At 35.5% G+C, this 67,736-nt stretch overlaps 5 protein-coding genes across 8 annotated transcripts; 2 read left to right on the forward strand and 3 right to left on the reverse strand.

Moving 5' to 3' along the window:
* The first annotated feature begins 7,639 nt into the window (after window positions 1-7,639).
* LOC136061368 (nitrate regulatory gene2 protein-like) lies at window positions 7,640-15,035 on the forward strand. 2 transcript variants are annotated; one of them, XM_065760385.1, is made up of 6 exons: window positions 7,640-8,058; window positions 8,305-9,850; window positions 11,027-11,241; window positions 12,858-13,081; window positions 13,738-13,850; window positions 14,022-15,035. In XM_065760385.1, the coding sequence occupies exons 2-6, from the start codon at window positions 8,380-8,382 to the stop codon at window positions 14,531-14,533; spliced, it is 2,535 nt and encodes an 844-aa protein (XP_065616457.1). In that variant the 5' UTR covers window positions 7,640-8,058; window positions 8,305-8,379; the 3' UTR covers window positions 14,534-15,035. The 2 variants fall into 2 exon arrangements, with proteins under 2 accessions (XP_065616457.1, XP_065616456.1); XM_065760384.1 differs by having other exon boundaries at window positions 7,645-8,058; window positions 13,738-15,035.
* A 15,966-nt stretch (window positions 15,036-31,001) lies between these two features.
* On the reverse strand, window positions 31,002-41,133 carry LOC111995718 (vacuolar-sorting protein BRO1). The gene is made up of 8 exons (XM_024027649.2): window positions 40,341-41,133; window positions 38,573-39,523; window positions 37,361-37,450; window positions 35,196-35,264; window positions 33,799-33,939; window positions 33,506-33,554; window positions 32,423-32,526; window positions 31,002-31,808 (listed from the first exon to the last, which is right to left on the reverse strand). The coding sequence occupies exons 1-8, from the start codon at window positions 41,019-41,021 to the stop codon at window positions 31,290-31,292; spliced, it is 2,604 nt and encodes an 867-aa protein (XP_023883417.2). The 5' UTR covers window positions 41,022-41,133; the 3' UTR covers window positions 31,002-31,289.
* A 1,322-nt stretch (window positions 41,134-42,455) lies between these two features.
* On the forward strand, window positions 42,456-47,505 carry LOC111993147 (uncharacterized). Of its 3 annotated transcripts, none has more exons than XM_065760395.1 (3): window positions 42,456-42,569; window positions 45,507-45,583; window positions 46,283-47,505. In XM_065760395.1, exon 3 carries the CDS (start codon window positions 46,342-46,344, stop codon window positions 47,335-47,337), a length of 996 nt encoding a protein of 331 aa, XP_065616467.1. In that variant the 5' UTR covers window positions 42,456-42,569; window positions 45,507-45,583; window positions 46,283-46,341; the 3' UTR covers window positions 47,338-47,505. The 3 variants fall into 3 exon arrangements, with proteins under 3 accessions (XP_065616467.1, XP_023883426.2, XP_023883427.2); XM_024027658.2 differs by lacking the exon at window positions 42,456-42,569 and adding an exon at window positions 44,765-44,888; XM_024027659.2 differs by lacking the exon at window positions 42,456-42,569 and adding an exon at window positions 44,765-44,888 and having other exon boundaries at window positions 46,317-47,505.
* Window positions 47,506-48,152: 647 nt separating this feature from the next.
* LOC111993146 (fruit protein pKIWI502) lies at window positions 48,153-54,357 on the reverse strand. The gene is made up of 5 exons (XM_024025013.2): window positions 53,538-54,357; window positions 51,183-51,282; window positions 50,978-51,073; window positions 50,810-50,890; window positions 48,153-48,507 (listed from the first exon to the last, which is right to left on the reverse strand). The coding sequence occupies exons 1-5, from the start codon at window positions 54,092-54,094 to the stop codon at window positions 48,445-48,447; spliced, it is 897 nt and encodes a 298-aa protein (XP_023880781.2). The 5' UTR covers window positions 54,095-54,357; the 3' UTR covers window positions 48,153-48,444.
* A 471-nt stretch (window positions 54,358-54,828) lies between these two features.
* Window positions 54,829-59,371, reverse strand: LOC111995717 (ATP synthase subunit beta, mitochondrial). The gene is made up of 9 exons (XM_065760394.1): window positions 58,836-59,371; window positions 57,616-57,691; window positions 57,417-57,505; window positions 57,178-57,295; window positions 56,991-57,094; window positions 56,722-56,880; window positions 56,385-56,609; window positions 55,978-56,289; window positions 54,829-55,247 (listed from the first exon to the last, which is right to left on the reverse strand). The coding sequence occupies exons 1-9, from the start codon at window positions 59,307-59,309 to the stop codon at window positions 55,134-55,136; spliced, it is 1,671 nt and encodes a 556-aa protein (XP_065616466.1). The 5' UTR covers window positions 59,310-59,371; the 3' UTR covers window positions 54,829-55,133.
* Between the last annotated feature and the right edge of the window lie 8,365 nt (window positions 59,372-67,736).

A 67,736-nucleotide genomic window follows, 5' to 3' on the forward strand; every position in this document is an offset into this window, starting at 1 on the left:
CCAAATGATAAATGTTAGTCACTGATAGGGTGTGAACTTTTTTTTTGGGGCTGAATGTAGTGTGTGAACTTGTGGCTATCGTTTTCATAAAAAAAATAAAATAAAATAGTTGTACTGTTTTGTGCGAAGGGTGAACTTGTGAATGCCTAAATGGGCAGAGGGGTTTGTGGCACGTGTTTGCTATAGTGCTAGATGGAGTATATGTGTCAAATTTTAGTTCAAAAAATAAGTAACTAATGATAAGAGGTGTACCCATCCCTCCCCCCACCCCCCCCCCNGTACTCATTCTACTATTTATTTAATTAATTTTGAGATACTTTATTATTTCTCTATCTTATAAATCTATTGTTCCAAAAATTAGACCCAAACAAAACCATATAAACATTGATTTTTACATTGGATAAAATCTCATGACTCTTCAAGTCAAGAAATTATTTGAATGATATATACATGTAAAATAAATTCTTATAATTTATATAACTTTTATATGATTTGTAGATAGCGGGAAAGTCAACTAAATCGTTTGATTTTTTTTTTTGAAAGAAAATACAAATAAATTAGAAGTCATTACTGATATCCTATTTTCTGAAAATTATGAACAACATTTTGAAGAATTGCTATTGATGAAATAAGTCTCAGTTCATTGCAACATGATCATAGATTCTATCCATAAATATGAGATTAAGATGTTAATGGATGTTATGAAATTCAACAGACTTATATTAAGCTTCTCCCCCTCCCAACTTTGAATCCTGGTTCTGTCCTTGGTCCAAATAACTAGATTAGAATCTCAACTCCTCCATCTCACTATCTCCTTAAAAAAAAAAAAAAAAAAACATTATGCATGGATTTGGCTTATATCTTATGTTCTAGAATAATAAATCTGACATAATTTGGCAAGCGCCCAAAATTAGTCAAATGCTCTTTATTGTGTGTGTAGTATGTTTTTGAAACTTGAAATATTCGAAGAACCGAAAAATGAAGAAGTTTAAGGTTTTAAGGTTGGATCGAGATTTAACTGAGGACAAACTGTATGTGTCATTTGATACTTAAATTCTCTTTATATTTATTAGTTTTTCGTTTCTAACCAACAAAATGTGTGTGGCTCAATGGTTTGCACGTTGGACATGCTATCTCGAAAGTAAAACAAATGCCCTTTAAAATAAAAGTGGTTTCAACTACTTATAAAAAGCCAATCAACTACTATAAAATTCACCATTAATAAATGCTATAGGACACTCATTAACCGAAATTAACTAATAAAGTGTCATGCCCAAAATCCAAACAATAAACGACCCTATACCCACAACCTTCCTTCAACATGATAAAATCTTTTAAGTTGTATAGTCCATATTTCCCAAATACCAATTACTAATAAATTAAGAGGTAAAGTATTGAACTTGAAAATGATTCTTATTTTCGAATTACAAGGGAAAATTACACAATCAGATCAAAACCCATAACACTTAATTAGGGTGTCAAGGTAAAGTCTAAAGCAACAAGCAAATGAAGTGAAACAATCCCAATCAACCCAAGTTCATAATGGAGGGAGTCAATCCCACTACCCACTTTGGAAAATGCTAGTTGTTCAAACTTCAAAGTAAGTAGGGCCGTAAACAAGCGAATCAAGCTACGTATTATTTATTTATTTATTTATTTTGCTAAACATCGTTCTAAGTATTAAGAGTGTAGAAATATTATTCATTTAATTTTATTTCAAATACGATCCAAGCTTGAGCTCATTACCAAATCATATTACATGTTCAAGCTTTATTCATTTTCTTGTCAGATAAGCTCTAGTTTATTCACAAGTTACAAGATTGATTAATTTATTATTTTCTCATATAGTAACATCATGACTAACGATTTTATCCATTCATAAATCTATGGTGATTATAGTTGAAATTTTATTATTTTGGTTAATTATTTTCTTTTATGAATTTATAAAAAAAAATATATACCAACTTTTTATTGTGAAAAATTATATATAATTTTTACTATGATTTTACTATTTATATTATCAATAAAATACAAATTATAATTTGATATCGTATGAATGTATTTTCAAATTTACACAATATAATATAATCTCAAGTCTCTGTGAAGTATATTTTTAGACAATAATACATAAAAAATATAACATTATATAAACTTAAATCAAGCCTCATGTTCACAAGTATTATCATAAACACATTATTATGTCTGGGCTTGACTTGTTTAATAGGAAAGCCTAAAGGACTTGGGCTTAAGCTTAAGCTTGTTTGCCAAACAAACGAACATATAAACAAGTATTTTTTCAAGTTGAGCTTAAGCTTGTGTTTGTTTCGGGTGTAAATGGAATTGGGAAAATATTTTACACCCTTGTGCATGTTTGGGTGCACATGTAAAATAAAGTGAAACTGAAAATAAAAAAGTTTGACTGTAAAATATGCCCCTTGACCTATAAAATAGATTACACATTTATTTTACCTTCAAACAATTTTTGGACTCACACAAGCAGAGAGAGAGAGAGAGAGAGAGAGAGAGAGAGAGAGAGAGAGAGAGAGAGAGAGAGAGAGAGAGAGAGAGAGAGAGAGAGAGAGAGAGAGAGAGAGAGAGAGAGAGAGAGAGAGATCGCTGTCGCCTGAAGCTCGTTGTCGTTTGAAACTCTAGATTGCCGCCGCCTCTAGATTGACCCCCCTTGATCAAATCTCTATTTCTTTCTCGATCTACCTCTCTCTTTCCCTCAGTCTCTCACTCTTTCCGCCTCCCTTTCTTAGTTTCACTGGGTTTGAGAGTTTAACGATTGGTTTTATTTTGATTTTTGTTTCTTTAAGTTTATATATTGAAGTTTTCTATTATAAAATTTGATTGGAAGTTGAGAAAATGACTGTGAAAAATGTAGAAAAATAGCATTTTTAGAATATTACCAAACACCTTAAAATATTTTCTAATTCACTTTTTAGGATGCAACCAGACACTTGAAAATATTTTTACTTGAAAATATTTTTCACTCGAAAAATAATTTACATGTTGTCAAACATGGCCTAAGTTGCTTATGAACTACTCTGCTCCTTTATAGCCTTAATAGCAAAGAAGACATTCAAAGACACAAACCCAAAAGAAAGGGAAACCAAACCAAAAATGAGTAATTCATATATTCACTCAATGATTATACAATAAAATAGAGAAAAAGAATGAGATGATGAAGGAGAGAGAGATAGGACTATTTGTACCACCACGCACAAACACTTCTAAAGATATGAAGTTTTCTATATAAGATTGGGAAATTATACACTATTCAAGTAAACTATTCACAAATCGGAATTAGGCTTAGAATGAGCAAGATGTTGTAAGCTTGCAGGGAAATTGCTCAAACACTAAGTTTGAAATTTTTTTACTAGACAGTGTCACAAAGTTTGACTTTAATTAGACCATAGTCAAATTAGGTTAAATTACATCGAATTGACATGAACTGGATCAACACCGTTATAAACAGTATGGAAAAAGTTTTGATTGGATGAGTTTCAAGTACATAAATTAAAAAGTAGCCACTTGACCTCATAAACACATGAAAAAGGAAAATTTTGATCAAAACTAGTTTAGGTTGTTACATTTCCGTGCTTGTAACTTTTAATATCAGGATGGTTCAAGCATAGGCTTAGTACTGTTAAAAAAAAAAACAGGATTGTAAACTTTCCAGTTACACCTACTTTGAGCCAACTTAATTGAGTCATTGAAATTTCATATCAAAATTTTCTTATCAACTACTTAACTAACTTCCCGAGGCTGTAACATTTTGTTTCCTTTGGGCCAACAATTGTATGCGTAGCTTGGTAATGGAGCTTATGGAGATGAACTTTAGCTTGCTATACCAATAAACCACACTTTGATCAAGCCCTTAAGCATGTTTGGAAAAGCTCTATACATATAATCTATTCAAAATGCATTGCTGCTTAATTTTATGATTCGTTTGGATTGAGAAAGAGAGAGGATGCGTAAAGTAGAGTAGAATAAAGAGGAATTAGCCAAAAATTAGTTTATTTGCAGCTAATTCTACTTTCCTCCCCCCTTACTCCCACTCTCTTCTCCCTCAATCCAAACAAGCCCATAAGTTTCCAAGCGGACTAATGGATCTTAATTTCATGGCATCAGACACTTTCAAGTTCCAACTGGAGCATCTTGAACTTTGGGAGTACTGGATACTCAATGATATATATGGTTGACCCAATAATATTTTTGACAAATTAATTAATCACATTAAATTGTTTTATTTATTTCCTAATTATGTACGTGGCAGGTATACACAGATGTCTATATATGTACGGAATTGTGAGAAGATTGGAATAGTTCTCCCTGTATCATATTATTGGTTTTCTAGTGGTTTATTTGTACGTGTCATAACACAATTTTCTTAGATGCTAAGATTTGGTCCCACAATATGTTAATAAACTTTATGCATGATATCAATCAATTTTCACTAACACGAGTAAAAGTATTTGAAAAAGGAAAAAGAGAAAGTAGAAAACAAAAGTTCAATCAAAACAAAAGAAAGGAAAGTAAAAGTAGTAGTAGTAGAAGAAGAAGAAGAAGGAAAAGGCTCCCCCTTAAAAGAATAAAGATCACAAGGATGGGGTCAAATTTAACTTCGTGCCACCTACCTAGTAAAGCAGGTATTGGTTGGTTAGAATCTGGCCAACGCATTACGAATTATGAAGCTACAAAAATGAGGCACTCATTGGATACAACAAGCTACAAGGAACTACTACCTATACGTCATGCATGGGGGGCTCCTCATTAAACACATACTTAACAACTAATAATTATCTTAATTTTGTACACGTCCCTTTCCACAAACAACTACCCCTTTTCCCTAACCTCTATTGCCTTATAAAATATTCACATTAATCGCAACCAATTTTATACCTATTTTTATAACAATTTTTTGTAATTGACGTATGTGAGTGATGAACAATTAATCACAATTTACTATATAAAATAATTATGAAAATAAGTATATGACAACTCGTTGTCTTACACTCAACCCATATTTTTAGCTCTTTTGAGTCAAAAGAAATTGCACATGCATATATAACCGTAATAAACTAATGCAATAATGTACGTTGTTTTGTATACTTTTGTTATGCGAGATTTACCAAAGTGCCCACAGAAGGAGTTGTTGTGATGGTTGTGTAAAATTAATCAGCGTGCGTGTGTTTTACTCTTCCCAGCCTTGAGCATGTTATGGGGGGGAAAACAAATTAGTGGTCTTCATAATAACGACATTCTGCTTACCAAACAATATGTAAGTTCACATCAAAAAAAGAAATTTAAAAAAAAAAAAAAAGGTGAGCTTTCAAGAGCACCACCAACACTAGTCTCAAAAGGCAAAAAAGAAAAGAAAAAGGTGAGTCATTCTTTATTTTAATTAGGACGAAGGAAATAGACACAAAACTAAAATAGGGAGATGATTTATCTTATCTTTTTTTTGGGGGGGGGGGGTGTGTAATAATGTGGAAATTTAATCAACAGGATTATAATTTATAGCTATAAACTTAGTCTCCTCTCTTGGAGTCTTAATGCTGCTAGCATTTCCAAATGTGAGAGAGAGAGATCTAAAAAAAAAAAAAAATTAAAAGTTTAGATTTCCAAATATACATAGTTCCCTCTCAAGAATTACGTTTTTCCAACAGAAGAATTACCAACTAACACACACCTAAACCACCTCCCTTCCCCCACCCCTCCTAGAAAATTATTAGTTAAGAAATACCTAAACTTAATAGATGGATTCTTAATTTAAAACATCAATCACCTTAAGAAGGGTTGCTAACTCGATCACGAATCACCAGTACCTTGAGGTACCTTGTTCATCCCCACGTCTCTTGGAAATTAATTATTATTATTTTTTTAAATTTTTGGAACAATCTTATAATGATTTTGTTTCATCGGCTACAAAATGCTTAAATATTGGGATTGGAAAATATATTTCTTTTAATTTTCTTTAATTTTCCTACTTATGGTTATATTACTATTCTCAATTATACGAATCACACAAGAAAAATATAAAGATGAGAAAAGAAAATGAAGGTTATATATATATATATCTTTTTTTTTTTTTTTTTTGGTTGAGAACATCTACATGTGGTTGTTGATATAGTAATTAAAAATAAAAGGGAATTAATATTATTTTTTCTTTGCAGATTAGTGAATAAAACATTATATTGAGAATTTCGATAGAGTTTAATTAAAATATCTATTTTTCATGTTAAATTGTTTTTTCTTTTCTTTTTTGCAATTTTTTATATATCTTTATCATCGTCATAGTCATCCTTTTTTTTTTTTTTTTTCTAAGAAACAAACACACACACACACACACAAAAGAGAAGAAAATGGTTCTAATACAAAAGCATACCAAGCTCCACTCAAAAGTCATAATAACTTTTAAGGGAGGGTGGGATAAGTTATATTACATACAACATACTCTCTTAAGTAATGTGAGATAATTACCCATTCTTTTTTTTTAGAAACAAACTCACACACACACACACACACAAGGGAGAGGAAAATGGTTCTAAACAAAGACACACTACAACTCCACTCAAAAGCCATCGTCATAGTCATCAATTCGTCATTTTGTTATAAAAGATAATTTTATATATATATATATATAATATTTTGTTTTTGGAATTAGATGCTAGATGGGATATGACAACATAAATTTTGTTTATATAAGAGAATTTAGGGTACCCTCTTTCTTTCCAGTAAATAGAATGTGTAAGATTCTTAAGATTTAAAAGAACATTGAGTTACGTTTGCATAGATGTTTAAGTTGAAATGCTTTAAAAAATAATTATAGTGTATTTTTTCTTATATATATATATTGACTATATTCTAGTTTAATTTTCACATATTAATTTAGTTTTGAATCTTTATATAAATCTCACTCTTAAATGGTGATTTTTTTTTGTTCTTACTTTGGCCTCCTCTTAAATGAAAGCTTAATTCCATTAGCGTTGATTGCCACACCAATTTGCTCTCTCTCTCTCTATAAACCAACATCTCTAATAGGAAAAAAATACCTCATGAGACGGTTTTATGAAATATCTCTTTCATAACATGTCGGATACGTCTTATAAAATTGTCTCATAAGGTAATTTGCAATCATGTAGGAGTGGGGTGGGGCAAGTACCCAAAAAATGTGGTTTTAACTGTCTAAAACATTGTTTTCTTGGTTTTAATTGTCATCCCTATCTATCTAAAACATTGTGAAAGTGTAAATAATCTTATCAAGCTATTAATGAAAAATAAATAAAAGAAGCATGCAATAACATGACAAATACATAAATTTTAAAATTAAATAATAACATATAAGAATTAGGGAATCGTTAATCATTGATTGCCCAAATTAAAATTCTCTTTTATGACAATTGATGTTGTAATAATTATTATTATTTTTTTGACAAAATGTCGTAATTATAGAATGAGAAAAATGGTGAAATTTTGAGGCAGCGGCGTGGCAATAATAATATAAAGACAAAGTTGACTCGCAAAAGTCTCAATTAACTTTGCGAGTTTACGGCATAGACGAAAACAAAAAACAGAATCGGGGAAGGGGCCTGAGTTGAAAAAAGGGGAACAGTGACTACAAAAGCGCGTTACCAGTGGCGGGTTCCACGACCCTTCTTTTATACCACTGCTAGTAAATAGTACTAAAATTATTCTCCTTCTTCTTTCTCTATTCTTTCTTCTTTCGCTGCTTCTAAATACTACTATTTTTTCTCTCTCTCTCTCTCTCTCTCTCTCTCTCTCTGAAACAAATTTTGAAAGAGACAGAGACACAATACAAATCCCTAAAAACATCACAAATCTCCAGGTCTTTTTTAATTACTACTTCTACTATTCTGAACCCATTAATTAATAAAATAATTACTAAATTCCAAAAAAGAAACAAAACTCATAACTCTCAAGAGTCTCTCTCTCAAATTCATCAATTTTCAATTTCAAAAAAACAATACACGATTTGCTCTCTGATTCCCTCGGCGCATGGACGGTTCTTATTCATCTCCATCGATCTCAACGGTCAGATTTCCTCCTCCCCCCTTCTCTCTCTCACTCATTCTCATGCACCACACACTCTCTCTCTCTCTCTCTCTCTCTCTCTTTCCATCAATTACACCACCGAAAAATTAATTACTCACTGCACACATGGATATCAGCACCATCATCATCTTTGTTCTGCTCAACTCTGCTAGGGTTTATATTCACTACTATAATTTTAATTTATTCCTTAAAAGCAATTTGGTTACAATGCCTTTGTGCAAACAGGGTTGGGCATTATGAGTTGTTATCGCAACAACATACTCGACTCGTCGCTGTCGTCGTCTCCGCGTTTTAATTACCATGGGCTGCGGACCCTCCAAGGTTGACGACCTGCCGTTGGTCACTCTCTGCAAGGAACGGAGGGACTTCATCAAAACGGCGTCGCATCACCGCTATGCTCTCGCGGCTTCGCACGTGGCCTACTTCCAGTCCCTGAAGAACATCGGCGACGCCTTGCGTCATTTCGTCGACGAAGAGCTCGTCATCGGCACCGACTCTCCCGGTTCTCCGGTCCTCACATTGCCCTCCGACCAAGGCAAGAAGAAAAAGTCCAAAAACCTAAACGACTCGTCGTCCGCTTCGATTTCTCTCAGCCACAGTCTCGAAGACGACGACGGCGACGACATTGACGATTCGCATTTGCACTTATCGTCGGATTCGGATCCGGATTCCGGGTCGGGTCATATCCACATTCACGATCACACTAGCCCAGAAGAAGAACTCGAACGAGAGCAGCAACCGGGTTTTTATTATTCACCTCCTCCTACGAATTATTGGGCTCCGCCTGAAGATTATCAGTACCCGTATCCTGCTGCTGCTCCGAATTGGGGTCCGACCGGGTCGACTTCTTATGCGTATTACATGAAAAGTTCCGCCCCGCAAATACAGTCTGTGGTGATTGAGGAGCCGGAGAGATACCCGGTGTCAAATGGGCAATTTCCCGATTCGGGTTACGGGTATTCGGGTTATGGGAATAATGGGTTTTTCGGGTTTTCCATGGGTGGTTCGCCGGCGAATGATCCTCGGAATAACGGGGATCAGCAACCGGGTAAGCCGGCTCCTCCGCCTTCGCCGCCGAGGGTTTCCACTTGGGATTTTCTCAATGTGTTTGATAGTTATGACAATAGTGGTTACCCGGCTTATTATCCACAGGCCCGGTTCGGATTCGGGTCGACCACGAGTAGTCCGGACTCGAAGGAAGTGAGGGCAAGAGAGGGGATTCCTGATTTGGAAGATGAAATGGAGCAAGAAGTAGTTAAGGAAGTTCATAAGGAGGGGAAGAAGTTGAAAGAGGAAGTTAATGTGAATAATAGGAATGTGAATTTGAATAATAAGAATGATAGGAATAGGAATATGAATGCTGGTGAAGGAACTTCAAGGGGTGTGCCATTGCCATCACATGTTGGTTCAGGAAGCTCAAGCACAATACCATTACATAGTAGTGGTGATAGTTCACTACACTCGAGCTCGGCCCGAGGAAAAGATGTGAAGAGTAGTAGTCCTGATACAATCGTGTCGATATCATCCGAACACGAGTCTTCGGGAAAGAAAGGAGTGAGATTTGGGGTTGATGAAGCGTCCCCTATAGATGCAGGGTCTTCCAAGATAAGTAGCTTGACCACATTGTCGAACCACGGCTCGAGGGACCTTCGGGAAGTTGTGAGGGAAATCAGGGATGAATTTGAGACTGCCTCTAGTTATGGGAAAGAGGTTGCCCTGTTGCTTGAGGTGGGCAAGCTGCCTTACCAGGCTAAAGGCACTGCACTTAAAGGTATTCTAATAATTGTTCATCTTAGTAGCGTATCATATATTTCTTGATTGAGTGTTCAATAGTTTTGTGTGTGTAATTAGTAATTACATTCACTATACAGCATTTTTGGTTTCTGTTGTTGGGAATGTCATTTACTTACAGGTTGCTTGTCAAATGCACTGTGTTAGCTATCAATATTTGTTAAAGAGAGTTTATTTAGATGCTCTATTATACTAGTGATCACAAATTCAAGTAGGTTGGAAAAACTTTTTCGTCTCTGTACTGCACCTTGTGGGGCTGCATGGGCAAGATCATGTAAGTAGGTCAAAGAAAATGGCTCATTCTCCTGAGTAGAAATAATGTAAATCAAAATTTTGTAAAAATCCACATATTTGGTATTTGGCCTCAAAATATTTGAAGCACCTTCCTAAGCTATTTACATAGAGTAGTTGCTTATGTTTGTTGCATTTTATTTTTAATTCAATTCCTGGTACAGTATTGCTAATGGTTTAGCCACTTATAAATTAAATAATCTTCTTAATTTTACTAACACTAGAGCCTTGGCCCAGACTATCATGTAGTTGAGACTGGTTTGCCATTTTTGACCCAATTCTACACACTAATTCATCTAAATTAAATTTGATAGCAGTAGGAGCTGAAGCTTAAGATGAATGAGTCACTAGAGGATTTTAATTGCAAATCAATTTGGGAAGCAGATTGAATCATTCACCATGATCAAGTAGAATAAGATTAGACATGCACAATTGACCAAAATACATTCATCTGCTGAGCACTGAATATATTCGATGAAAACATCATTTGTATGGGTCTTCTTCCTGTTTTCCTGACCCCATAATATAGGTGGAATGTTGTGTAAGCAGCTATCTAAATCTTCGTTTTTTTAAATGAAAGGAAATAATATAAGGTTTTTCAGATTATAATTCTCTGACAATGAGATTTTCATCAAGAGTACTCTCATTTATAAGATGCGGGAAGACAAGACCGCCACTGTACCACATTCTCACATAAGTTGAATCATTAAGCATGAATGTTATGTGAATATTAGTATTTCTCAGGAAGTCCATACCATATTTGCTTCATGGTTTTTGTGGGCTAATGCCTATCATATTCAAAGTTTGAGTTCTCTTGGGTGATGAGGTTTAACTGTTAGCTCCTGAAACTTGTGTCTTTATGCAGTGATCTTTTCTAGGATCTGCTATCTGGTTGCACCATCCATGTTTTCTTCACAACCTCCGACCAGATCATCAGTAAGAATATCTAAAAGGACTATGAAAATGGCGAAGGCATACTATGGGGAATCTGTGAAGGACTTCAACGTGAAGCCTGGAAACCTTTCATCAACTTTGGATAAACTTTATGCCTGGGAGAAGAAGCTATATAAGGAAGTTAAGGTATGGGTGCATTAAAATATACATTAAGGCTTTCACCTGTTAAAAGTCTATAGAAGAGTTTGCTTTTTGGAGACCTTGTGTATACTAGTTGTTTGAGGGTGGATATATCAAATTCCGATCTTTTTACTTCCTTCCACTATCTTCTCTTTATTATTCAATTTAGTTAAGGATGGTGGGTTAATTTAGGCTTTGAGATTGGTTTTTATTCCTTTATAGATGCATTCCTATAGCACTTGTAGAAGGAATTTCAAGTTCATGCTCATGCCCGCACACACACACACACAAAATACATTGATAGTATGATGGGCTTTTGTGATGTTTAAATTTCTTGAGCAATTCATGAGGTTTTCAATATTGTGATACTATTCTTAAGCCGCTATGCATTGAAACAGTCCCCTTCTTCCTTTTTATTTATTTTAATAATAAGTAAAGAACGAAAACATTCCTCTCAAATGGTAATACTTTTAAAGGAAATTGTATCTGGTACAAATATCTCTTCTATCCCAATAAGAGTCCACAATATCAGAGAATATTTTTTTTTGATAAGTAAGTCCACAATATCAGAGATGATGCCAAATGCTTCTTGATCGTTACCGCATAGGTTCATTAGCAACCTTTACTGGCATTGATCTAAAATGATGAAGTCTATCATTCAAAATTTTCTTAACCGCTCTTTATCAGTTTTCATGGTTTGTTAATCATCTACTCTACCTTGTGAAATTTGTTCTCTCATTCTCTAACTCAGACACAAGCGCACAAAAAACCCACTCAGACACTACCTATTCCACCTAGCCCTTTCCTGCCCTTATGTATGTATGTAGTTATTATGTGGTACTGGTCATTGGTTTCAAAATTTGAAATCATCAATTTGTTTCTTTAGCTCATTTTCACGTCTTTTCTTTGTTTTTTTAATAGCACCATTTGTTCATGTTGCACTTGAGCATGATTTTGATTACATATTGAAGAAGATATTGTCCTGAGTTGAGAATTTTTCACGCATGTGTATGTGTCTTGCTAAGCTTAAAAACAGTCTGGCCACAATGGTTAGGGAATCTTCTTCAATTTCCTGGCAAATGTATATTTTTCACATACTCACTCTGTCTTGAGTGGCTCAAACTGCATTTTTCCCTGTCCCACAATAATTAATTTCTCACATTACCCTTTGTTATATATGAATATATATGCCTCAATCTGTGTGTTGATTGCTTCTAAAAGGATTTAAATGTTAGTTTTTCCTTAAAAGTTGTGCATTTGGAAACTGAGCCACTCATTATGGAACAGGAGTATTTGTTCTGGGTTGTTCCTTTTCAGAGTTCATGTTCATGGTCTTTTGTAGAGCTTTTTGGATGTGGATGTATGACTCAAAAAATCCTACACTAGATTTTATATCAGTGCATTTGTACAATGACATTTTTGGGTAAACACGTCATATTTGCGTTCAAGTGATTGTTTCTCGCTGGTTTAGAATAGTTTAAAATCTAATCCAGATCTGGACATTTCAAGGCTTCAATGATTCTTTAATTTATAAAATTGTTCCATTAAGAATCCATGCACTTTAAATATTTGTTCTTGCTCTGTAACTTTATCACATGTTTTATTATTTGCTCTAATTCTAGGATGAAGAAAGGCTACGGGTCACTTACGAAAAAAAGTGCAAGAGACTGAAATTTCTAGATGACCGAGGAGCGGAGACCAGTAAGATCGATGCTGCTCAGGCTTCAATAAGAAAGTTGCTGACAAAAATCAATGTTTGTATAAGAGCTGTTGATGCTATCTCAAGCAGAATAAATAAGTTGAGAGATGAAGAACTCCAGCCCCAACTCACTCAATTGATTCATGGGTATGAAATTGTTTTCCCTTTTGGTCTGGTTAATGGTTATCATTTTGGTGCTTGGTTAGTACTTCTTGCATGGATACACAATAATGGAAAAGTTGTGAAAGGGTATTCCTATACATGTCTGGCCTGTGTGCATATCTTCAGAAGATAATCTTCTCATACTCATCTCCTTTTTTATTTTCTTTTCCTAAATTTTATAGAGAATATAGCTCAGAATGGTTTTTTGGAAATCTTACTTTTAAAAGGGCTAATCTTGTTATATACTAATAGTTATAGGGGTTTGTGGTGATTATCATAATGACAAAATGATCTTCCTATTTTTATTACATTCTAAAATGTTTTGTTTCCATACCCTGATGAAGTCTTGACTAAATGAAGTTTTTACTGAGATCTCATTTGAATATGTATTTACCTCTCACCAGCTGGGAATTGGTTGGTTATTTTTGAAAACTATTAATGACTTGCTGGTGAGTGGTGATGGATATGTCAAAGGCTTGCAAATCATTTACACGCCCTTGGTTTCTAGGTGGGGATTTTGTAGAAAAGATGGAAAGATTGAAAGATTATCCACTATTTTGTGGGAGTGACAAGCAATTGAACTTTATTTGTATGCTACTTCGCTTTCATTTGATATGATTAGTAGCCTTTTTTATTTGCAGATTGATAAAAATGTGGAAGTCCATGCTTAAGTGCCACCAGAAACAGTTCCAAGCTATCATGGAGAGCAAATTTCGCTCTCTTAAAGCGAACACAAGCTCCCGCAGAGATTCAGGTTTGAAAGCTACTCTTGAACTTGAAATGGAGCTTCTGAATTGGTGCTCCCGCTTTAACAATTGGATTAACACCCAGAAATCTTATGTCAAGTCCTTAAATGGGTGGCTTTTAAGGTGCCTTAACCAAGAACAAGAAGAAACGCCTGATGGACCTGCCCCTTTTTCCCCAGGCCGAATTGGAGCTCCTCCAGTTTTCATAATTTGCAATGATTGGTACCAGGCAATGGAAGGAATTTCAGAAAGAAAAGTGGCAAATTCCATGCATGGATTTGCCGTAAGCTTACGCCAGTTATGGGAAAGGCAAAACGAGGAGCAACGCCAGAAGATTGAAGCAGAATTTCTCTCAAAAGATTTTGAGAAACAGCTTAGAACCTTACGCATGGAGACAGGGAAGATGGAGCTTGACCATGACACAGTGTCGGATAAAACTGCTGTGTCAAAGGTTCCTTCCGAAAGTGGCATTTCACCTTTGGATGATTTAAAGGTGGATTTGGATTCGATGAGGAAAAGACTTTATGAAGAGAAAGCCAAGCATAAGGAAACCATTAGATGGGTTCATGATGCAGCTTCTAATAGTGTTCAAGCAGGTTTGGTTCCAATTTTCGAGGCTTTGGAGAATTTCACTTCGGAGGCTTTGAAAGCTCACGAGCAGGTCAGACTTCCAAATGCTGGTGGTTCTTAAGGGAATATGTACTTCTATTTATTGCCTTCAGACAGACAAGTTGGGTCCTAACTGGGAGTGAGCCCAGCCTCTTTATGTACAGTTGTTGCCATGAAATCAATCACATTTAGAATGGTTAGGTTGTCAGAGAGAGAGAGTTATTATACAGCTGAATGTTAGGCACAGTAGGAAGCAACTTTGAGAACATGCTGAAAAGTGGGGGCTTGTAGAATTGGTTACAATATGAAATGGTTGGTAGAAAAAAAGTTGTGTGGTGGATCCTTGGAAATGCTTCGAACATGTTACTCATGTTGAATTTTGGTTCTGCAATAACCCCTAAATAGATAGGTAGGAAATTTTGTACAGAAATTTATTTATTGGTTGATTGGTTATCGGTGGCTGTATTGATTGTTTTTGGAATGTCTAGGAGGAGGTTATCAATTAGGTTTACTGGATAAAAGTATTGAATGATCTGTCTCATAATGAATATAATCTCATTTTGAATTATCTATCTTATAATGAATGGAAGTCTGTTTTCTCATTACCAATTGATTACTATGTTTCTTCTACTTTGCCGGCTGATCCTCATTTTTCTTTGGGGAAATTTCTAGGTCATTATTAAAATTTAGTTGATTGTTCTGCCCCTCAAAACTTGGGGCACTTGGTTCTGTTTTAGTGTTTTGGATGTAAAAAAATCATGATTTTAGTTTGGTGGTGGGATTTAAAAAAAAAAAGAAAAATTAATTAATTATTTTTTGAGTTCAAGCGGTAGATGATCTTGATATAATGAAAGTCTGTATATAAAATGTCTTGAAGGCATGGAGGGCTTAACTCTAATCAAATCAGAGGGCCCTCAATGACTTGACCATGCTTAGCTAAAGCATCAGGAGCAACATTACAAGATGTACTAATCCTAAACAATGACACTTCTAGAAAGTTATCCATCATGCTTTTGACATCCTCAACCATAAAGCCAAACTCAGATCAATTAGGACAGTCATCTGTGAGTGCCTGAAACAAACTAGGATCTTTACAATCAACTCCACCTTCCAAAAGCTTGCTTCAAAGCAGAAAATAAATGCTTTGTGCAGGGCCAAAACGTGGAGGAGATTTGGGCGAGGTTGTGTATTCATAATGTCACAATACGCAGCCAACACCACTCTCCTTCACAATCTCAGACCACAGCACCCAATATCCATTGATGTTCGTTCATGAGTCTCACCCCTGCAAAATTAAGCTTGGCCATGTTTTGTGTGGTGAGGGTGTCCAGACAGCTCATATCTGGAAATGAGAATTGCAGTCGAACATCAGCACATAAATCTTGAAATGAAACTGGACTTGTTTTTAGCTTTGCTAGCGACAATTGGCACTCTGCCTTGACAGCTCTTGCAATTGGATAATCCCACAAATACAATTAAGACTCAAGATCTTCCAGGCCTAGCTCACATGTGATGGATAATATGATTCCTTTCTTAAACAGTGCTATTCGAGATGGAAACCATCTATCAGATTTAATTGTCACACTCTCACCATTCCTAATCCTCCACCTTTATCCCATGTTAATTACCTCCTTGCCTAGACGAATACTCCACCAAGTATAGGAAGAGGTTATTGGGACTGGAGCATCTATAAAGCCCCATCCCACCAAGACATTTTTTTCCCATTTAGCTTATCCCATCTTAGCTAATGAATTTTCCTCTCCTTCTCCCATCTCCCCCACCAAAATCTAATAATCATTGCTTGTTGTGCACATCCCATTTGGAATTTTGAAGCAGTTCATAGCATAATTAGGGAATAGCTACGGCTACTACGTTAACTAAAACCTCTCTGCCAGCTTGTAAGAGGAGCTTTCCTTTCCATTCTTGAATTTTCTTCCAGATGTGGGTTTTAATATCCTCAAAAAAATGTCTTTTATTTTGTACAATTAAAGATGTTAACCCCAAAAATTTTCCAAAATTTGTCATTGTAGATGCCCCCAACAAACTTGGTAACCTCCATCCTCATCGATGGCACAATATTGTGGCTACAGAAGAGATTGGATTTCTCATACTTGAGCTTCTAACTCGATGCTTGTTCATAAATACTCAAAATATCCCTTACCACACAACAACCCTCTATATTGGTTTTGCAGAAAGCAAACTATCATCATCAGACAATAAATGAATAATCTGTGGTTTCCCTCTACTAATCATTACACATTGAGGAGGTGTTTGGTTCATTGTAATGTGTCATTGATGTGATGTACATTACGATAATATGACATTAAAATTTTTGATTTATTTTATTTTTTCTAATATTACCGTAATTTAAAATTACAAAATATATCTTATCATCTTCCTAAACAATGTAATGTTGTATTTTTATATTGAGATTACATTAATGTAAAATTACAATAATGTAATATTACGGTGTAATATAACATCACGACGAACCAATTGCCCCCTAAATGAGTTGATTCATTTTAGCAACCCTATTTAATGAATAAATGCCCCCAACACAAGAGAAAATGGTAAGGCACTAGTCCCCTACTCGGTCTCACATAGCCATGGGGTTTACCAATAATCACAACTGAATAGCAAACTGTCCTTAAGCACTCCATCACTAATGCAATCAAACTAATCATTTCATACAAAACTAAATAGAAAACTATTTAAAAGATTAGCTTGGTTTATTTTGGATTTTGGAACTCAATTTATTTATTTTTTGGTTAGATTAGTTTGGTAGTTTGAGACTTAGTTTTAGTGAAATTGAAATACTAGTTAAATTGTAAATTGTAATCAATTATTTGAATAATGTATTTAAATAGTTGAATGAAAAATCCAATTTATTTTTTTATTATGTTTAATAAAATGACCTTTACTCATTTAGTCATTTATACATATTTGGATTAGGTTGGTTTTAGAATTACTGAAAGTTGGGTTTGAGATCTCTCAACCTAAAAATATTGAAATGAATTGAAAAGTAACTAAAATCCAACTCAAACAGAGCTCTATCACTCTCCTACCTTACTATAGGGATGATAATGGGGTAGAGGTGAGATCAGTTCATGAGTGTTCCGCCCCTGCCCCACACATCAGAGCACGTTGCCCACCCCACAGGACCCCACCCCACATCTGTTACAATCATATTAAATTATGCTTAAAATTGCAATTAAATTGATCACATCAAATTGAACTAATTTTTACTAAGAAACTCAATAATATATATCAAAGTATTTAACAAGACAATAAAAAAATTTATGAAAATCCAAGCATTTTACTACTTAATAATATCGGTTAATACTGCGTTAGTTTTTTTTTTTTTTTAATATAAATAAAATAAATGATATTTTTGTAAATATATGCCTCGGGATATGGGGCAAAAATCTCACTCCATTTTGCCCCACCACCTTTGTGGGGCAAGAAAAATCGACATGGAATAGGCTGAATACTAAGAAGTTAGAATGAATAAGTGTGGACGAAATCAAAATGTTTGGTGACCTTAGCTCCATTTTAAGAGTATCCCATGATTTATATATATAATTTCAAACTCTCTTCTAATGTATGCATTGTGAATCTAAGTGATGTGCAATAAAATTAGTTGTGTAAGTGAATTCGGTTTAAAAAAAATAGTAATGAAAAAAATGTATTAAATTAAAGTGTATACAAATAAATAAAATATTTTATTAGCTTGAAATTATATTAGTAATTGGCAAATCACTTTGAAAATTTTAGTAGAGTTTAAATCTTCACTAACACTTAACTTAAACCCAACATGTAACATCAAGTATGCAATAGAGCTTTTCTCTGTCACAAGTGAAAGTTAGGGCTCCTAACTTCTCCTAGGCTATAGAATTTTTTTTTCCCTTCTTCTTGAAGGCTAGCTTGTCCCGTTAGTAAACTTTTATTTGCTTTAGGCTTGTGGGGTTTTTTCTTTGTGGGGTTTGGGAAACACTGTCACTTTGTCACTTGTCTTTTTGATGGAAGAAATCATGGAGGGTTAGGGCCGTTTATCCCTACAAGGTCCGAAGGGAGATGGTTTCAAATTACGCTCTGAGATGGGATCCGAGGAATTCATTTTGGCTACTAAATTCTTTACCAAGCAAGTTTTAAACACTAATGCTATTGCACGAAATTTTTCACAACTTTGGCGTTCACGCAATGGTTTTAAGATTAAGGATTGGGGAAACCACATTATACTATTTATCTTTGATAATAAACTTCAATCAGACAGGGTCTTAGCCAGCCAACCCTGGAGTTTTGATAAACATTTGGTGGCTATCTAGCGTTATGAAAGAAGTTCACATACACAAGATTCATGTTTTGAAAGAGTTCCTTTTTGGGTCCAAGTGTATAATATTCCTCTATGGTTTATGAATAAGGTAGTTGTTGAAGGCATTTGCTCAGGTATGTTTGTCCTTCTGACCCTTCTGAGATGGAGGGAGGGGATTTCATAAGGGTCCGAGTTGTAATTGATATCTCCAAACCCCTCATGCGTGGTCGAAAAATTACTCCTTAGTATGGTTTTGTTGGTTGGTTTTCTTTTAAATTTGAGAGGTTACCCAATATTTGTTACTGGTGTGGAAGTTTGACGCATAGGGACAAAGATTCTGATTTGTGGTTGGATAGTGAAGGTACATTATATGTTAATATATATAATTTCAAACTCTCTTCTAATGTATGCATTGTGAATCTAAGTGATGTGCAATAAAATTAGTTGTGTAAGTGAATTCGGTTTAAAAAAAATAGTAATGAAAAAAATGTATTAAATTAAAGTGTATACAAATAAATAAAATATTTTATTAGCTTGAAATTATATTAGTAATTGGCAAATCACTTTGAAAATTTTAGTAGAGTTTAAATCTTCACTAACACTTAACTTAAACCCAACATGTAACATCAAGTATGCAATAGAGCTTTTCTCTGTCACAAGTGAAAGTTAGGGCTCCTAACTTCTCCTAGGCTATATAATTTTTTTTCCCTTCTTCTTGAAGGCTAGCTTGTCCTGTTAGTAAACTTTTATTTGCTTTAGGCTTGTGGGGGTTTTTTCTTTGTGGGGTTTGGGAAACACTGTCACTTTGTCAGGGTTTTTTTTTTTAAAATAACTATAAATTTCAAACTATATTATTAGTTAGGCAAGGTTTGAAACATATTTGGTTTATAGCAATTCGATTTTTCTGGAGTCGATTTTGCCCTTTAAAAATTCCACTAGGAAATCGAGTTTCTAAAACTTGATTTCCAAAATCGAGTTTCTAACACTCGATTTCCTAGTGGATTTTCAAAGGGCAAAATCGACCCCAAAAAAGTCGAATTGCTATAAACCAAATATGTTTCAAACCTTGCCTAACTAATAATATAGTTTGAGGAATTTTGTTATTTTTTAATAAAATCCACTTTGTCACTTGTCTTTTTGATGGAAGAAATCATGGAGGGTTGGGGCCGTTTATCCCTACAAGGTCCGAAGGGAGATGGTTTCAAATTACGCTCTGAGATGGGATCCGAGGAGTTCATTTTGGCTACTAAATTCTTTACCAAGCAAGTTTTAAACACTAATGCTATTGCATGAAATTTTTCCACAACTTTGGCGTTCACGCAATGGTTTTAAGATTAAGGATTGGGGAAACCACATTATACTATTTATCTTTGATAATAAACTTCAATCAGACAGGGTCTTAGCCAGCCAACCCTGGAGTTTTGATAAACATTTGGTGGCTATCTAGCGTTATGAAAGAAGTTCACATACACAAGATTCATGTTTTGAAAGAGTTCCTTTTTGGGTCCAAGTGTATGATATTCCTCTATGGTTTATGAATAAGGTAGTTGTTGAAGGCATTTGCTCAGGTATGTTTGTCCTTCTGACCCTTCTGAGATGGAGGGAGGGGATTTCATAAGGGTCCGAGTTGTAATTGATATCTCCAAACCCCTCATGCGTGGTCGAAAAATTACTCCTTAGTATGGTTTTGTTGGTTGGTTTTCTTTTAAATTTGAGAGGTTACCCAATATTTGTTACTGGTGTGGAAGTTTGACGCATAGGGACAAAGATTCTGATTTGTGGTTGGATAGTGAAGGTACATTATATGTTGAAGATCGTCAATATGAAGCATGGATGCGTGGTCCTTTGTTCAGTCTGGCAAAGAAAGCTACCGTGATTGTTCCTAGTTTTTATGCCAATAGAAGTATATCTTAGAAGCAAACCCCTGGTGGCGGTGGTAAGCCAGTTAAAGGGCAAAAACCACCAGAAAAACAAACACCTCCTGCTGCCCCTCTACATATGGTAAGTCCTGGACCTTCGTTTGTTTTTAATGCTGATGCTATTTTGGTGGAAGATTCCAAGGATTGTGAAGATTTTCCTTCGGGATTTGAGGGTCAACAACCTGAAAAAGGAAGTTTTGCTCAGAAATTAAAAGAGATTGATGATGAGTTGTCAAGATTTGATGATATGGAAGGGATTGATACAAATCAGGAGGTCTTGCAGTTTAAGGAGTCTTGCTCTGCAAATATTTCGGATTTTTCTAATACTCACGTATCTGCTCCCCCCAAAATTTCAGCAAACCGTGGTTTTTCCCCCACTAAAAAAGGCACCTAATCAGCTGAAAATTCATTAAAAGATATTACAAATCAAAAGGAAGCCCTTAGCCAGGTCATACATCCATCTAGAACTAAGTAGATATGTATTACTCGGCCTGATTTAGGAAGTATTGAAGCTGTGGGAATTCTTATGGGTAACAAAAGGTTTCAACATCAATTTCAAGATCACTGTGGTTTACCTAAGAAAACAAAATTGGTTTCCCAAGGTGATAATGAAAACAATATTAGATTGGTGGAGGCTGGTTTCCAGCCCCGCTAGGAACCATGAATCTCTTATGTTGGAACTGTTGGGGGCTTGAGAACCAGTAGACAGTTCAAGAGCTTGGAAATTTAGTTCAGACACAAGATCCTATAGTTGTGTTTTTAACCAAGACATGGCTAGATGAAGCTAGTCTGGTTTGTATTTTTGATTCTCTTCAATTTAGTCATCATCATGGGGTGTCGAAAATAACTCGTGGTGGTGGTGGTTTGGCCCTATTTTGGAAGAAAGACTTTGATTTACATATTGAATCTTCCTCATAAAATCATATCAATGCTTTGACTAATAAAGGGAAAGATAATGTTAGGCGTTTTATAGGCTTCTATGGAGTGCCTAAAACTCATCTCAGATTTGAGTCATGGGATCTGTTACGTAGCTTACATAGGCAGTTTGCAATACCATGGCTATATGCAAGCGATTTTAATGAGCTCCTTAAGTCTCATGAAAAATTGGGGGGTCACTTACGACCCTATGGTCAGATGGAAAGATTCCAGGAAGCTCTTGATGAATGTGGTTTGTTAGATTTGGGATTCGTTAGTAACAAATTTACTTGGTCGAAAAATTATCCAAATGGAGGGCTAGTGTGGGAACGGTTGGACAGGGCTGTGAGCACGGCAGAGTGGTTTGACTGTTTTCCAGTAACAAAGGTCCACACATTGGCATGTACTTTTTTAGATCACAATCCTATCTCCATTCTGCTCGAAGGTTTTATTGAAAAGACTTAGAGACCTTGGCAATTTGAGTTGTTTTGGCATGAAAATAATGGTTGTCATGACATAGTAGAGAGGGTTTGGAGGATGGCATCTTTGGGTTCACTTATGGCAGATGTGATGTTAAAAATTGAAGCTTGTCAAAGGCAGCTAACGTTGTGGAGTAAAAATTCAGTTTGTAATGTCTAAGACGTTGAAGGAGAAGACTCATTTGTTGAAGAATGTCGAAGCAGCAGTAGTTAAAGGTAAAAACATTTGATTTTTGCCTTAATCTAAAATCTGAGATTAGTGATTTGCTTCGGCTGGAGGAAAAGATATGGCAGCAGAGGAGCCATGATCACCATGGTTTTCAGACCCGGACCGTTCATTGAACCGTAAAAGGGAGAGGTTCAAGGTTTTTGAGGTCGAACCAAGGTCGAACCGGGGTCAAACCGTGATGACGTCATAATTAATTTAATAATTATTTTAAATATATATAGAAAAAATTAAATTAATAAAAAATAGAAAAATTAACTAAAATAGTCCAAAACAAATATAGATAGTATTTTTTATAACATAACTTTTATAATACAAATAAAAATTATTAAATTCTAAAAAAACAATAGCTATTAAGTTTCTAAATTATTTTTAAGTCATGACAAAATACACTTTAATACCCACAATTTTTTATTTTATGACACCCAATAAAATAGTTAAGAGTTAAAGGAGTTTATTTGCTCATGGCCATAGGCCAAGCCCGTTATTTTTTTTCCAAGCCCATTTGAATGGTCTTTGTTCACCATTTATTATGAATTAAAAAAAAAAAAAAATCAAAACCCAAGAAGAAAGTGCTTGAAGCAAGCAAGCACTGACTAGTGGTTGACAGTGACACAAAGCACGCAGCAGGAAGAAGTCTCCGGAAGCAATGAAAAAGTTTACAATTTTTTAGCAATATCTTTCACAACAAAATTTATGTAAAAAATTGTTACTAATTTTAATTTAAACTCACTATTAAAATTATTTTTTTTACTTACTAATATTAACTAATAATAATTTATTACTTAAAATTTATTGTGAAATATTGTAAAATATTGTAGTAATATTTAATTGTAGATTTTTTATTCTTTTTATTTTTTTTCCTTTCATTCCTTGCATCCATACGATTCTTTTCCTTTTCTTTTCTTTTTTTTTTTTCTCTGCTTTTTCTCACCACACACGTATCCCCCCCACCCCTTAGTCTCATCTTGTTTTTACTTTTCTAGACTCTTCCTCCAGAGGGCGTGTTCTCCTCTCTGCTTTTATTTTTCTTTCTTTTTTCTTTGGGTCAGTACTCAGTAGGAATACAAAAAGAAAGACTACAAACACAAACAAAAACTAATCTCAGTACATCGCCTAGCCACGCTACCCCCAGAAAGATCATTCTCAACAACACCAGCCGTATCCTCAGGGGGATTCTTGAAAACAATGAAATTCTTTCTTTATCTCTAGCTCTCTCTCTTTCTCATTCTCTTTCTCTCATACTCTCACCCGGTCACACACACATTACCAGCGGAGAACAAAGCCAGAATTTAAAGCTTGCTTCACCTAAGAGAGGAGTTTCTGAAGATCTGGAGCTGCGTGATGTGCTCTGAAGAGAGAAGAAGAAGAAATATAAAGATATGCTGTGTTTTTCTGGAGATGGAACTCTTAAGACATGATGTACTCCAGCGGTTGTTTTTCTTTTTCTTTTGTTTTTCTCTGTGTTTTTTTTTTTTTTTTTCTTCGTTCAGATTCAAAGGGAACCGTGAGAAACGGTCTGATCACGGTTCTCAGAACCGTGTGGTCCGACCGCGGTTTGAACGGTTCCCGGAATTTTTCCTATGGTGCGGTTCTTGAGGCTAAAAGAACCGCAAAACTGAACGGTTCAAGGTTTTTCGGTCGGACCGTACGGTCCGGTCCGAGTTTCAAAACCATGCGTCGGATCGGCCAGTTTTCGAGCCGGGTCGGCCGGGTTGGTCGAGTTCCGGGTCTAGTTGGACACCCCTAATTTTGACCTACAAACCAATCAAGCAAACAAGAGACGGTATCATTAAAACCATAGACCTTGATAGGTTTTCTTTTCAGCAAAAAAATAAAAATAAAAACCATAGAACATGATCATAAAGTCAATAGTCATAATTTGACTAAAATGATCAATCAATCAAGGAACTAACCATCCAAACATGCTAACGAATAAGCAAGTAATAAATCAACATACTCTACATCAAAGATGATTATACAACTCAATTAGAGTTAAAGCATAGTACAAAGCAAGTAGTCCAACTAAGAATATGAAATACAACTTCAAAATGCACAGCTAAAAGTTTAGATATGTTTGGAGATTACAACTAATGTAGTGAAGTACCATAAATCAACAAAGTTCATCTCCCTCTAGAGAAGAGTCAGAGAGTGAGTCATATTGTATTTTTCTTTTCTTGCTAACTCTCTGTACCTCAAGAAAGCAATATGTGTGTCACAAAGCTTCTCATTTGTAATCCTACTTTCTTAATCAGTTGTTTGAGTTTCCCATTGTGAAATTTTCATTTTGTTTTTATGATAAATAAATTGTGCAAATCAGTTATCTAGCAATCTTTCCACATATCAATTTGTGCTCTTGAGATTCCGACCCCACAGTAGATATTAGTAAACTATTTTAGACATTTTTTTTTATAAAAATTCATATTCTTAGGGTATATATTGATAATTATTATATACTCAAAGAGCATATATTAACCGAACCCTTATAATAAATGAAATCCATGTCCTCCCTAGTCACGGTACTACTACTACTAGTAGTCTACTAGCTAGGGACTGCCAAATTGAGAATAAATATTAATATTAAAATCTAAATATAAAACATTTTCAGGCTGTACAAACATGGATATAAAGTGAATCCACGTTATAATAATCGAGAATCCATGCACTTACGTTCTCACTACACACGACTGATTATTGCCAAAATTATTTATCAAGCCTTGCTCAATAATATAACATCATTAACTTCATTAGAGCACAACGAAGAAGTCTCGTGCAAATCTAAGCATAGCATGAAAATGATAATTAAAATGATCTAATCGAGGAAGTTAATTAGATATTGGCATCACATGAGCCAAGGTCAATCTGGGTTTTGAATCTTTCTTCCTATATATTGCATCGACCCATGATGCCCATAAAACTACAAGTACTCTCAACAAACATCTGAAGGCATCCACATAGTAATAGATAGCAGGTAGCTGTGAATTTGTGTCTGTTTCAGAGAGAGATATGGCAGTTTGTATTGGAGCGGTTGGATCTTGGTGCAATGGTAAATGTCTTCCACTAAAAGCAATAAGTCGAATATTCAAGTATCACTACCACCTTTTCCAAACTCCGCAAAGAATGGAAATTTTGAGCATTAGCTTTGACCATTTTCACAATGGGGGAGATGGAGGGCGAAAAGACCTATGTTGCCTGAATCATCTGTAATGAATGGAGGAGAGGGTCCTAACAGCTACGCTCAAGACTCCGACTATCAGGTATTCTTCGTAATTCAAGCCTACATTTTTACCTATTTACTTGGAGTACCACATTGTCATTTAACAGTGTTTGTTGAAGAAACTACAACTTATATGAATTCTGTTGGGATTGATATTGGCATACTTGATAACAATCACTCTGAAATATCAGTAAGAATGGACCAAGTTACTTTAGAAAGGACAACTTTCTTATGGTAAGATTGCAGCGGACTTAAGCCCGATAAAGTACTAGAACTTCAAGATTGGTTTATTTAAACTTATTTTGAGTTAGAGCCAAATTTATATTTATTACTCGGCTAAATTATACGTTTTGACATGATGGTTTTTTTTTCTTTTTTTTCTTTTTTCAAAAACAAGTTCAAGTTTATTTACCATATACTTGATTAATTTATTCATATTCTTTTCCCGTTCAAAGTATATATCATAGTTAAAATTATGTACTCATTCACAAATACAATGATTAATAACAAAATTATAATTGAGATTATATTCTTCAAGTTCTTTTATAAACTCTTGAAAACTAGGTTCATTAATCTCGTATTGTTAGAATAATATATATTATGATATACTTCTAGTACAAAAATGAACATGTTCATTTATATCATTAAAAATAATAAAATAATAGTTTTATATCTTATGAACTTATTTATTTATAAATTAAAAAAAAAAAAAAACTAACTTCTAGTACAAAAATGAACATGTTCATTTATATCATTAAAAATAATAAAATAATAGTTTTATATCTTATGAACTTATTTATTTATAAATTAAAAAAAAAAAAAAACTCTTTATCAATCTTACGTCACTTAATAACTGTTTTGTTTTTTCTTTTTTATTCAAAAAACCCACAATTAAATTGTGTTTTCTCTTTGTTCTAATCATGTATACCAAATTTCATGATAATTGATGTTATATTATCCGTTGAATGTTTAAAATGTTAATCATCTCTTGTGTTGTACGGAGGAGCTGTTGAAGCCGCCCAAGAAACTATCAACGAGGTCATAGCCAATCACTTAAGACATCAACACCCTTTCAGTTTCTCCAAACCCAATATGTGTAGCAGACTTGGGTTGTTCCACGGGACCCAATACGTACTTTTATCTCAGTGCAAAACATAATAGAAGCAATAGAACTCAAATACAGATCAAAAGGAGTAAATACTGAAATCCCAAAATTCATAGTATTCTTCAATGACCAGGTCTCCAATGATTTCAACACCCTCTTCAAGTCCCTCCCTCCCAACAGGCAGTACTTTGCGGTTGGGGTACCGGGTAGTTTTCATGGCATCTTGTCCTTATATGATATCTCGGTGGTATGGGATTCAAATGCCAGATGGAGTTTTCTTGGGACTCAACACTTCTCTAGGTTCGTGGAGGTAGTTTAGAATGTTATAGACTTGGGGGAACATCTTGATGAGTTCGCAATGCTGGCTTGGACCTTATGGTTTCGGAGAAACCAGTTGAGAACTAGTGATAGAGCCTTCCCGATTTCCAACTTACTACACAAGCAAACTCATCACTGTTAGTCCCTTATTGTGTATGGTGATGTCGTTAGACTGGGAATCACCAACACAAACAAATAGAATAAAATTATGTAACGTAATAATGAATGAGGAGTCCTAGTATTTATAGACTCCTCATGTCATTTAGAAAGAGATATGTCTATTTTTCAAAAATTATATCTTCTCTAAAAGACATACTGCTTCTATAGATAACTAACTATAACGCTTAATCAATTCTCTTTATTGTTGGTTGGTGAAGCAACACCATCTACCAAGTGAGTGTTATTATATAAGTGAGGGTGTACCATATTATAGTGTGATCACCTATCACTATTATATACTAACAATCACTAAGTGAGTTTATTCGTACTTTTCTAATAATTCCTTCAATTGTTCCCCAGATCAGCTCTTCTAGAGTTGTACGTTGGAATCCTTCTCCTAAAGCTATGGTTAAAGTGAACTATGATGGTGCTCTATTTTTTGAATTAGATGAAGTGGGAGTGGGGGTTCTTATCTAAAACCACTTGAGACTGGTATTAGCGTCAATGGTAGATAAGGTGCCTTCTATCCTCAATTGAAGCTATTGAGAGAGCTTAGCTGAGAGATTCGGAAATTGTGAACAATTCTCTTAGAAGTGAGAAGAATCTTTCACCTCATTTAGCCACTTGATTGTTGAAGCCAAGACTCTTGCAAGGACCTTTTATACAATTACTTTAATCAAGCAAACTCTATAGCTTATAATTTTGCTAAACATGCTAGTTATGTTAGCAGTTTCATGGTGTGGATAAAGAATGTTCCTCCACACCTAAATTCTGTAATTTTAGCCAAACTTGACTAAGTTTTTCAAATAATATCTATTTTGCTTTCTTCTTAAAAAAATAATAAAAATAAAAGTAATTGATGCCATGAATCATTTAACGATGATTCGTTTAATGATGGTGGTGATTCATTTTTGTAAATGTAATTGATAGCATATTAGTTTCAATCTTTGAAAATTGAGATTCAAATATGGCAAAAATATCTTTTGCTTGGGTCTTTTTCGTCGTATTGCCATATGTCAAGCTTTCATTAGTAGTTCTTGGACCCCGAGATGAGGCTTTTCTATTTTCTTTAAAATACAAATGCATTCACCATAAATTAAGCTGCTAATCATCAACACTCTCGAACAATCATTTGCAATGGCTAAAACCATAGCAATACGTAGACAAAGTCTGAGCTGCAAATATTCTGTATTACATGCAAAATTGCAACTTAAATTTGGGAAATAGGCCAACACCTGATGTTAATGTACGGCTGTATCACCAACAGAAAAGATCAGATTGCTACCAGCTGGATGAGCATATAATTATTTTCAACCAAAAATCTAGATAATAAACAAAATTGGATTGGGTCATACTTCCAATGTACCATGTCTTATGAAACAGAAGTCATGCACAGCTTCAAAACTTTCCCTCCTCTTCCCGTTGCAACTTGAAATCATACTCATTCATCAAAAATTAAAAAAAAAAAAAAACTCTTTATCAATCTTACGTCACTTAATAACTGTTTTGTTTTTTCTTTTTTATTCAAAAAACCCACAATTAAATTGTGTTTTCTCTTTGTTCTAATCATGTATACCAAATTTCATGATAATTGATGTTATATTATCCATTGAATGTTTAAAATGTTAATCATCTCTTGTGTTGTAGGGAGGAGCTGTTGGAGCTGCCAAAGAAACTATATATCAACGAGGTCATACCCAATCACTTTGACATCAACACCCTTTCAGTTTTTCCAAACCCAATATGTGTAGCAGACTTGGGTTGTTCCACAGGACCCAATACGTACTTTTATCTCAGTGCAAAACATAATAGAAGCAATAGAACTCAAATAAAGATCAAAAGGAGTAAATACTGAAATCCCAAAATTCATAGTATTCTTCAATGACCAGGTCTCCAATGATTTCAACACCCTCTTCAAGTCCCTCCCTCCCAACAGGCAGTACTTTGCGGTTGGGGTACCGGGTAGCTTTCATGGCATCTTGTCCTTATATCTCGGTGGTATGGGATTCAGATGCCAGATGGAGTTTTCTTGGGCTTCGACCTTACGATTTCGGAGAAACCAGTTGAGAACTAATGATAGAGCCTTCCCGATTTCCCAGTTACTACACAAGCAAACTCATCACTGTTAGTCCTTTATTGTGTATGGTGATGTTCGTTAGACTAAGAATCACCAACACAGACAAAGAGAATAAAATTATGTATCGTAACAATGAATGAGGAGTCTTAGTATTTATAGAGTCTTCATGTCTTTTGGAAAGAGAGATGTCTATTTTCTAAGAGGTGTAGTTTCTTTAAAAGACACACTGCTTCTATAGATAACTAACTATAGTGCTTAATCAATTCTCTTTATTGTTAGTTGGTGAAGCAACACTATCCACCAAGTGAGTGTTATTATATATGTGAAGGTGCACCATATTATAGTGTGATCACCTATCACTATTATATACTAACAATCACTAAGTGAGTTTGTTTGTGTTTTTTTAATAATTCCTTCAATTGTTCCCTAGATCAGCTCTTCTGAAGTTGTACGTTGGAATCCTTCTCCTAAAGCTATGATTAAAGTGAACTATGATGATGCTCTATTTTTTGAATTAGATAAAGTGGGAGTGGGGGTTGATATCTAAAACCACTTGAGACTGGTATTAGTGTCAATGGTAGATAAGGTGCCTTCTATCCTCGATTGAAGCTATTGAGAGAGCTTAGCTGCTGTTCATCCTCTTCGACTTGCCAGTAATTGTGGGTTTCCTCTATTATACTTGAGGGAGATTCGAAAATTGTGAACAATTCTCTTAGAAGTGAAGAAGAATCTTTCATCTCATTTCGCCACTTGATTGTTGAAGCCAAGACTCTATAGTTTATACAGTTACTTTAATCAAGCAAACTCTATAGTTTATAATTTTGCTATACATCCTAGTTATGTTAGCAGTTTCATGGTGTGGATGAAAAATGTTCCTCCACATCTAAATTCTATAATTTTAGCCAAACTTGGCTAAGTTTTTCAAATAATATCTATTTTGCTTTCTTCTTAAAAAAATAATAAAAATTAAAATAAAAGTAATAGATGCCATGAATCATTTAACGATGATTCGTTTAATGATGGTGGTGATTCATTTTTGTAAATGTAATTGATAGCATATTAGTTTCAATCTTTGAAAATAGAGATTCAAATATGGCAAAAATATCTTTTGCTTGGGTCTTTTTCGTCGTCTTGCCATATGTCGAGCATTCATTAGTAGTTCTTGGACCCCGAGATGAGGCTTTTCTATTTTCTTTAAAATACAAATGCATTCACCATAAATTAAGCTGCTAATCATCAACATTCTCGAACAATCATTTGCAATGGCTAAAACCATAGCAATACGCAGCCAAAGTCTGAGCTGCAAATATTCTGTATTACATGCAAAATTGCAACTTAAATTTGGGAAATAGGCCAACACCTGATGTTAATGTACGGCTGTATCACCAACAGAAAAGATCAGATTGCTACCAGCTGGATGAGCATATAATTATTTTCAACCAAAAATCTAGATAATAAACAAAATTGGATTGGGTCATACTTCCAATGTACCATGTCTTATGAAACAGAAGTCATGCACAGCTTCAAAACTTTCCCTCCTCTTCCCGTTGCAACTTGAAATCATACTCATTCATCAAAAAACAACCAAAAAGAGAGAAACAATAAACACCCCAAGGAAACACTTTTTTCTAGAGACATTCATAGGAAATTTCCCACCTCAAGCAGCAAAACCGGCTATGCATTTATCTAGTGAACAGATTATTGTCTATCAAATATATCAATCACAACCTCCCATTTGTCTGATTTTTTTCCCCCATTTTAAACATTGGTTATTTTATAAGGAAAAAAAAAATCTAACAATTTGTGATTGATAGAAGCATAAATGGAACACAAAATGTGAAATAGATGATTTTTATTTATCAAATTAGTATCATTTCGGTAAATCTCAACATAATTTAAAAGCTATACATAGAAAAATCCTTGTACAAGCTATGCAATTCACATACAAAGCATTACACAAACCAGCATACGGATTATCAAGAGGCTATACGATCATAAATAAGATCTAGCTAAATCCAATCCATTTAACCAAGGATGGAACAAAGTGACAGATTACATATCAAAAGCAATCAAATTATATAGCCAAAATGGATAGATGATACACAGCTACACTATTGTTGCTTATAGTAGCCACTTTGGTGAGGAGGAGGGTATGGAGCTGGGATGGTGTAAGGAGGCCGAGGATGAGATCCAGATTGTTGTGCATGGGCATTGTAGTATGGGCCTCGCCACCCCGGATAAGCAGGTTGGCCATACTCATGGCTTGCATGTGACTGCTGCTGTTGGGCCTGAGGATGTGGATATGGAACAGAAGTAGGTGGAACATGGTAAGGAGAAGGCACCTGTGGTGAGCTATAAGCGGGAGGTGGGGGACCATACCCAGGCATTGTAGGCTGCTCCGGTGGCTGATAGTAAGGTGCTTGTGGCCGAGGATCTACTTGCTGTTGTGAATTGGATCTTTGATTCTGATGTCCTACTGAAGGGTAGTTGTTGTACGCACCTGCGTTTTTATTATCCTGGAAATTGAGGCCCGCCATTTGTCTTTGCACATCTTCAGTCATTTCCCGGCACTGGATGTTTCTGGTCATGACAAAATCGCTGCATTGCTGCTTTACATTTGTGATTGCATCCTGTTGAAAAAAGACAGCTCATTCATCAACTCTTTTTTTATGTTAATTCTATTGAAAAAAGAAAATCTTGCGTACACATGATGTATATACAAGTTACAAACATTCCTAAAGAATTAGGAAGAGAGTCAAACAAAAAATAAGGCTCTAAAAGAAATAGTCTATATAATCTATAATGGAATGCTCATCCCTAGTTCCAAGAGTAAAGAACTACTCATACAACACTCTGACTCTCAAAAAAGAACATTTCAACTCCATAACTGGAATCTCCACACCATTTTAAAAGTGGAAGGAATTCCTCCCTCTCACTCCACACCAAATGCATTACCATAAGATTACCAATACAAATATGCCACCCAGGAAGTACATACACATCTCCCAAAAAAAAAAACCAAAAAACTAAAATTTATGATGCAGACAAAATAACCAGCCACTTCTAGCAAAGTTCACAAATACAATAATGAAAAAATCACGTACACATGCTCACAAGGAGAGATCTATGCACATCAATAATATTATATCTCACCCACAGCTACAAAGAGGAGCAAGCGTATACTTGAACAATAACTTTATTAAATAAATACTTGCACCACACAGTCTAACCAAACATTTCTAACCTGTAGAGTAACATAAAATTTCAGTCCCTCATTGATGTTCTCCTTAATCTCTCGGAACTTTGCTATGGCAGCTTGAATCTGCTTGTAACATTTCTCACGAGATGCTGGAAAAAATAGAAGGGAAAAGATCAACATATAACCCTTTCTTTTCTTTTCTTTTTTGGATAAATAAAATAAAACAAACTATTTTTGAATTGTAAAATGCAGCCTGTAAGCATCGCTGAAATAATATTAGCATTTGAAAAAATCAGGAACATTAAAGGAAATGTATGATAATAGAATCTGATTAAGTGATGTCCTTTGACCAGTAGAATCTGAACTTCAGAGAAACATGAATATAATAGATTATTACATAATGGACGAGCACAAACACAGACCCCCCCAAAACAAGAAAGCCCAGGTTTAGGTATATTGATAGAGATAGGTACAGAAAGAACAAGGTCAGAATCCTAGTGGCACATTACAAGTTCATCTAACATAGTTGAGAGATAGGTGGACCTAAACTATTTCATAGATCTGGTACAGGTCACAGTTTTGAGGTGATCTGAACTACTAAATTATGGTCAAGTCAACTAGGATTCCATATTCTGATGAGGTTATCCCTTTGAATCCATCATTAGGGCTGTCCAGACAACCCGCATATCCGACCCGCCCGGCCAAACCGACCGAACCCGAACCGTCCGTCGCCCGATCCGACTACTCCGGCGGTCGGCGGCGGGTCCTTACTTTTCAAAACCGATTCCGGCGGATCGGGTGCGGGTCTCTTCCTCCAATACCCGAGCCACCCGACCCGACCGCCATATAAGGTCTGAAGTTTGTTGCTCTCAGTTCTCACTCTCTCCTTTCAATCTCACGATCTCTGCTACCCTTCACCGACCCTGCTCGTCGTCGATAAGCAACATGGTGTAAATGAAAAACTTTGAGCCATTCATTAGACTCTAAAAAGTACAGCAAGAATGTAGATTTGTTACACATTAATGATACATCAATGCCAGAAAATTGAATGAATGCTTAAAAAATCTATATGACAAACAGATAAAAGAAAAAAAATATATTATAATCCAAAAAAAAAAAACAACCAACCTTTATAATCTTCAAGATTAAAGACGGCTGAAAAATCATCATTCTGAGCCTGAAAGAAATGTCAAACAATAATTTGAGGATCATGAAATGCCTCTTAAAATCTCTCCTTTTTTAACTGAGAAGATATTAGAGACTAACAATTATATGCATAAAGATGTCAAATTTGGTTCATAACATATTCTCCAGTCAAAACCAATTCCATTTGGTAAAACATCACATTCAGTAAAAGAAAAAAGAAAGCTGATATTCAAAGAAAATAAAAAAATAAAAAGCAGTAAAATAAAGAATTAAACCTGGATTTGCAGCAACAGTTGTTCTTGTGCCTCAATATTGTGGGCAATATCTTCACTAATGCGATCATATTTTGATATCTCCTTCCTGAAAAGATCCTCATAGGAGCCAGTTGATGTCATCAACTTTGGTAGTATATCGTCCTGAAGCCATATATAGAACACAAAAACAACCAATTATATCATAATGTATCACGGCAATACTTTCAATTACCAAAAGCCAAACAAAAAAAAAATGTACGAATGAACACATACTGATCATGATACAATTTTATAGCCAGCCTGATATGTAGAAACCAAACAACCAACCAATTGATTACTTGCTTGCACAGAAATTGCCAAAAGGAAAATAAGTGCAAAACCAGGATAATATAGAAAAGAAGATTCTGCAATACAACAAATGTGCCTGTGACTTGTGTGTATACCTTTGCCTTGCACAACTTCAAATATTAGGCCAAACCTTCTTGTAAGATAAAATTCAACTGTCATTTTCTTAGACTATAATAACTCTCATATCCAAACCGTATTAGCTGGTAAGTTTAGCTCATACGCTAAGTAGCACATTTTCATAAGCTATAAAAGTTTAGCTTCAATTAATACTTTCTAAAATTTATCCACAATCACAATGCAGATATTAAAAAAATGAATTTTTTTTATAAGGATTGGCTATATAGCACAAGATATAATATTAAAATAAAGGTTTGACTTTTGAGACACTTCTTGCTAATTGGGCTGATACAACAAACAACTAAAACTCAGAGATCAATCTGTATTGGTTAAATGATCTAAACAAATTGGAATCCTTGCCATACTATTGAAAATACTCACGATAATAATGACCTTCAGATAGTCCAAAGCAATATCAGTAGTAAGTTCAGTGGTTGAAAATCATGTATAAATTAAACCACATGGCTCATGTTTCTCTAAACGCAACAACAATTAATTCCCATCAGCCGCATGAGAAATACACCAAGAAATTTGCATACATTATCAGAAATTAAGCATTGAACAAAGAATCTTCATCTGTATATTTGTTCGATGAAAAGAAAAACCCTTACCCAAGTTCAAACAAGAAAACACTATTATATTGGATTGACATGGAAAAAAATCCATAAAGTATTAAAAAATAAAGAACACTAGAAAGGAAATATCAACGTTGCCCCAAAAATATTAATAAATAAATATAAGACCAGCCCACTAAAAAATTATGTGCAAGCAATTAACAATCCAAACAACACACTTTTCTTTCAATAATTTATTACTTTACAAATAAAAAATAAAAGCAAACAAGAGTATCATTAATAACAATCCAACTTTTCTTTCAATAATTTTTTTTTAAATATTACTTTATAAAAAAAAATAATAAGTCAAACAAGAGCATCATTAATCATATTTTGCACCTTTCTTTTCATCTCTTTAAGCATGTCTTCAAGACCAGCCCGTTGTGCACCAAGAGTTTCTAATTGCCTCTGTATTGAGCACAAAATTGAAAAAATACAAGTCAAACACAAAATGTAGCGCAGAACATACCAACCTTAAAGTAGAACAACTCAAGATATGGTTTAGGACCTTCAGGTTTAATCACAAAAGAAAGACAGATATTATTTCTTCGACTATTTAAAGGTAAGAAAACATGATCTGATCTAGTTGACAAAAATTTTCCAATTCCCAATGTTTTGTGAACATGATACTTCATAAAAGTTTGACTGTTTTGCTAATACCACCTCTCCAAAACCTTGTCAGTTTTTAGCAAAAACACCCAAAGGCTCAGTTTTGAGGATCAATTTACAGAGGATGCAGATAAGTAGAGGTTTACTAGATTCCTGCCTCTTCAGAAAAAAAAAATTATCACAAAAAAAAAAAAAAAATTCTCATAATATAACAAATAACAAAATAGAGGCATGAATGTCATGTTGGGTAGAATAAAACAAGCTAATATTGATATGTTTATTTAAATAGTAGGGTTTTAGGGTATCAAAAATTTACAATTATAACTTTTGTCAACACGGGGCGGGGTGGATGTAAAAAGTCTAAACCCATTCTCGCCTTGCCTTGTGGGCCCTGTGCTGTGAGGCTAAAATCTCACCTTATTCCCGCTCCACCACCTTTGCAGGGCCGGATAAACCCGTGTGAGGCGAAATGGGGAGGGACAAGTCAAGTGGAGTGGGCAAAATTGTCATCCTCTCCCCAGAGCAATTTTTTTATTATTATTATTATTTTTTTTTTAAAATTCCATGCTCTTCACTTCAATTGCACGGTAGAATTTTTGATTAAAATGTGATTATGCCTTGATCAAACTTGATCAACTCCAAGATTTTACTATAAATTGATTAAGTTCACCGATATGCCAACATCCAATCTGCCAACACAAATCACTTCACCAATAGCAAATTCACTCCCAAAACCAATAACATAAAACCATACTGTAGTCCCTATACTCTTCTTATGGATTCATGGTTAACTTTCAAAAGCAAATATAATCAGTGTATATATATAATCAGTTAACATGGGAACTTGCTGTGAGGTTAGGACCTTTTTTTATTATAACAACCATGTGATATGACTAGATTGTTATCATCTTCGTGAAAGCTTCAAACTGATCTCTAAGCAAATGAGCGGATGAAACTATATGTCCCTTACAAAATGTACATTGGGCATGTGGTGGAAAGATGAAATTGACAGTCAACTTTCACAACGGGCCAAAGCACAAAAGATGTTGTTTTTGTTGTTGGGGGGGGGGGGGGGGGGGGGAGGGGGGNTGTGAGGTTAGGACCTTTTTTTATTATAATTCAAAATTCTTGAGCTGCTGTAAGGCATCGAGAAAAGCTATATGGATGTATTTGCATGCCAATAAACCACATGCCATCATTAAGCACATGATCCCCAAAAATAATTTAGTACATGAGTGCAAGTGGTTATGCTTCAACATCTGCACAGTATTGGCACCCTTTTAATATTCTTCAAGCCACATCCATGCAGGCACACTTGTTTTTTCCAGTGTCTACAATATATATAAAGTTTATGGCAATGCTGTCCCTTCCACAAACCTAAGCATTAACATTTAACCTTTTCAATCCAGACTAATGGTGCAAAAAGTACAGTCCTACCAAACAAAATAATTTGAAAATTTCCCTAGTCCTTCACCATCCCAATTTCAAGACACCCCAATTTTTTAGCATTATTCTTGTTCATACAATTTCTGGATACATATCTTTTTAAATAAGTACTGTAAAAATATCCATATTCAATACAAATAACATAATTCAAATTTGTAATAAATATTTAGACAAAAATGTTAAAATCGTATCTGTCAGTAAACAAAGCACAATACATATTCTGTAAGTTAAGTGAAACAACCATGTGATATGACTAGATTGTTATCATCTTCGTGAAAGCTTCAAACTGATCTCTAAGCAAATGAGCGGATGAAACTATATGTCCCTTACAAAATGTACATTGGGCATGTGGTGGAAAGATGAAATTGACAGTCAACTTTCACAAGGGGGGTGTGGGGGTGGATTTGGTGGTTGGGGGGGGGAGGGGCGGTTGGGTTTAGAGATTTTACCAAGCTCTGCTTCAGAGCACCCACAACAGCATCCTCATTGGCATCCAGAGACATTATTGGCCTTGCCAAACTTGGGAGGGCTGATTCAATCTGACAAAAGAAAATGCAAATATAGGCTTAGAAGCAGATTGCACCCACAGATGATTAACTAAGATCAGCTAAGGAAAACAATGCTGGACAAAAACTAAACCGAGGGTGCTGCCAAAAGCTAAACCAGCCAATACAGGTCAATAAAAAAAATAACTAAATCAGACAAATGGTCAGTAGTTTGTACTTAGTGAATTCTTATTAGCAATAATAAAAAGGGCATCCCAAAAAATGATGAGAAGTAAGCTGTACAAAATTTATTAGTGTGAGAAAGGAGAAAGAAATTCCAGTAAATCTATTTGCGTCCCATTTCTTAGATACCAACTTCTCAGAAACTTAGAACATAAAGTCTTGTACTTGTACAGTAGGAAAATGGATACTTTTTATTTTTGGTTGGGGGGATTGCCAGGTGAAGGGTCAAAGGGATGACACCCCCAAGATTTGAACTGAGGCATTCCCCATAGTGGAAAGCCAGACATGCCATCAAGCCAAGAGACTCTTACCATTTCTGGTGACTAAGTAGAAGAGAAAAAAGTACAGGTAAATTACAATTGCCTCCCTCGAGGTTTGTGGAAATTTCAGAAACCCCCTCCTATTTTTATAAAAGACACTCCACCCCTTAATATTTTGATTTACACAACAAATAACCCCTTATGACCATTTATGTACATTACAAATTTTCAAGTTTCTCAAATTAAATTCTCAACCAGAATAACCACCAAAAAAAATGCTTAATAACCAGATTGGTTATATCTTAAGAAAAATTTAAAAATAAAATATATAAAAATAATAACCATAGGGGGCTCAGTGTCATTTTTAAAAATAAGAAAGGGATTCTAACATTTCCTCAAACCTTAAGGAAGGTTAGTGTAATTTACCCAAAAAAAAAAATCACCAATGAAACGACACAGCCTTACACAACAAATTGTACCAAAAACCTTAAACGCAAAAAGACAACCTTGGATCAAGAAATGCCTTTGAAATTCATATCAGCTTGCATTTTCAATATAGTACGATTATGCTATTTAAATTTTCTTATTGCATGTCAATGCATCATCCAAGGCCTATGGTATAAGGCACGGGAGACAAATGATAAACATAAATAACACAAACAGTTCAACATACTGGACGGCGATCAAGGATTGACATGAGTGCTGAATGTTCTCTCACAGAACGCTCAATCCGGCCATCACTTTCTGCAGCTTGCTTCAAGTTAGCTGCAAATCTATTCAACCTATCCTGTAAGTTTTTTGTTAGAGTGCTGGACTGAGGTCTAGTCCACCGTGTTCCAAATTGGCCTCTAAATTGAGCATCTTCTCTTGCCTCTTTCTGCAAAAGCTCCTCTATTTGGACCAGCATTTCCTGGTTGACCCTCCTCAGATCCCTAAGTTGCTGTAACTCTGCTTCCAAACCAGCGGGGCCCCCACTTATCTGCACTGCCTCCACATCTTCTTTGAGCTCCGTTGGGAGAGTGAAATTCCCTTCTAAAGCAAGAATGGAATCAGGAAGGTCCATCTCTTTGAGCCTTACTCGGGTTAACTCACTGGCTTGTTGTAATTTTTCAGCTTGTGTTCTGATAACATCATCAACCATTTCAGTATACCTAGAAAGTGCCTTTGCACTGCTGTCAGGAACAAGGCTTGCAAACATCTTCTCCTTGCTCGCATCCAATACCTCACTCATTGCCATTGACTTAACCATGGAGAATGCTGGAAGAGGTGGTAGGGAACTGGGGGAAGGAACCCTCATGAGGTAAACTCTGTCATTCTCTTTCATGGCCCTCTCTAGGTTCCGATTAATATTGACCTCTAACTTGCTAATTGCATCCAGAAGTTGTGCTGGAGCCCCCTTTGCAGATTTCTTTGACTCCGTTATAGCACTAACCGCACTCCTCAACCGTGCAATTTCCTCAGCAATCTCTTCTTTCTCGTGTAGCTCTAAACTGTACCTATAGCAAGCTTCTGCATAAAATAGAACCGCCTTTAGTTGCACATGAGATATCCAGCCCTTGTCAAAATGCTGGTTCAGAGGTGCAACATTCAGTGCTGCCAAAGCTTCCTCGTAGTACAACCCAACCTGTAATCACATAAATCTCAAACCAAATTAGAAAATATGTAACATCACTGAAAATACCTAATATAAAGATACAATTCACTGTACTTGTGGAATGAAAACATGTACCAGAGTCCCAAATGACATTTAATTAAAAATGCAACTACAAAGACAGTGCTAATTTAAATCATTATTATTAAAATCATATTGTTCTACTAATGTTTACACGGATATCCCAATGTACAAAAAATCCACATCCCACACACACAAAAAAAAAAAGAAAAAAAGAAAAAAACGACTAAACATCCCAATCATCAAACAAGCAAAGAGTTCACATTAAATGATTTTTCCTCATATATGGATAAGGATAGGATTTGAAACCTATGGTGTCTACTCAATGATATTGCTATTTACCATTAGACCAACACACCAATTGGTTTATTTTTGGTGTAAGCACGATTTGAACCTTAACCCAAATCCCCTATTTGAAAACAATAAACTTTACTAGTTGAGCTAACTAGAACCCACAAGAGTGAACATTTCATTAGTGCAAAATCAAAATTGATCACTTATCAAAGAGACCCATCAACACAAACATACCCACATATCAAAATCCACATCCACTCCAATTCATCAAACAAGAAATTTTACCAATTGAGCTAACTAATACCCACAAGATTTCACACTACATGATCAAACCACCAATTGGTGCAATATCAAGATTGATCACTTATCAAAGAGATATCAAAATCCACATCCATTCCAATTCATCAAACAAGCATAACAATTCGCATAGCAATTCATTACATTCCTAACCAAATACTAAAAGTGAAACTCATACCTGCCTGGAGATCTTAGCACAGACCCCCGGCGTGCTCCCTTTCGCAATAGTATTCTCAAACACAGACTCCTGCGCTTGCGCAAGCATCAACCTTTCGAGCATCCCGGCGCACTCCACCCCAACGTCCACCGTGGCGCCGCCTCCAATCGCAGCTTTCGTCGCCGCATTATCCCTCAGATACGCAAACGCCCCGGCCGCCGCGATAAACGCGTGCGAAGCCAATCTCCGCCCGTCCACGGTGGCGCGATCGCAAGTCAGCCCAATCTGACTGTACACCGCCCCCAAATTGAACAGCACCGCCGCCTTCTCCAGATGAATGTTCTGCTGCGCCGCCTTCTGCTTCGGCTTGAACGCGTCGAACCACGTGAAGATGACGGTGTTGACGTGGTCCTTATCGGGAGAGATCGGGAACCGAGTCTCGACGAGGCAGAGGGCTTTGAAGTAATTCTGGAGGAGGTCGCGACGGGCGGTGGGAGTCGGGTCGGGCGTGCGCTCCAAATCGGCGCGGTACTGCTTTAGGGTTTGGAGATCGTCCTCGAGGTTCTGAGCTTCGCGCTCGGAGTAATTGAAAGCGATGTAGTTGCGGAGAGGCCGGTAGAGCTCGACGGAAGTGGTTTTCTTCTCGAAGATTGCGAGCATGATGTTGGAAACCGATGAGGACGAAGCCGATGGTGTGGCCATGGCGAAAATATTTTGAGAAGAAGAAAGAAGAAGAAGAAGAAGGTGAGTCAATTTGAGACTGTGATTTTGAGTTTTCGTTTTTGTTTTTGTTTTTGGTGTTTTTCTTATTGGCGAAGCAACGTGTGATAAAAATGGGAATGAGTCAGCAATGTAAATGTAAAACTTATGGCATGACTTGTGAGACGATTTTTTTTTTTTGGCAACACCTTTTTTTTTTTTCACTACGCTGGTGGTTTTATTGTGGCGGGTAGATGAGTTTAGATATTTAGGAATTTATGTGTTAATTATTATTGAAAATAAATAAAAACATTATGGTACAAGTATTCAACTCTATGACCTTTAATTTACAAGAAGAGATTTATAGGTCGGTACCCAAAAGTCTTCTGAGGTGATTGTTTGCGTAGCTCGGTCTTTTGTTTTAAGCTTTGCTTGTTTATTTAACTCATTTTTCACGGGTTGCTAGCTTATTAATTATGGAATATATGAGTTATTAATTTGTTAAAAAATCATTTTTGTGATCGTGTGGGCAAGTTTTTAATGTTGGATGGGGTATTGAGTTTGAAACTTTCAAAGATGATAGTGTGATGCTAAACTAGTTTAGGTCATCAACTTTATCTCTTATTATTTTTGGCATTGTTAAAGTGTCGGTGAGTTTGGGATCAAGTTATGACTCAACTCACATAAGAAAGTAACTATAAACTAGGTTAAGTTATGGCTCAACTCAATCACTTAAATCCAAACGATTCTAGGTGACAATAAGATGAAATTATGACTTTACTTAGGATAAGGATTGAATCTAGTACTCTTGTGCATTGGACCCATTAAGATGTGAACACATAATAAAAGTTTGGAATATATCATTATTCCTATAAAAAAATAATAAATAAATAAACAAATCAAGTCAAATGTTGGCTCAACCGCACCACTCAACACCATTAGATTTATTGGGTGGGATTTGTCTATGAGAGAAAATAAAAAGAATTAAAATAATTTAGTCAATTTACACATAGTAAGCTAGTAAATTTTTTAATGATTTGATCAAATTAAATTTTAAACCACGGGAAATTCAAATTAAATTCCACACTTTGACAAAACCTCAAATAAAACTCTAATACCTTTTCAAAGCAAAATTTTAAATTCAAACATAAAACTTTCTAATTATGAAAAAAACGTGGTCTAGTTTTTAATTCCAAATGTGAATTTCCATGCTTTTTTTTTTTTCAATTAATTCGGGCCCAGGCCCACCTTGTGAATCCATTTACGCTGAAAAAACGCGTCTAAACCCAAGGGCCGAAGATAAGAGAAACGCACGCTCGCACGCACCGACCATTAATCTTATTTTATTAAACCCAAAAAAAAAAAGGACAGATGTAACTTAGCGTGTTCGTTTCTGGCTCTATAAATAGGCCTAATACATTTTCACGCACGGCATAAAGAAATTTCTGGAAGAAAGCTTAGAGAGAGAGAGAGAGACGAAGAGAGAGAGAAAGTTAAGCTTCTTCAATCCCCGATCTCAGCCTCCCTCCTTACTTATAATCTCCGATTCAGGTACGATATATCGATTCCTCCAAATCAAAGTTTCATTATTGCTACGTTTATGCTCTCTTCTTTTTCTTTGTTTCTTTAATTTTCCCCAAAGTTCAATAATTTTTTAAAGGTTCCAGCTTTTCTTTTTCTTTTCTTCGTAATGGGTTTTGTCGTGAACTCGATCTTTTGTTATAAAAATCGTTCTTTTTTTATTTTATTCAAAATTGTATTTTCTTGTTTAAGTGCTATTTTTGTTGAATAGGACCGGCTTGTTTTGATTTGATTTTTTTTTTGGGTCTTCTTGTACGGACCTAGGGTTTATATGTTAATTCTTGTTTTAAATATTGCTGAGGGAAAAAATTGTGATGAAAATAAAATAAACGAAAAAAAAAAATTGATCTTTTTTCCGTATCTTGAAGTCAAGGGGAAAAGAAAGCTCTCAACTTTATATCTAGATAAGCTTCATTGTTTTTTTTTTTTTTTTTTTAATTTAAAGTTTATGGGAGTTTAAAATAAATATAAGATGAACTGGGTTTTTTTACGAGTCTCGACGAGGCAGAGGGCTTTGAAGTAATTCTGGAGGAGGTCGCGACGGGCGGTGGGAGTCGGGTCGGGCGTGCGCTCCAAATCGGCGCGGTACTGCTTTAGGGTTTGGAGATCGTCCTCGAGGTTCTGAGCTTCGCGCTCGGAGTAATTGAAGGCGATGTAGTTGCGGAGAGGCCGGTAGAGCTCGACGGAAGTGGTTTTCTTCTCGAAGATTGCGAGCATGATGTTGGAAACCGATGAGGACGAAGCCGATGGTGTGGCCATGGCGAAAATATTTTGAGAAGAAGAAAGAAGAAGAAGAAGGTGAGTCAATTTGAGACTGTGATTTTGAGTTTTTGTTTTTGTTTTTGGTGTTTTTGGTGTTTTTCTTATTGGCGAAGCAAAGTGTGATAAAAATGGGAATGAGTCAGCAATGTAAATGTAAAACTTTATGGCATGACTTGTGAGACGATTTTTTTTGGCAACACCTTTTTTTTTCACTACGCTGGTGGTTTTATTGTGGCGGGTAGATGAGTTTAGATATTTTGGAATTTATGTGTTAATTATTATTGAAAATAAATAAAAACGTTATGGTACAAGTATTCAACTCTATGACCTTTAATTTACAAGAAGAGATTTATAGGTCGGTACCCAAAAGTCTTCTGAGGTGATTGTTTGCGTAGCTCGGTCTTTTGTTTTAAGCTTTGCTTGTTTATTTAACTCATTTTTCATGGGTTGCTAGCTTATTAATTATGGAATATATGAGTTATTGATTTGTTAAAAAATCATTTTTGTGATCGTGTGGGCAAGTTTTTAATGTTGGATGGGGTATTGAGTTTGAAACTTTCAAATATGATAGTGTGATGCTAAACTAGTTTAGGTCATCAACTATTATCTCTTATTATTTTTGGCATTGTTAAAGTGTAGGTGAGTTTGGGGTCAAGTTATGACTCAACTCACATAAGTAAGTAACTATAAACTAGGTTAAGTTATGGCTCAACTCAATCACTTAAATCCAAATGATTCTAGGTGACAATAAGATGAAATTATGACTTTACTTAGGATAAGGATTGGATCTAGTGCTCTTGTGCATTGGACCCATTAAGATGTGAACACATAATAAAAGTTTGGAATATATCATTATTTCTATAAAAAAATAATAAATAAATAAGCAAATCAAGTCAAATGTTGGCTCAACTGCACCACTCAACACCATTAGATATATTGGGTGGGATTTGTCTATGAGAGAAAATAAAAAGAATTAAAATAATTTATTCAATTTTCACATAGTAAGCAAGTAAATTTTTTTAATGATTTGATTAAATTAAATTTTAAACCACGGGAAATTCAAATTAAATTCCACACTTTGACAAAACCTCAAATAAAACTCTAATACCTTTTCAAAGCAAAATTTTAAATTCAAACATAAAACTTTCTAATTATGAAAAAACGTGTACTAGTTTTTAATTCCAAATATGAATTTCCATGCTTATTTTTTTTCAATTAATTCGGGCCTAGGCCCACCTTGTGAATCCATTTACGCTGAAAAAACGCGTCTAAACCCAAGGGCCTAGATAAGAGAAACGCACGCTCGCACGCACCGACCATTAATCTTTTTTTATTAAACCAAAAAAAAGACACAGGTAACTTAGCGTGTTCGTTTCTGGCTCTATAAATAGGCCTAATACATTTTCACGCACGGCATAAAGAAATTTCTGGAAGAAAGCTTAGAGAGAGAGACGAAGAGAGAGAGAAAGTCAAGCTTCGTCAATCTCCGATCTCAGCCTCCCTCCTTACTTATAATCTCCGATTCAGGTACGATATATCGATTCCTCCAAATCAAAGTTTCATTATTGCTACGTTTATGCTCTCTTCTTTTTCTTTGTTTCTTTAATTTTCCCGAAAGTTCAATAATTTTTTAAAGGTTCCAGCTTTTCTTTTTCTTTTCTTCGTAATGGGTTTTGTCGTGAACTCGATCTTTTGTTATAAAAAATCGTTCTTTTTTATTTTGTTCAAATTTGTATTTTCTTGTTTTAAGTGCTATTTTTGTTGAATAGGACCGGCTTGTTTTGATTTGATTTTTTTTGGGTCTTCTTGTACGGACCTAGGGTTTACATGTTAATTCTTCTTTTTTTAATATTGCTGAGGGAAAATATTGTAATGAATATAAAATAAACGAAAAAAAAAATTTGATCTTTTTTCCGTATCTTGAAGTCAAGGGGAAAAGAAAGCTCTCAACTTTATATCTAGTTAAGATTCATTGTTTTTTTTTTTTAAATAAATATAAGATGAACTGGTTTTTTTTTTTTTTTTTTTTTTAAATCAGCTTGGGGTTCAACAGGGTTTGGATTTTTAAAAAACGGGGTTTTGATGATTTGCAATTGTAGACAAGTTGTCTAACCAGTTCTTGTCTCTGTTATTTTCTCTGTACAGATTTGTGTTGGTTAGTGTGGACTGAGGCTGCTTGTGGTTTTGGGATTACAATTAAATCCATTCTTTCTTCGCATAAGGTAAGGAAGCCGAATCAAATTTGTGTTTGTTCTTTCTGTTTTGATTAATATTGTTATACTTTTTTACCTTAAAACTGTGTTATATGTTAGAATTTTTTAAGATTGAGTGATATATTTTTGTGCTATGAGTTTATGGTGAATTATAGGACATGAAGTAGTAGTCTATATATTTTATACATTTCATAGGTGGACGTGAAGTAGTATATTATTTTTATAATGAAAAGTGGTTCTTGTTTATTAGCTGATTAAGACTGTTGTTGAGATGTATCTAGTAACATCTTGTTCATGTTTATTTGTTGTAAGTATTAGCATATGTGAAATATTTTCCCTCTTGTGTTTTTGGGATTTATAATGTAAAATACTAGTTGAAAGGGTAATTGTCAACATAATGTATGTTGTACGACTGATTAAATGCTTTGTCATAATCAGTGTTGTAGAACGTGATCATATTCATGATCATTGTCAACCTGGTGTATGTTCTAGCATTTACATGCACTTGTCATAATCAGTGTTGTAGGTAATATTTATGCCCATTATTGGTCTAGTGCGTTACATTACAATATTCATTATTGGTAATATTCATGTGAGTCACAAGTATTATTTGTAGATCTGATTAAGGAGAATTAAGTGTGTTCTATTATTTGTTACTTGCATTATGAAATGATGGAAGAACTAACATTGTTTTTTCTCTTCTTTGAGATGCACTTCCGATCATCATCATACCAACATGCAGATTTTGAGTTGGTTTTTGTTTTTGAATGGACACCAAGAGGTTCATCCAACTGGTCGAGGAGAAAAAGAAGAGAGCTCTGGAGAAGAAAGAAGCTCCTTTAAAATGGGAGCAGAAGCTAGAAGCTGCTGCCAAGGCAAAGGCTGATGCTGAAGCTAAGAGGAAGCTGAAGGCTGCAAAGCATAAAAGAAGATCAGTTTCTGATTCTGATAGTGACAGTGATGGTGACAGCAGTGATGGGGGAAGAAAGACAAGTAAAAGAGCCCACAGGAGGCACAGGAGGCATGGCCACTCTGACTTAGGTGGTGACAATGAAAGGAGGAAGGAGAGGAAATCTAAGCGAAAGCCAAAGAGACGATCCTCTAGCTCAAATGATGATAGCAGTGAGGAATATGAGAGTGGCTCTGAAGAAGATAGGAAGAGAAAGAAGCGAAACCACAGAAGGCACAGGCATCCAAGATCCGATACCGATGAGGACTCTTCAAGTGATGATGATGATGGTGAGGCATTCAAGAAGAGAGGCCACGCAAAACGACACAAGCACCATAGGCGATCAGAGTCTAGTGATTCAGATTCTTCTAGTATTGAGGATGATGGCTTAATTCGAAGAAACCATGGAAAGCATCACAAACGCCATAGGCAGTTGGAGTATAGTGCTTCTGATTCTTCAAGTGATGAGGAAAATGGTGCGGTCAAGAAAAAAAGCCATGCAAAGCACCATAAACGTCATCGCAGATCACATAGTGTGGACTCCAAGTCATCTGATTCTGTTGCCCACAGAAGCCATCGAAGGAGTGAATCTATAGGAAAGTCATCAGATGATAACCATGAAGAAGTGGGTAAACGATCAAGGCACAAGATTTCTGGCCATCATCGCCACCGCCACCACAAACATAGGCACCATCACTCAGATGAGGAGAAACATCATTCGCTCCAAGCAGAACCTAATGGAAAGAATACCGAGGATATGTGCAAGATTGAGAATAAAAATGCTGCTCATGATCATGATGGTGGAAACAAATAGGGAGATTATTGGTAACTGGGTTGATTGATGTACCGTTCTATTCTCATTTGCTTTCTTTTCTCACTGATTGGAGGGATTTCTTGAAATTTTAATGCAGACAGCAATTGCGTATTACTATTTTACTGGAATTTGTTGAAATCTAATGTTAAAACTTAATTAGTGATTCAAGTTGCCTAGTTTATTCTTAAATCTAATTGGTGTTTTTACTGAAATTTGTTGGCATTCTCTTTTTGCATGTTCATGAGTTGATGAGTAGTTGGTATTACTTTTTAGATTTCAAGCTGAGTAAATTGATTTGAAAGTGACCCCTTGGAAGATTGTTATTTGTTACCAATCCTCCTCAATGGGTGGGCCAGGTGTGCAATTTATAACTAGATGAACATCAATAATAGATTTATAGTTTAGCTTGGACCTCTTTCCCGAGTTCACCATCAGCTTCTCAAGTTGTCCTTTTCTTCACGGGATGGCTCAGGTTCATTGTCTGCAAGATGGTAGTTAGGAAGGGCTGAGGAGTTAGGACATAGCCAAGGTCCATTCACATTGTATCATGTGCTGAGGATCTCTGTAAAAGTTCCTATTTCTTATTTAGAAGCTGTGGTAAATGATAATAGTCGAGATAATGTTTTTTCCATCATACATATATTCTGTCTCTACGGGAAGCTTATGGCTATTTAAATCGATTTGCCTAGTGGGGTTGTCAGCATCATCCATGCACTTGATGTAGGTCGAACTAAAAACCAAAACAAAACAAGATCATCCCTACCCTAGGTGTAACAAGAAATGAGATTCGTGGAAAATTTAAAAAAAAAAAAAAAAAAACTACAAACATCCCCTAAAAAGGGGTCCTGATATTATGAGGTTTCTCATCATTCAGATTAACATTGGATATGTAATCCTTGACAAAACTTTAAGAATGGATTTTCTATAATTTATCTTTGCTTGGGAGGCAGTTTTCATCCACCATCCCCACATACAATAAGATGCTCAAAAATCCCAAAATTGGTTTCATTTTCTACACCAAGCTGAGATAATATTCAGCGGTTGGAACAAATAAATCACTAACCGTTGCTCAACAATAATACAACAATATGAACTACATCTAGTTTGTCAAAAGTTCTTTAATATCTTCTCACTTGACACGCCATCTGCTACAAGAATTGAAGTAATTTCCTGCCAGAATCAAACATCACTAGTGTTACTATAAAACATTAAACTGGGCTGCCAAAATTACTAGATTTGATATTACTGACTGCAAATAATGTTATGCAGCCTATACCAGCAACGCTGACAATTTAGATGAATGATAAGATGAAGATGATAAAATGCAGCAATCAGTAGGCATCTAAACTAAAACCAGTTTCATGCTAACAATTAATGATGCATAAAAGCATTGAGCATATCATGCTCTTTCATATGCTGATGCATTCCTGCACCAATGCCACCGCAAAGACATACATAGAACAGAAAGAATAAGTGAGCAACAGTAGGGCCACAAGCAAAGAATTATGGTATGACTGTTACAAGAAATAGCCTAGATTTTGACAGGTCCAAACAGCAGAAAGAATAATAATGTAGCTGACACAAATTGCTGGTATTTAAGGCTTTTCCCTAGCTAATTTTTTTGGGAGGGGGGGAATCTGAAAGTTTTCCCTAAATCTTACTAAGCTAACCACAAACTAAAGATTGTCGGAAACAATACCTATCTCCATAACAGAACATTAGCTAAACAATTATTGTTGTCACATTTAGCAGCTTATACTAAAGGCCCCAAGCCAGTGGCCTGGGCCTCTCACATTTTCCATTCTAAACCAACAACCCATCCCGACTCTTCCAATCAAGAAGTAGGGGTTCACATTTCTCAACCAAGATACAGCAGAACCTGCAAAATATTTTTGGACAAAACCGAGAACCAAGCTTGATAGAGAATGAGTACAGCGAAGCTAGCATTTTTTCTGACCCAAATCTTGATTCACATGTATTCTTGTCTGACTTATATTACAGGTTATACAGAAGTCTTATACCTTTTGGGTCCAAACATGGCAAAGAATGCACCGCCCAACAAAGAGGAATTCTTCCAACACCGTTAAGTGAAACAGAAGATCAATCATAATTTCAAAATTAATACATCATATTTATCAAACCCCGTGGGCTGTGGCCAATCCTTCCTCAAGTCCATCAGACTCTTACTGGTCTATTTGGGACTTAAATGTCAATTAAACCCACTCTTTAGCTTTAATATAAAGACAAAACATCATACCTTATTCAATTCTCTCTATTAAATCCCACCTTTAAACTTACAAGTGTGTCATCTACAAAGAATGCACATTGACAACTCACAGAAAAAATTAAATTACAAGCTCTAGTTTGGCCCCAAATGTAATAAGTCTATTCAATCTCAATAATTTTGTTTTCTTCAAGTCAAAAGTCTTTTTGTCATCCCAAACTTCTCATTCTGTTGTTTGAGTAATATTTTTCCCACCACCAACCATCTTTCTCTGTACTAGGAGAGCTGATCAGTACAAACTGTCTATATACAACTTACAGCTTTATGTATGTGCATTGCAATGGCAATGTTTTATTGTTGTAAACCTTTTTCTCCCTACATTCTGCTCTTGACTCAGTACTCCTGTAATATCCATTCAATTAACACTAAACATTTTCTTAAGTCAAAAGTTTTCAAATCATCTCAAACTCCTCAATCAATTGTTTGAGCAGAAAAGGATGACCTTTCTACTAGAAGTCCATAGCGTGAAGCTGAACTAGGTATTTAAACATTTAGTTCTTGCAAATATTTGCTCTTTTAGTGCCTCGAACATTCTTTTAGTATGATTATTTCAAGTTTTGACAAAAGTCACTCAGCTTTGAACATCTCCATAATATCGGGTATAGGCAGAAAAATCTTCTCTAAGGTTTAAAAAATAATTTTCTATCAATAAAAGTAAACAAAACATTTTCAAATTTAAAAATTGTCATTGAGCTCTAGCTCAAACGCCACCTCCTATGCCATAAATTTATAGCATTCTATAAGACATAATTTTATAAATACTTTTTGAAAATGAAGAAAAAGTCCCAGTAGTTCTATGCCATAAATTTATAGCATTAACATTTTCTGAACTTTCCTTTTGCAGTGTATTTTTTATTTCACCCCAACTATTAACACACTGCATGAATAAGCCATATTCTGACAATCATGATCTCATTACATATATGGAGATTAAATGAATGAGGGAGAGTCCACATCGATACAATGCAAAACAATAAAAGCATTTTACACATAGTGGCCAGGAAGGCAGGAACCAATAGTAAAGTCAAATACGAAGCAGAGAAAACACAGCTTAATCGCCCACTGAACCCCGAAGACACATGCACACAGAAAGAGGAGGCCGGGGGGGAGGGGGCGCACAGAAATCTCAGCACATCACAAGAAAATTTTAGTAACAAATAAAATAAATAAACTAGAAGAGTGGCAAACCTCAGTCATCTGTTTCTGCCCACAGAGCACAGCACCAGTAGATTGAGGGCTGTAAATCTGCTTGGCTCTAGTAAAGGCAGCCTGCAAAAGCAGTTACATAGCTGAGTATAGATTTGATTATAGGGAAGAAACAAGACCAAAGCTCAATTGCTCAAGTGCACAATCTACCTGTACATAGCCACTTTCACCCGTCCAGTTGCCATCTGGTTGTGATAATACAGGCACAATCTGAACCCCAGAAGATTCCCAATCTTTAAATCTATCCTATAAGAGGAAGAAACACAATTTTTAAATTAGATTCCATTGAGCAGACTAGCATTGCTGATTCTACATGGTAGATTCGTGACACAAATAACAAAAATTTAAAACAAACCTGATAGGCCATTCGCTTAAGGTTTCTTGCCCCATAATAAAGCCTCACATCAGATCTCTTATCAGCACTAAATCCTGACTCAATGAGAGACCGGATTGGACTGCAGATGAGAAAGTCAAGAGAAATTAGTAAATGATGAGGATGTGCGCATGAAAACTTCCACAAACATTGACATGAAAATGGAGATCAAGGAGCAAAAGCACATTAAATTTCTATCAGAATGATTCCTTCTAGCAATAGTACTACATCAAAGACCACATGGGCACAGTAATACTAACAAGTAACAATTTACATTTGGAGACTACAAATAAAGATTTAAATGTGAGATTTCAAGGCCTTTTTTTTAAGGAAGGAAAAAAAAAACTTTTAAAAAAAAAAAAAATTACTACTAGTAAGTTACTTGTACACCAAGTGGGTCTTGAACCTGTAAACTCATCCTTCATCCCACTGTGTTGGGAGGAGGAAATGCCAGTTAAGCTATAGCTCATTGGCAAGCCAAAATTATAGGCTATAAACTAGAGTTTGACAAAGCACAAGAAAATTACAGTCAAATGGACAAAAGACAGTTAAGTTCTTAAGGGTTGCATCGTTCAGTAACTACGGAGTTAAAAAAAAAATTATTTTTGTTGCTTCTGGACTTAGGAGCACAGTAAGTGATGCCTAACAGCCTAAGTCAATGATAGACTTGTTTAATGTTGGCATAACAGTTGTAAGACTTTCCAGAACAGGTTTTGGAATTTAGCCCTTTCTTGTTTAGAGCAGCTTGTATGGAACAAGAGCAGTAGGAGAACATTTGAAGATTAAAAACTATTATAGAGAGACTCAAGTCTCAATTTATTGGCACTCTATTTTGTGGCTCTCCTTGGATCCATGAGACCTTTTTCTTTAGATGATTTTATTGATTCAATGTATTTGTAACTTATATCAGTGAATTCTGGGTATAACCAGTATACTCCATAGGTCAAATATCGTAACATCCTTTATTTTGGTTTGATCAATTCTATTACCTAAAAAGGAAAAAACAAAAGACTGCTATGCTATACCAATTATCCGATTAAATTTCCAATCTTCATGTTCAGAATTAAATTATTGGTCAGAGAAATAATTCAAGAACATATCTTTAATCTGCTTTCATGGGCATCACACTCAGGGGATGAGGCTCAGGCCATAACGTATAAATTGCAATCCTCAGCAAAAGGAACTCTACTCTGCTATAAAAAGGAGACACAAAGGACTTCTGCTCTCCAAATGGAGAGGGCTGGCAATCACTGAAAAAGGCTCATTTAGAGTAATTCAATGAGTTTCAGATACTAAATATGATTTTCAGTTTTCACAAGATTAAACCATAAAAAAGGTTGTCATGCAAAGCATGAGGCAGAAAAAGGATACCATTCTAACAACCAATCTAAAATTCATGTAGTTATATCTATAGAAGCTCAAAAACAGGAAACAGTTGAACAAGCTTATATTGCTCCCATTTCTAGTTCAGAATTACTACAAGCAGCAAACCTTTTAACATCTAAACGTCACTATAAGAGGTAGGAACTGCCAGCTCATGCGGGTGCCCAGCCTACCCACAATTATTATAAATTCTAGAACCACATCAACCAAGATAACATAGATGGGCAACATAATTTAAGATATTCCACAATGCTTTTCCATGAAACTTGATAAATTCTAAGAACAAAGGATGATTAGTAATTTGGACAAGCAAACTAATTCCGAAGTACTCTTTATGATTACAAAATTTTCCATCATTGAGCACAAAAATACACCCATTTATGATGAGAAAAAAAACATAGGGAAAAGCATTGCACGGTTATGCCTTCGTTTCTTTAATACACTCCATTTGGTTCTATGGAAAACGTTTTATGCATCTTTTGACGTTTGGTATGATAGAAAACATAAATCAATTGAAAACGTTTTCCATGGTGAACAAAAAACAAACCTAAGAAAATAAAATAAAAACATAACAGTGTAAGTTATACACACACCAAGTGAACTTTAAACCCACGACTTAACCCTTCATGCCATTTGACTTAGAGCTCATTGGCACATTTCCCTTTTCCCCTAAACTTTCTATACAAAAAGGCCAGACAAAGCAAATCTCGCAACTTTCTAGCATTAACTTATAAAGATCAAAGAAGTTCCCAATTCAACTTTGCATTGCCTTTACAAGCTTACCAATCCAATTCAAACACTAGTTTGACTAAACCTCCAAATCAAAACTGAAATTAATTAGCAAATTGATCCCATATTAACGCATTCGTAAAGTTCGAACTCAAATTCAAATCTTGCAGAGACACATAGACATTAAAATTTTAAAAAACGAAGTAAACGAAACAGAAATCTGACCTAATTCCGGATCCAGTGGCGAAAATGAGAAGCGTAGGAAATGACTCGGGCGGGTCGACTCGATCGATATCGAATCCACGTCCCATGACCTGGCTGAGCTCAACCACGTCCCCTTTCTTTAATCCACAGAGGAGCTCAGCGGTGGAGCCAGCCACGCTCTTCACCAGAAACTCGAATGCGCCGCGCGCTTCCGAGAATGAAGGCGGCGACGCGATGGCGAGGAAGGAAGGCTTTTCGACTTCGGGGACCCGGAGCTGAAGGTACTGCCCAGGGCGAGTGTGGGACACGGCGAGGTCCGGCGCGTCGGACACGTCGATGGTGACGTGGAACAAGGACTCGGCGGCGGGCTCGATTTCAGTGAGCGGAGCTTGCGTCCAGACTGTGGTGTCTTGACGCACGGCCGCGACGGCTAAGCTTCTAAAGAGGCGGTGGTTACGGCTACGGCTACGGAGATTTAGGTGGTTGTGGAGGTTGAGGCGGCGTAGGATAGACATGGGAGGGAGGGGTGGGCCAAGGTGCGCATGGGGCGAGAGAGAGAGAGAGGTAGTAACAGACATGGTTTTTTGGGTTTTTGAATGGTTGGGTTTTTATAATAGCACTATAGCAGTAAAGTTTGGGTGTTCGTGGCGGGGACTATGGAGAAGAGAGGCGGCGTCAAAGGTGGGTAGGTGGTGATGAGGTGGCGTGTGATAAAATGCGCCGAGGGTGTGTGTGAATTTGGTGGAGGGTTAGTGAGAAGCCACGTGTTATTGGCTTTAGACTAGTTGACCCTGGTAGACTAGAGGATAGAGTGTATAGAAAGATGCTTTTTTTTAGCCATAGAATGAATGGAATTCAGTCAACCTTTCCCGAATGGCCAAGCTCTTATCTTTACCCCCTTTTTTTCTTTTCTTTTTTTTAATAACTTGATAATTACAAGGAGTTGTAGAAATTTGAAAGTGAGAGTCCGTTAAAAAAGACTTCAAATTTTTTGTTTTGTGGATCCGAAAGTATTATATTGTTTAAAGTTTTAACTTTTTAGTGAAATAGAGAGAAGGCCTATGGCTATGCTGTAAAGCAGGATTATGAACTGGGACTCGCTGCCAGTGGATATAACAGCACAAAATCAGGAGCAATGGTAATGTTACATTATCTGTGATTAGTTTAACAGCCAGCATCAGTAAAGTTGATAATTGATTGAAAGCTTCAACGAAGATGATGCCGAGTTTTGAAGGACAACCAAAAGAAAACTTTCATTGAAAATCCTTTAAGCATACATAGAGGCGTGGTCAGCATTGCATCTCTGGTAAAATTTCATATGGAACAAGAGTTTAAAATTAACACAACTCCATGTTTTTAAAACACAAGGTAATATACATGTCCGATTTCTTTTTCCCCTTATTAAATAACAAGAAAAAAGGGGGTAGGGCATTTTGGCTCCATTTCTCTTACACAATCTGCCATAAGATCAAAACAGAACTGGAAATTCCTGATACATTCAATCTCAAAAAATGAAAAATCCTGTTGCTGGCAATGCCAGCACCACCTAAATTATTTGATTTTCGCAATTATCAAGAGAAGGTAACAAGAGAAGTTGGGGGTAGAGAAGGAATTTGATTAGGCTGCAGATTCCTTAGCAATCTTCTCTGCCTTAGCAATGACCTCTTCAATACCTCCAACCATGTAAAACGACTGTTCGGATAGGTCATCATATTTGCCATCCAACACTCCCTGTCAGCCAAAAAAATCAAAACTCCAATGAGTGAAAATCATGGACAGTGCTGCTAAAACTAAGCAAAATATTAATAATTTCATATGCCAATGTTGTCCGTGTCTCTAATACACACATTAACACATAGCATATGCAGGTGGATGCCAAGTGTGTTTGCGCAATCATATGAATAAGGAATTTATGGTTCTGCTTTGATTTTATTGCAAAAACTATTGTGTGCTCATAAACAAACAAAACTCAACAAATGACATGATCATATAATACATTTTGTGCAGTTCCTTGGTCTCCAAATGTACGGTTTTTTTGTTAATTTTAAATAAATATAGAAAATACTTGAAATAGATCAATGAACAACTAATTAGATCCTCAATTAATAAAATCCTTCCACACATACAGAACCTAAGATGGAAAATATAGAAAATACTTAAAATAGATCACTGAGCAACTAATTAGATCCTCAATTAAAATCCTTCCATACATACAGAACCTAAGATGGAATATATACCCAAAAATTATCATAGACGCTTTTAAAACAGGTAGTAATCCAGATAGAAAGACAAGATTAAGCTTTTCTAACTTCAGGATCAAAAATGCAAGGTATTATTGAAGCTCAGATATAGGTTACCAAAGATAGAATTCCAAGACTATTCTCCATCATTAAAAGAAAATATCTTAATATAAGGAATCCATAGATATTGGAAAGCAAGAAAGAGGGAGAAAGGAAGGCACCTGGAAACTGGTAATGCTCTCTTTCAATTCCACATACTTGCCAGGGGCACCAGTGAACACTTCTGCAACATGGAAAGGCTGGCTCAAGAACCTTTGAATTTTACGTGCACGAGCAACAGTCAATTTGTCATCTTCACTGAGCTCATCCATTCCCAAAATAGCAATGATATCTTGCAGATTCTTGTAGTTCTGGAGAACCTTCTGTACCCCACGAGCAGTGTTGTAATGTTCCTCACCCAAAATGTGAGGAGAGAGCATACGGGATGTGGAATCTAGAGGGTCGACAGCAGGATAGATACCAAGCTCGGAGATCTATTATCATTAAAGCATAATAGAACTAATTAGATGACAACCTAAGAAGTAATGATCCCAAAGAACCAGTAGTACTTCATGAAATATGGTCAAACCTGTCGTGACAACACAGTCGTGGCATCCAAGTGAGCAAAGGTTGTAGCGGGAGCAGGATCTGTCAAGTCATCAGCAGGCACATAGATAGCCTGGACAGAGGTAATGGAACCTTTCTTGGTGGTTGTGATACGCTCTTGAAGACCTCCAAGATCTGTAGCCAAAGTTGGCTGGTAACCGACAGCAGATGGAATACGACCAAGCAAAGCAGACACCTCAGAGTTAGCCTGCAGGATGCACCAGAAGGAAAAGAGAAAATGGACATTGTTAGCAAGAAGAATCGCATGATGTTGGGTAAATCTACAGGCAGGAAAAAAGTTACCGGACAAGCTTGCTTACTTGAGTAAAGCGGAAAATGTTGTCAATGAAGAGAAGCACATCCTGCCCCTCAGCATCACGGAAATGTTCAGCCACAGTCAGACCAGTAAGACCAACACGAGCACGAGCACCCGGGGGCTCATTCATTTGACCGTACACAAGAGCACATTTGCTTTCAGACTGAGATGGAAACAAGACAGTCAAAATATAAGAATCAAACCTAAGATTCAAAGTAAGGGTTGAGGTCCAACAAAAAAAATTAGGAAATGAGTGAACATCATTCTATTAACCTGCTTATCACCAAGCTTAATGACACCACTCTCCATCATTTCCCTGTACAAGTCGTTGCCCTCTCGAGTGCGTTCTCCAACACCAGCAAACACAGAGAAACCACCTGTTAAAGAAAACAGGAAATTTTGATTTTAAAAAATTGAATATCGAACAATTCCTGACATGCGTACTTAGAGTAAAACCAACCGTGAGCTTTAGCAACATTGTTGATAAGTTCCATGATAAGCACTGTCTTTCCAACACCAGCACCACCAAACAGCCCAATCTTACCACCTCTTTGGTATGGTGCAAGAAGATCGACAACCTGTAGATGAAAACAACATTAGAAAATTTTGCAACAGTTCTAAAATTACACTTCCAACTCTAGATTACCCAACTATTAAGGCTCTACAGGCTCTACAGTAGAAGGGTCAGGGAAAGCATACCTTAATTCCAGTCACAAGGATCTCTTGTTCAGTTGCCTGCTCAACAAAAGATGGAGCTTCTCTGTGGATTGGCAAATAGTGGTCGGTTTCTGTTGTAGAATTCCCAATAAAATTGTCAGAAAATTTACATCACATTGAACAATGCACAAGAACAACAACCCATGAAAAACTACACTCAAAAGCTTTATATTTTTCTTACTGAGATCTCCCCTCTCGTCAATTGGCTCCCCAATAACATTTATGATACGTCCAAGTGTAGCCCTACCGACAGGCACCTAAAGGGGGGGCATACAAAAAATAAATTATAAAATGGAAATAAAAATTTAACCGAGAAGAAAACACTATCAATAAAAGGCAAACAAACAGCATGTTGATCACCACATAACAGATTGCCCAATTTTGCAGAAAACAAATGAGAATACAGAGAATTACAAAGCCTAGAAGACATAAAATTTTCTGATAAATAAGTTTTAGGACTAGGGAGAGAGGAGACCCAAACAAAACTAACATCATGGCATTCAACAACAAAAGCAAGTATCCTTATGTAAACGCAGCCAAGAGACTGGAACCAGTGAAATTCTAATGGCTAGCGCACATTATAATAGAGCATAGAAGCACAAGACTATAAAGAAAAGTGCCCATTTGGAACCAACGGAATTTTAGTGGTTAATCCAGCTTCAGAACAGATGAAGTGCCCATTTGGTACATCTTATTTTTCGGGGCTTTTTTAAAATGGTCCATTTGCAAAAGTTGTAACTCTTAAGCAAAAGGTTCTTACAAAAATGTGGTATTACAACATTCCTCCCAGACGGGCACAATCACACCATTTTCCAATAAAAACTGAAAAAGTAAACTATGCGTCTATGCCAAACAGGCCTCAAGAGTTTTCTTGATATAGAGTAAGTAACAAATTATGTTCTTTTAACACCAATCAGCATCAAGACTACAAATTTAAACAACTTATGCATCGCACTAACCCATCGAATCCTCGATCCATATCAAAACAATAACTTGAATACTATTTTTAGACATTTATCATTATCACATTTAAAAATAAAAAACACTATTTTTGGTTCAAACACTATCAATCAATGACATGTCATCTCTTACTATAACATTGATAAAATAACAGTTAAAAAAAAAAAAATAGTTGCTGAGAAAACGGATGAGAAATGCAATTGAAAATGTAAACTTAATGAGAAAAGTCTTTGTTTTGGAGTCGTTGACCAGAGGATTTTCAACTAGGGTCATTTTCTCAGCATCCAAACAGAGACAAGCAAAAACAACACTCAGATCTACAAAACACATTAAGATCTACACCTACAAATCGTCAAATAACCAAAGCTCAGCTCTTTTCATCCAATCACAATAATCAAAGCAACAAAACCAAAAGAAAAGTCAAAAAAATCCAAAACTCACAGTGATAGGAGAGCCAGTGTTGAGAACGTCCTGGCCTCTGACGAGACCTTCAGTACCGTCCATAGCGATAGTACGGACCATGTTCTCTCCCAAGTGCTGAGCCACCTCGAGCACCAATCGGACCGAGTGTCCCTGAACCTCTAGCGCGGTCAAGATCGGAGGCAACCCTTCCTCGAACCTAACGTCCACGACGGCACCGATGACCTGGCACACCTGCCCGATCGATCCGGCACCGGTGAACTCATCGGTGATCTTGCCTCTCTTCTTCGGCGCCGGAGGAGCCTGAGCTGGAGCCGCTGCCGCAGTAGCGGAAGTCGAGTAATCGGCCACGCGCGACAGTAGGTAGCCGTATGGAGAAGCGCGTGACGACGGCGACGGAGATGTGAGTCTAGGGGCAGAGCTTGAGATCGGCGATCTGGTAGATCGTCGTGCAGACGATCGGAGAAGAGAGGATAAGACTCTTCTAGAAGCCATTTTCGCGTAAGCTTCAGAGAGAGAGAGAGAGAAAAAAAATGCTAGGGTTTGTGAACTCTGTGAGTGTGAGACTATAAAGTAAAGCTACAGTGGCTAAATTGGGAATATTTTTTGTTTTTTTCCTTTTTTTTTTCCGTTTTTTTATATTGCCAAGGAAATAGGAAATGTTATTTCCATGGGGGTCAATTTATATCTAAGGATTCAGATTTTATTTTATTTGAAAAACAGACGGAAAAAGAAACGGGTTTTATCACAAAAACAAATCACGAGTTTTACTCAAAATTTATGATAATTGTTTTTTTAATTTTAGTGTAAAATTTTCAATATTTTAAATTTTATGATAATTTCTAAAATTGTACTTAATATTACAAAATTACAATATACTGATGTGACTGTGGATGATAGATTTTTTTGCCTATTTTGGTTTACATAAACCCACAATTTATGATTAATTATTCACAATGGTACAAATCAGCAAATTATAAAATTAAATGTAAAGATGGATGTGTCAATAATATTGTTATAAATTTAATTAAAAAATGAAATGTACCAAATAGACAAGATTTAAAAAAGATAACATGGTTCTGTGATAATGATTTTAGGGTAGGGACATACTCATTCCACTACTTAATTTCACCGAATATTAATATGTACAACTATGATTGGTAGTTTTTACTTGTGGGGATAAAAGCCCAAATTTATATATTGGGTCTTGAGCACTGTTTGAAGATATGGGTACGTCTGAGGAGGAGCAAGTGATTAGGAAAGGCCCTGAGCTGGAGAACCATGTAAGGAAATGATGAAAGGGTATCGTTCGAGGAGTACATCCCTTTCGAATATGAAGAATACTGGTCGAACAAATACTTGGGAAGCTTGGGCAATCTTCCAGGAAATTCCAACGATAAGAATGAGCCTTATACACCTATAAAGATGATAAGAACGGAGAAATATCTAAAGGAAAAACTGCTACCACCACATTAAATACACTGTAGCAACTTTTCTGACCACATTAATATGGAGAAGACTCCTGAACAATGCAGTCTCAACCACCACCATTCACAGAGAGCCAAAGAAGATGTCTAATGGGACATATACTCGAGTGAATACTTAGATGATTAACAAGTATACGATTAAGATGTTTTGAAATAAAATTATATGATGTAAAAGACCTCCCATAAGAATGGGTGGCAGATAATATAGGAAAAGAAGAGAGAAAAAGGTTTACTATAGTTCTAAGAAATATATAAACCAAAGTTGGTCTCCTCAGACAACAATTTATACAAGTTTCAAGCTTGTTCTTGCACTTATTTATCTGTAAAATCTTGATTAACTGATGGGACATATACTCGAGTGAAGGCTTAGATGATTAACAAGTATACGATCAAGATGTTTTGAAAGAAAATTATATAATGTAAAAGACCTCCCATGATAATAGGTGACAGATAATATAGGAAAAGAAGAGAAAAGAAGGTTTACTATAACTCTAAGAAATATATAAACCAAAGTCAGTCTCCTCGGACAACAATTTATACAAGTTTCAAGCATGTTCTTGCACTTATTTATCTGTAAAATCTTGATTAAATGTTGTTTAATTCCCAAACAGTCTAGTTCTTTCACACACTCCCTACAAATTCATTGTATTGGGCTTATTGGGTCCATATTTCATACTTATTGGTTTTGGGCCACGGATTTTGACCCTACATTACCTATTTTTGTTTACATGCATCTATTACTTTTGATCAATCGCCCATAATTATACAAATTAGGAAATGGTAGAATTGGGTATAAAGATTGATGTGTCCTCAATTAATATGTTGTTGTAAAATTAAATCAAAGAAGTGCAATGTACCAAATGGACAACGGAGAGATCCTGTTCCTTTTCAATAATTTGAGGTTTTTTCCAAAATCTAAGACTGGAAACGATGTCGTTTAGGTAGGTTAAGTTTATCTGGCACTCGCCTTGGCAAAAAAGGTTTCCTTTTTGGCATTGCCCAGATGTGCATGATAAATGATAACTCGAAAAAAGAATAATAATAATAATTAATAAATAAATAAATTTTAACGGGTACTGTACTATCTGCGTTTTCACGCTACTTTCCAATTTTTTAGTTTATGGAGTGGAGTGAAAAGACCATTATGCCTTCTCATACGTTCACTCCTCTAAACTAGGTGTGCAACTCTAACAAGAAGTCAATGCGTGTTTGGACTTGGGGCCAAATATCTAGTTATCTACAAATGATTTTCAGATAATATAGTCACAAGTGAGTATTTACTATTTAGAGGGGAGGGTATTTTTATTTTCTAGAATTTTTAAACATATTGTGAGCATGTGTTTTCTTTTTATAATGAATTAGTTTGATGTCTAAATGAAATTTGAGAGTCTGTATTTAATTCCTTCAAGTTATTAGAATAAAGTTATTTTTTCCACTCTCAGGAAAAAAAAAAAAAGTTACGGAGTATTTTTTTTTTCATGATTAAATGACAGAGCAAAATGACAATAGAATAATATTTTTTACATTATATAAGTGAGTCAACAAAAACAAATTTACAAGAAGCTACAAAGAGAATGACTACTTTTGTGTGCAAGAATTATGTTCTATAGGCTATTAGGCGTGACAATCTTATGAGAAATGGGCACGTAGTCGTAGTCATAATTATACACATAATTCATGTTTCTCAAAATTTCAGTTCTCCTTTTCGACTTGAACAAGTTAAAAATGAGGGGTTGTTTGAGGGATTAAGTGGATTAAGCCCAACAAGCCCATGATTTTTGTAATTCCAAATTTATGAGATTTGTGTAAAAGGGGAAAAACTTACCTTTTTTTGTCGAGGATAAGTGCTTATATAATGCTATGGAAGCGGTTATTTGTCTCATAACTTTCCCCACATTTGTGGAGGTCAAAAGATTTGGAGTTAACATTTATAACTGCCTATATTTTTTTGTCTTATTTTCCATAACCGTCATTGGGAGCGTTTTGTAGTGATGAACCTCGATTTTTACTTGTGTTCCGCAATAAAAACCTAGAGGTCATCCAAAGCATATATAGAGAGAGAGAGACATGCTTTGGGAAGTATGGAAGTCATCCAAGTAACTTTTTGGATGGACGACCTTATCTGGACAAGCACTTTACATGAGGTCGTTTTTCCATTCTCTTCTTGGACGAATTTGGAGTTAATTTTATAGTACACCATCAATTTTAATTAAGTCCATCAGCCCAAAACCTAGTCTTGGAAGGTTTATAAGTCGAGCCTCATGTTTGGCCCATAAGTCTTGGAGTTGAGTTTAGTGAGGTGCATTGTCTAGTAATATCCTATACTAGATAGCAATATAATATTCTGAAGAACTTCCTCGATGCTTAGCCTACATCACCATTTTAACTAACCACCTTGTCATCGCCTTTTGATGGAATTGAATGCCTCAAATAGCTCAAATATGTGCCTAAAGGAAATACTCATTTGAACGATTTTTATTGCTCTCTTAAAGGGAATAGCTTCATGATTGTTGCCAAGTGTTGACTTCCTTTCACATTAATAGTTATTGCATCTCACCAAATTTCAATCACATATAAACCATTTAAACATGTCCCCATTTGCAACATGTTCTACCCTAAGGTACACTTCACTAGCCAACCAAATGAAATAATCTTTATCAGTTGTCACACTTAAAAGCTAGCTAGTTTGCATTATTCTCTTCAAAATAATAGCCTCATGAGCTTTGCCAAGTGTTGACTTCCCTTCTCATTAATAATTATTGAGTCTCGTCAAATTTCAATCTCATTTATGCAATTGATCATGTCCCTATTTGAAAACTAAGCTTGTCATCTAGGATACATCTCATCATCCGACCAAATGAAACAATCTCTGTCACATTCAGAAGCCTAGATCGATTTTGGGTGCTGACCACAACTAACCTCATTCCTCCTTATAAAAAAACATGTCAATTATTATATCAAGAACTTAAATCCACACAATATTGTAGTGTTGATTCAACTATCGAAGTGTTTTTGTCCAACCCCAACATTGGATTAACCTAAGTTACACTTAGTACCTGTTTTAGTTAGGGGGATTAGAAAAGTGAGGAGATAAAAAATGAGAAGGGGATATAAAAGATTTTAATTCTCCTTGTTTATATTGGGTTTGGGGGTGGAAAAGTGGAGTAATAAAAAATAAAGTACGTATAAATTTACTCGGATACCCCTATTTCATGATTTTTTTTTTTTTGGTTTATATAAGTATTCTATAAAGGAAAAAAATGTGTTGTAGGAAAAGAAAAAGAAAAAGAAAAAGAAGAAGAAAAAAAGAATAATGGTGTGTGAGGTGGGGGGTAGATGGGTAATTTCCATCAAACTCCTTCTCCTCCTCATTTTCTCTCCAAATTTATGGGGCTGAAAAATGGTTGGTCTGGGAAGAAAATAGAACCCCACAATTCTCTCTCCCCCAATATTACTCAAACCAAACATCCCTCCCACCCAAAATCTCTCATATTTCTTCTCCCCCATATTCTATCATTCTTATTTTAACCCCAATCAAATGTAGTCTTAAGATTTTTCTTTTCCTTACAAATAGGGGTGATGTTTACGTGGAAGCTCATCATATTCAATTTACTCTTCTCCTCCCAATTTTCTCTCCAATTTTGGGGGGTTGAGAAATGGTAGGTCTGAGGAGAAAACAGTTGAGCCCTACCATTTTCTCTCCCCCAAAATTACTCAAACCAAATCCTACAAAAAATCTCTCATATTTTTTCTCACTCCATTTTCTATCATTCTTGTTTTCACTCTAATAACTAAACTTAGTCTTAGGATTTTTCTTTTCCTTACAAATAGGAGTGATGTGTCTATGGAAGCTCATCATATTCAGCTTATTGAGGTAATTCCCTTACAATCCCATTATCTTGTTTTACTTAACCTACCCACAATCTTTAAGTCTAAAAGAGAGGTGCTACGTTTACAATATTTTCACAACAAATCATAAGCGGTTAGTTGTTATTGGTTCTAATTTGAACCTATTACTGAAATTACTTTTCTACCCCACCAATAACAATCTGTAATAATTGGTCACATAGGATTTGTTGTGAAAATATTGTAGACATATCATTTCTCAATCTAAAATGCTTACATATAATCTTATAAATTCCGGGTAATCAATAATGTTAGTACAAATGTAAGATATATTATACAAACAGTACAGTGTAAGATTACATACTACTTAACCATAAGACGTTCTTCCTATGCATAATAGCGTGAGATAAAAATGAAGTCTATCTTCTCCCCAGATCTTCTTGGCAAACAACTCGGAGTCATGCTTCCTTCCTTGTCACAATTCTGGTTGCGTCAGAATCAACTTTGATGCGGTTGTTTGTCCCACCACAACGTTGTCTATCTTCTGTAAGCCTGTAATCATAAGGTGAAATTCGATTGACTATTCTTCAAATGGGACTCTCTGTGGGCTGAGCCAGCTGGCCCTTCTTCAGTGTTCAAAAAGCGAGGAAAGTGTGTTAGAGCCCATCCAATATGTCTTTTCTGGACTGGTCTATATGGCTTGCATTGTGGTTGATTTTGGAAAGCTTTGCTTAGCCTTTAATTCTTGGGTCATTTCTCATGTTTTGAAGTCTCCCAATTGTATGGCCCATTACATTGCATGATATGGGTTTCCTTTTCATTCCTTTTAGGCTTTTTGGGATTTATTCTCATCTTCAATTTTCCAACCCTGGTCCACACCAACCATTTATATCAGTAATTGGGATTGAAATTCTATAATTTCTTATTACAATTTTAAGTTATATGTAATTTTACTGAATGATTCCATACGGCTTTTAATAGGTGGTGAAACTAACTACTACTTGGTTCTTACACCATGTGTTATTAAAAGAGAAAAAAAAAATTCCGTTCCTAAGTTATTGAAGATTGGATTATGTCAATGTAGTCATTTGAATTTTTGAAATAGTTCAATGGCATCAAAATTAACGACCAATAAAAACAATTGGATATATTCTATATAGCACTGTAAACTCTCAAATATAAATATACTTCTGTCAAACTACAATACTCAATAGCCAAAAAAAAAAAAAAAACTCCATCCCTATTCACTTTAATTTTATTGTTTGTAATGCTTTTTAGTATATATTTAATTACATTTAAGAAGAAACTGTAATCTATATCTATATCTATATCTATATAATAACTAATAGCCGAAACATTTGACTTTTTGTTGACCGCGCCTCATTGCGTCACGTGGCTACCTAAATTTATGCCATGTTTACAATTAAAAACACAAAAAAATATACCTTTTCGTTTGATACTTTTTTTTTTTTTTTTTGAGAAGAAGTTTTCGTTTGATACTTAAACAAACTGTTTCAGTATTATTTTCTACTACCGTTGTTGTTTAGTTGCACCGTACCAGTTGGTAGTTATAAAACTGAAATGTTCACCATAAAAATAAAAATAAAAACTGCCTATTGCTAGAAAGAGACACAACGTTTTGTCTCTTCTTGGAGCAGTAATTATAAATAAAACGTTACTTCTTTTTTATCTCTTTCTCATTCTACGCTCTTTTTTCCTCACTCTCTCCTTCTCTCCGAAATTTACCATTTGCAGCAGACTTCTCTTTTTTGTAGCACCAGCCAACAAAGCCAAAACAAGTTTAAAGGTCAGATACCTTTCCTCAAATGTATGGTAAATAAAAATTGGGTACAGATTAACGTAGTACAATAGTTTTTGTATGGTAAATAAGAACATATAACTATTTATTTACTTTTTGTTTTCTTCTTTCCGTTTTTCCGTTTTCTGTTTTTTTTTTCCTGCTGCGAAAACAATTGTGTCTTTTCGGTGGTGCTTATTTAGTTTTAGTGGGTAACTACTTATTATTGTTTATATAGGCTGTTTACATTGTGTTTTCTTCTTTCCGTTTTTTTGTTTTCTGTTTTTTTTTCCCCTCTGCGAGAATAAACTCAGCGAACATTATGGACAAAAAACAGTGTGTCCTTGACGCTACTGCTATTGGTAATTCTTTTCTTCACAAACATTAGTTGGTCTTGCTTATTCTTGCATTAGTTGGTCTAACTCTTTCAAACCCACACCGTTTCAGTGGGTAACTACTTACAGCGAAGATTGTGGACAAAAAACAGAGTGCCCTTGACGCTACTGCTATTGGTAATCCTTTTCTTCACAAACATTAGTTGGTCTTGCTTACTCCTGCATTAGTTGGTGAGAAATATAAAAGCCATGGAAGAGTTGGGTTTCTGGCTTTAAATTATTCATGGTAGAATTTAATTAGTTATGTAGTTCCATATATCAAATACTCTTCAATTTGTTTCTTCTACCTGTTTCTTTGTTATTTGTTGCATTACAGGGACTGTTCAATTTGTCAATAGAAATCAAACTTAAGTTTAAAATAAAATGAAGAATTAAATCTTAAATATCCTCAACTATCCATACAATGTATGAAACAAAAAATCTTAAGGCAGTTATTCATTGCCTTACCATATACTATCGTGTATGTACTACAATGACCAATCACCACTTACCAAGAGATGCAAATAAAGCATTTGCTTTGACTTTATCACCGAATTGCAGGAAAGAGCAGCACAGTAGGAACACACACAGAATCTAAATAATGCCCAGCCAAGCAATAAACCGTAAGAGACAAAAAGGCTTAATATCATATAATATATTATAAGCCAACTATATTTCAAACCAAACAATGCAGGGGAGGCACAATACGCACAGACCAGAAAATATTTAAACCAATGCTCAGTCAAACGAAAATTCAAGAAGACAAATATCTTAATATAATATAATTTAATTAATCCCACCACTACTGTCAAGCATCAAAACAACTTTATACAATAGTTGGAAAAATATCTCAGACACAGAGCAAATATGACAAAGGCAAAACACTTTATCGACAATTGGTTTACTCTACACAAAATTTTCTCAAACAATTGGTTTACTCTACGCTAACATGCACGGGGAAACTATTTTGTATAAAGATGAAACATTAAATTACTTATGAAAAATAAAAATCAAACTTAAATTTAAAATAAAATGAAGAATTAAATCTTAAATATCCTCAACTATCCATAAAATGTATGAAACATACAATCTTAAGGCAGTTATTCATTGCCTTACCATATACTGTCGTGTATACAATGACCAATCACCACTTACCAAGAGATGCAAATAAAACATTTGCTTTGACTTCATCACCGAATTGCAGGAAAAAAGCAGCATAGTATGAACACACTACAGAATCTAAATAATGCCCAGCCAAGCGATAAACCGTTAGAGACAAAAGGGCTTAATATCATATAATATATTATAAGCCAATTGTATTTCAAAACCAAACAATGCAGCGCAGGCACAATACGCACAGACCAGTAAATATATAGACCAATGCCTTTCAATCAAACAAAAGATTCTTAACAAGAAA

Source organism: Quercus suber, unplaced genomic scaffold, assembly GCF_002906115.3.
Source record: "Quercus suber isolate HL8 unplaced genomic scaffold, Cork oak 2.0 scaffold_364, whole genome shotgun sequence".
Taxonomy (NCBI): Eukaryota; Viridiplantae; Streptophyta; class Magnoliopsida; order Fagales; family Fagaceae; genus Quercus; species Quercus suber.

What these genes read in the sequence shown, in the direction of transcription:
- LOC136061368 (XM_065760384.1), top strand. Translation starts at nt 8,380, where the DNA reads ATGGGCTGCGGACCCTCCAAGGTTGACGACCTGCCGTTGGTCACTCTC. An exon ending in TAAAGGCACTGCACTTAAAG is followed by an intron (nt 9,851 to 11,026) that starts GTATTCTAATAA and finishes GTCTTTATGCAG; the next exon opens with TGATCTTTTCTAGGATCTGC. An exon ending in AGCTATATAAGGAAGTTAAG is followed by an intron (nt 11,242 to 12,857) that starts GTATGGGTGCAT and finishes CTCTAATTCTAG; the next exon opens with GATGAAGAAAGGCTACGGGT.
- LOC111995718 (XM_024027649.2), bottom strand. Translation starts at nt 41,021, where the DNA reads ATGGCCACACCATCGGCTTCGTCCTCATCGGTTTCCAACATCATGCTC. An exon ending in AACTGTTGCTGCAAATCCAG is followed by an intron (nt 33,555 to 33,798) that starts GTTTAATTCTTT and finishes CATTTCTTTCAG; the next exon opens with GCTCAGAATGATGATTTTTC. An exon ending in AATTTTATGTTACTCTACAG is followed by an intron (nt 31,809 to 32,422) that starts GTTAGAAATGTT and finishes TTTTTTCAACAG; the next exon opens with GATGCAATCACAAATGTAAA.
- LOC111993147 (XM_065760395.1), top strand. Translation starts at nt 46,342, where the DNA reads ATGGACACCAAGAGGTTCATCCAACTGGTCGAGGAGAAAAAGAAGAGA.
- LOC111993146 (XM_024025013.2), bottom strand. Translation starts at nt 54,094, where the DNA reads ATGTCTGTTACTACCTCTCTCTCTCTCTCGCCCCATGCGCACCTTGGC. An exon ending in GTGAAAGTGGCTATGTACAG is followed by an intron (nt 50,891 to 50,977) that starts GTAGATTGTGCA and finishes CTGCTTTTGCAG; the next exon opens with GCTGCCTTTACTAGAGCCAA. An exon ending in GGCAGAAACAGATGACTGAG is followed by an intron (nt 48,508 to 50,809) that starts GTTTGCCACTCT and finishes TGATTCTGGCAG; the next exon opens with GAAATTACTTCAATTCTTGT.
- LOC111995717 (XM_065760394.1), bottom strand. Translation starts at nt 59,309, where the DNA reads ATGGCTTCTAGAAGAGTCTTATCCTCTCTTCTCCGATCGTCTGCACGA. An exon ending in ACACTGGCTCTCCTATCACT is followed by an intron (nt 57,692 to 58,835) that starts GTGAGTTTTGGA and finishes CCCCCCCTTTAG; the next exon opens with GTGCCTGTCGGTAGGGCTAC. An exon ending in TCCTTGTGACTGGAATTAAG is followed by an intron (nt 57,296 to 57,416) that starts GTATGCTTTCCC and finishes TTTCATCTACAG; the next exon opens with GTTGTCGATCTTCTTGCACC.